Source organism: Saccostrea echinata, unplaced genomic scaffold (genome assembly GCF_033153115.1).
Source record: "Saccostrea echinata isolate AGI-Se365-2 ecotype Australia unplaced genomic scaffold, CSIRO_AGI_Sech_v1 ptg000009l, whole genome shotgun sequence".
Lineage (NCBI taxonomy): Eukaryota > Metazoa > Mollusca > Bivalvia > Ostreida > Ostreidae > Saccostrea > Saccostrea echinata.
Window position 1 is genome coordinate 41,725,369 of NW_026889758.1, and position 67,132 is coordinate 41,792,500.

The window sequence follows — 67,132 nt, forward strand, 5'->3', positions numbered from 1 at the left end:
GCCAATTTGATATTTCTTTGGAGACATTATGAGTGAGATGGCTGGCATTTTTACATTATTAACAATCTGGGGTTTCAAATTTTGCAATTTTCAAAATCTCTATGGATCTGGCACTATAGCAGAAGGAAAAATACCCTCCTTTGTAAAGTATCATATTATATCCCTGTGTTATTAACTATATAATTTTGAAGTATCTTTATAAACAAGGTGTTGGCCACTTTCCTTGGCCACCATGACCGATAAACTTGATGTATTCACAAAGAATAAATATATACACACTGTAGTTAATTTCTCGGAATGTTTTATAGAGTTCAGATGATATATTATTGTAAAAAATACAAAAAAGCAATGAGAAGGGTTTTTTCTCCATCCATCAGAGTGTCTCGATATTTCTGTGGTAGCCAGTGTGACGGACCGCACTTGGTGCTTAGCAGGCTTCGTATCAAAGCTACATACCGTAAAGAACTCGCGGTCAAAAAGATATAAGGTGTCATTTTTGCATGAAGAAAGGCTACACAGGGTTTTGACCAGCGCGCATTAACTTGTCGATTATTTTGGACTAACTTGACTTGAAATATTATATGCTTTCTAGGGTTTTGGTGTAAGCTCATAGTAAACTACTTTTTCAGAGAACACCTACTTGTCGAATGTCACTTATTAGACCAATGTAACTTACAGTCTTTCATTTATCGGTTTCAGTATTCCAATATTTTGTGAATGAACTTACGTTATATAAAATAATATTTCAAAGAACACTAGACGTTATGCTAATTACAAAATAAACAGGCTCGTAGGAAGCAATTTCAGTTGGGGGGGGGGGGGGCACAGCCATACATTTTCAGTTGAGGGGGGGCACTCTCATATACCCTCGTGCCCCCCCCCCCCGGTTCCTACGGCCACGATAAAAGAAAACGTTACTGTCGACTAATGTGACGTTTTCTTGAACAGAAGAAAACGAGATTAAAACTTCTTTAGCCTTGAAGTAGAATGCCTTTATATACTAGTAAGTTCTAGACGACCTCCCTAGAAGTAACGAGCAAGAACTAAAATTGTTATAAATAGTTTTACGTCACCTGAAGTACTCAGGTAGCGTCACTGATATTAAGTCACATGTCATTTTGTAAATTTTAAATTTTCCCGGTGGCAGTAATGAATACAAAATTAGTTGTATTGTAATTTTTTTTATTTACTGTCATCCGGTAAATTCGAAATTTTTAAGAAAATAAACAGAACACTGGCTTTTAAATTATCATTAGGTTTTTTTTAGATCAAGTATAATTTTTTCAAACTTGGTACATGTATATATTCCAGGATTGATGATGCATATTTCACAATGCTACCCTAGACAACTTACAATATACACAGATTGCTCAAACATTTGATACAACGACGAAGATGTCAGAATTATTCAATAAAATTTTTTTTAATTTTTTTTAAAATGTATCAGAAATGTTTTCGATATTTTACAGGATGAGAAGCTTGTTTCATTTGTGCAGCAGGGATTACAAGATCTTCATGAGTTCATCTCTTAATTCGTATATCAGTTGGAAAGAGCCCTTACACTGTGCACCACTGCCAAGCAAACATGTACACGAGATTTGATATTTGTTTTTAAAGAACAACTTGACATAATATAGTATCCTCCCAGGTTTAAAATAATTTAAATGAACAGATTCCTGTATCAAATTGGTTTGATTGATTTAAAAAATAGTCTATTGCTTCCATTTTTTAAATATTATTTATATGGGCTTCTATGCTTCTAGTTCAAAACTTACTTGCTTAATATAAATTTTATGTTTGATGTTCAAATTTTTGAACAACAATAATTTATACACCAGCAGGCATGCTATCGAAAGTTTCTTAAGTATAGTCGTTAGATATGACTTGAGAGATGTCTTTTGAAAGAACTTAGGATGATCCTAAGACAGCTCTTTTAAAAGACAGACATAGTTCTAAGCTCTTTTAAGGATGTCCTTAATTGGATAGATTTAGGAGATTCCTAAGATATTTCTTTAACATTCTAACACTACATGTATACTAGTACTTTGTATATAACAAAAAAAATTATAATAGGGACTTAAGTTTTTTTTATAACTTGTACACTTAAATTAGAGATGTGTAATTAAATAACAAATCTCTAACCGCGAAAATCATTTCTTATTGGATATTTAAAAAAAGACCACCCCCCCTCTCCCTCGACTTTTTATAGATATCACATGTCAATAATACTTGTATATTAATTTTATGTAACTAAAAATAAGTAATTATATTTGATTAAAACAAACACATAAACAGGTATTTCTTTAGACGTCGCGCACAGAATTGGGGCTAAAATGAGCCCCAATTCTGTGCGCGACGTCTAAAGAAATACCTGTTTATGTGTTTGTTTGTGACGTCAAAATAGTGTCATTCAAACACTAAAAGTTGACGTTCAAGCATTGCGAATAATTGATTTAAAAATCTACATGCATAACTTGACCCGGACTCACCCGGTTGAGAGTTTATTTATAAATCGACAATATCTAATATGAAAACGACACGGATGAATTGAACAACAATTCATCCGTGTCGTTTTCATCATCTTCAGCATTATATTTCAAAGTGTGTAGAATGTTTTCTAATAAACGTTTAAAGTACTGAAACATCACATTCAGGAATGTTTTCACGAGAACCATTTTTTGTCTTATCTTCTTTCACAATCTTTTTTTTTCTTTCATTTTTTTTTATCAATTTCTTTCTGCTTGTGACAGGTTTGTATTAAAAATTCCAAGTGTACTAGAAATTCATTTTTGAATTTTTTTCATACGTTGTCTATGCGTGAAAACGTTAAAAATTTAATGCATAACAAATTAGAAGAGACATTAATTTTTGCTCCGTTTTCTTAAAAAAGGTACTTCTTTTTTATTTTTTTTAAATATAAAATTTTATTTGTTTACACATTTCAAAAATAAGATTTTATTTTTGAACAGTTAAGCCTTCCATGTAAAACAGAATAGAGCTAACATCTGTGATCTATCTATACGTCCTGTAAAATATCATAATACGCTTCTTGTGACATTGTAACAAAACCGACTAGACATCAAAATCACTATACCGTACTTGCTTATAACTTTACAGAAACATTTGTCCTCTTCTTGATTTGAACATGTCATTTATTATTTTTATTTTACCAAAAGATCTTGTTATATAGTAAAATTCTTTACCAAACATTCCATCTTTCCTTGTTACTTGTCAAAGTCACGGCAATTAAATTACGGAATGCTTTCATTTTTACGAACAGTCGGAATCGATCACTATTGGAAATTTATTAATGAAATGTACGACACCATCACGTTGTAGAAGCTATGTGCAAATTAGTGGGAAAACCCATGCATCCAAACCGAAAAAAGAAATGACTAACAAGAGGCCCATGGGCCACATCGCTCGCCTGAGCACATTGGCTAGTAAAAAGCAGAAATCAGTTCAGTATTAAGTTTACCGGGAGGGGGGGGGGACTTAAATTTACACTACCTCAGGATGCTTCCGTATCAATATAACTAATCATGGCTTTTCTGTTTTTGAGCAGAAGAATTTTAAAGATTTTTTCCCTGTATATTCCTATGTAAAACTCTGATCGCTCATTGTTGCCCCACCCTAGTTTTGAACAAATATGAATACGCACTACCTGAGGATGCTTCTATAATAATATGCTCTTTATCTCCACCCCAAATCCCCAACCCCAACACCCCCCCCCCCTCCATCGCACCCCGAGCTAAGGGAATACAACATTTTCGATAATTGAATGTTTTTTGCTGATCAGAGGTCTTTCTACCCCCTGTTGATTTGAGAATGGATGGTAGATGTATCCGAGTTGTACGCGGAGAACAACATACAATCAACAAACCGTTCGGTTGGTTAAATGATTCCGCCAGAAGGGTGCAAGAATATGTCACTGGTCAAGGAAAGTAAACCAACTTTGTGACGTGTGTATTCACAGTTCTCTGCTAGAAAGGTCGAGAAAAATCCTTGCTCACTCGTCCTTACATGTAATCGGCAAGCTTCAAAAACTAGCCATCTACCAACTTAGGTGACCTATTGCTATCTGTTTTCGTCCTTCGTCGTGCGATGTGCGTTATAACATTTTAACATTTTCAGCTTCTTTTCTGGAACCACACAACCAATTTCAACCAATTTAAGCTTATAGCATCTATGGGTGAAGGGGAGTAAAAATTGTGAAATTCATGGCCTCTGCCCCCCTGGAGCCTGAGGGGTGGGGCTAAAACCATCAAATTGATGCATTCTTTAAAAATCTTCTTCTTTACTCATGTAAATCAAGCAATCAAACTGTTGTCATGGTTGTAATAAGCACTGAGCTCTCTACCAAAATTGTGAAATTCATGGTCCCGGTTCTGGTGTTAGGGCAGGGCTCTGTTGAATATATAGTGCATTATTTCTTTTTAAAAAAAAATCTCCTCTGCTCCTGGGTATTCAGGAAACAAACTAAATGCATAGTTATGATGAAGAAGGGCGTCTATTCCAAATTAGTGAATTTTATAGCCCCTGGGTTCAGGGTTCTGGTGTTAGGGCGGGGCTGTAATGATTATATAGTGAAAATGCATTAATTCTTTGAAAATCTTCTCCTCTGCTCCTGGGTAGTAAGCTAATGAATTAAGTACATAGTTATGATGAGGAAGGATGCCTCTTACAAAAATGTGAATTTGATGGCCCCTGGGTCAGAGGTTCTGATGATGGGGCGGGCTCTAATGGTTATATAGTGAAATTGCTTTAATTCTTTGAAAATCTTCTGTCAGGTAAATTCATGAGATCAGAGTTTGTTGGCAAGAGTTGGTAAAAAGTTGTATTATACTTTATCAAAGTGAACAAGCAATCAGAGAGACAGGATGACTAGGGGACATGTTGTAGTAAGTGAATAGTGGCAAATTGTATAACCAAGTCTCTCTTTGTGTACTTAATTGTAGCACCGGACAAGTAACAAACACATATCTGTATATATTGAGTATCTTACACACTAGGAAAGTGTCCATTGTATTTGTATATTTTGCATTCATTGTCATTCCTATAAGACTTTTGAAAACCAAGTACGATCCCAAGAAGATCAAGGTATTTTACCAGATTTTTTAAATTCTTGGGCAAAATAGCTTCACCTGTCAGTTAATTTTGTTTTAAACTTCTATAGATCACTATTAAAGTGTTGTATTATACTCAGGTGACCGTTAAGGCCCTCGGGCCTCTTGTTTCTCTGTCCACCCTAAAATTAAAATCTATCCGAGAGAAACACAAAACTAAAACACACAAACATTATTAGAATAATTACATTATACATTTTCTCAATATCGTTTGAGAATTTTCTTAACATCGTAAACAATTTAGAGAAAAAACTTACATGTGTATTAAAATCAAATTCTTTGGTACAAAACTTACAAAAAGAATTTAAAAATGAGATACCGATCTCAACTGAATAAGTTGTTTCGCAAATATTTGTACCAATTGTTGCATGTGTGGATATTTTGGTGCGTTTTTTATCCATCTGCGGACGCTAAACATAGGGGAAAAAAAAACTTGGAAAGGCCTAAAATTATAACAGTCATTATTTCTTTTAAAACGGGTCCAACTAAAGCTAATATGAAGCCATGTATTTAAATTTGAGCAAACAGTGTACATTCAAAAATAAAAAAAATAAATTATTATCCCTCTTCGATATACTGTAAATATTATGATTTTATCACAATAATTAATACCCAAACTGTTGGTTTGATGTTTTAGAGGCACTAATCTCTGAACCATATTCATGTATTCAGTTTTCACAATATGAATTAAGAATTAGTAAGATATTAATTTTATCAAACATTGGAATTTCTGATTTAAATTATCGCAACCAAAGCAATAATTTTAAGCGGAATTGGTGTGTATGCCTAATAAATGCACAAATATCAAACTTCGCCACTTCAAGGATAGTAATTGTTGTTAAGCATATATCTCCAATGTGAATAATAACATTTGTATCAATAGTGAATTGACGAATATTTGTAATATCTATAGACACAGGTACTTGTCTTTTCAACTATGAAATGCTACATGTAATTTGCTTAATGTACATAATTTTGAAGGAACAAATCATTAAAAGTATTTGCTTTGAAAGAAAAGTTTATCATAAAATACATTTGACATATCCATAACGTTGTCTGAGAGATATTGATAAACAGATTAGTATTTTAAGGAAGGGTGATTCTTGTATAAGAAAGATAACTCCAATAATTCATAGAAAAATTTCATCTTCAACAATGGTTGTCCCTTTGATTTACTTACTGTCCCTTTGATTTACTTAACTTTCCAGAAATTCGTTTAAAATTTTTAATCTCTATCTCTTTCTATAAGAAAATTGCCATACTTGTAGAAAATTCCATTTGGGCACTTTCCTTCTAAAATAGCGAATAAAAGTATATTCCGAAGCAAACTGATTTCAACTGGCGTTGAGATTCATGTTTATATTTAGTATTGTGATTCTTTAGTGCTAATATCATGCAAAAAAGTGATTGCATGCATTAAATTAAAGTTAACATGATCTTTGTAACTTTTCTGCAAAAAAAAAATAAATAAATAAATAAAAATAAAAATAAAATAAATAAAATAAAATCAGCCATTAATAGAAGTGTTTTGTTGTGAAAGCAGACAATCTTGTATAGGAGAGAGATATAGGAAAGAGGAAGAGGAGGGAGAGAGAGATAAAAATGATTTTAAAAATGTCAATTATTAAAAACCTTTTTATAAAAATATTAACTGATACTATAATAGCAATAGCTGCAACTTATTTGAAGATGTTCTCAGTTAATGTATGGAAATGTTCCTATACACTGAGTTCCATTCGTGTAAATAATATGAACCTTAAACGCAGTTTACATGCAAATGTAATTGTGAATTTGTAACTAGGGGGCATTGACAAGATATTTATATCCATAAGACTTGACATTGACACATATTTTATGTTGGCATGGTTTTTGGACTTTATGAGAGAAGCCAGTACACTTCTATTGCGTGTTTTTACAGTCGTAAAATAGATGAATGAATTGATCGATGATCGAAACAGTGCGAACGATCAGTTATAAGTTTGATTGGCTGTCCTTTACAGGGGTCCTGATTTCTGATTGGTGCTTTCACATCTCAGTATAAATATACTCATTTGCGGTGAATGAGTTATTAGTCTAATGTAATAGGTATTTTTACCTGTTATTTAATAGCTTCACATATGTACACAACCAAAAAAAAAAAAAATCCACGTTGAGAAACATTTTGTTCTACTTTTTTATTGAAAAGTAAATATCGTATAGCGTACATGCATATCATCATGCACCAATGTGTTAATATAATAAAAGTTAGGCTGCATAAAAATATTTTTGAAAATCAACCTTTATTTTCAAAAGTTCCTGCACAGGCACCTCCATCATATGGGTAAATAAAGGTAAAAAGAAAAGCTTTACGATGCATATATAGCATATAGTAACAGAATAATTTACCGACAAGACATATCAATGGTTTTCTTTTAAATTCTGATCCTAATTTGTTATCAAAGAAGATTTTTTTTCCCCTAAATTACGCACATGTACTACAAAACAATTTTATTACTTTGAAGATACCTGGTCTTCGAAAGTAGTAATGGTTATATTGTATGATTGCAGAAAGGTAGAATTTTGAACGTCATAGAAAGTTTATAATAAATTTCTAAATATATTTTATAAATTTAATTATATAACTAGAAATTAAATTACTACCAAAATAGGTTCAAAAATACATATGAATCAAGACATCCATGTTTTGTTTGTATCATCTGTCCGTAATATACCCTAGCAAACTTTTTGTTTGCTAACGTTTGCTGAAGTCTAAAGAAAAAAAAAATATGTACCATGCATTTTGGTGATCCACATATCTTTAAAATATTGCACAGTTATATATAATTATATTAAAATTTGCAAAATCTTCCTAATTACTGCTATAAAAGTCAGCAAAAACTACATTTCATTCTGATAATCCAGGTGTCATTATTCTCCGTCACTCCTTGATTACATAACCTCACCATACTAGTATAATCACGAGAACAGAATTGTATGTCAATTTCTAATTTTTAACCAATATTGAAATATCTGGCGCTTCCTAGATTTTGAATATTGATTCGCGTGTTTCAGTGACAACACAGATACACTCTCGATTCCTCAACAAATACTTTTTGCACTAATGTCAACTTTTTGTAAAGCTTAAATTTCCCCTAAGAGTTCAAAATATTATATAAATATTCTTCGTATATTCACAGATCATTGAACGGGACAAAATTTAATAAGACTTCCGCTTTCATGCTTCCATATGCAATAACTCCAAAACAATTTCTTCCTTTTTTCATTTTTAGTTGTAGAAATTAAAAATTAGACTTAAACAATCAAAAGTGACGACTGGAACTAGCTTTGCCTCTTTTCCTAGATGTACATACCAAACCTCACCGGAAATTTACATTCCCCTCAGAAAACCTGTTCATATCTAGTGTTGCACATCCTACCTATTATATAACACGATACGCTTCAATTCTGCGTGACGTGGGTAGCAGACACGACAGTTATACGTCATAATTTATAACTTACAAGACATCTGACAAATTACTTATTATGGTGAGCATAATAATTTTTAACAACTCCAGTCAATGAATGACGCACCAACTGCAAAAATATCCAAGGACTCACGACTTTATCTATGTCGCTCTGACTCAAGTATTCGGTTTTCACTGGTCAGTTTAGGATGAGTAAATTGCATTGATCGTAAAATTACATAACAAACAGCAATTTTTACACGAACAGTGCATCAAGGGGAATTCCCTGGCAAAAAAATATGTCCTATATAAAGACAGTGTCCTTGATTTTAAAACATCAGTTCTCATCCAAAGCTTACAATGAAGTCACTGAAAATTGTTGCTGTTCTTATTTTGTCCATTGTGGGACTCACACATGTATCTGCCCAAAACAGCAACTCTAATCTTCTAGGGTCCTTGTTGGTTGGAGGTCTAGCTGGTTGGGGCATAAACAAATTTGTCGAGAAAAACAGAAGACAGGATGCCATAAACGATGCTTTATTGGCTCGGTCCTTCGGATTACCGGATCCTAGATTTGGTGGATTTCCCGGTGGATTCGGCAGACCACCTGCGTTTGGACACCCAAGAGGACATGTGTACGGACGAACTGGAATGTGTAAGTATTTGTACAATGTATAACCTCTCTCCCTCTCTCTCTCTCTTACTGCTAAAGACTTCCTTACAGAACACATGATAGAAAATTACTGATTTAATTTCGAATTGTCATACATTTATATCAGGAATTACACAAGTGTCCATGGAAAAAACATTAAACATCTCCATCTATTTAGCAGCTCGGTTCAGTAAACAATTTTTTTTAATTAGCATTTAATTGTCTGTGTTTTAATTGAAATATTGCTCTACTTTCAGGGTAGAATGCCAAACAAGTAACGGAAAAGTTGCACCCAGTTTCCTTGTCCCACGACGCAGGAAAGCGGAAACGAATGCCGCACTGTGAAAATGTCCTACGTGCCAAATTTAAAAAAAAATACATTAAAGAATATGTGATCATATTCAGGGATGTATTTAGTAAGAATGAAAGGAATAGTTTCTTATTTGAATTAGTACTTAGTTTAGATCATTTCCTAAAACATGTACTTATAATAGTGTCATAGTCCCATTTCAATAATGTAGATGTAGATGAATAATTTATTATGTGTACCTCATGTAAAAAAAAGATATATATTTATACAGATTGTTAACTTGCACATTGTTCAATTCCTTTTTTTAATCACGCATAGTATATGTTATAATAAATAAATCTAATAGCAAAAAAGATCGAAGTGAATCGTTGTTTTTTTTTTTTTGTTACGATAAATAAATATTAAACAGCAAAAATTGATCGTCTTTTGTATTATGAATACAGCGTATTAGTATGAAAACTATGTTAAAGCGCTCTCTTGCTCTAAAAGCGAGGAAAAGTATACAGCATTCAAAGCGGAATGTCAGACTACTCTCTCATGGGTTTGTAACATTTTGGTATTTCTTCCGTTTGTCTGTCAGCGACTTAAACTTAATCTCTGAAAGAAAACTAAAATGAAGATCTTAAATTTTGTTAGATGATAAAGATGTCCAGAAGGTGTGTCCTGAACCAAGGTCTATTAAAGAATTCGAAAATCAAGCCCAATAAATTGGAAGTGCAAAATTATTTTAAGGTCCACAACTTCTTTTTACTGAAAAAGAACCAAATATTTTACAGAAGAGTTGAAAAATCTTACATAAACACAGATCGACATTTCATAAAAGGCTCTATTCATGAAAGTCTTCTTTACTCCCTGTTACATTTGTGAATAAAACAACAAATATGCTGCTTCAGATGAGAATATATTAGTGTTTATATTGAACATAATTTTACTAGTTGTATATTCACAACTTGAAATATTCTTCTGAGTACTATCTTTTAGCTGAGACAGGCTATTGACAAATAAGTTGATATTACAGGGATTTCAACTTTCATTTAAATTCAGCATTTTAAAAATTCTGTGGTCGCTATAATGACTTGTTTGCAAACACAACCTATCTTTTGGTCGCATTTTGACTGATATATTTCCCACTAGTTATTAGGCCATTGCTTTTATAACAATTTGACTGCGAATTACTACGTTTACCTGATCTTTACAGAGGGATCACGGCTTTTTATCCTGTTCACGATTTATATATCCTGGGCACGATATATTCTTTACTAGATTTATGAGTTAATTGTGTCTCCTTATATGCAGACTATTTGAAGCAGAATTTATTCAAAAACTCCTGCATTAAAAGAAGAAATCTCTTGCTATGGCCTTCAATTCGACTTTTAGATACTAGTATATCGACGATGTTTTATCATTCAGTTTCATTCCTACAATGATCTGATATATCTCACTAAACTCGAAATAAAAGACGCCGCAGAGTCCGAGACATCTGTTTCGTATTTTGATAGACATTGATGGCAAACAGACAACTTTTTATGATATATGTGATGACTTTAACTGTTCTCCCTTACTCATGTAGCAATATACTAAGGTTTATCTCATAAGGATAAACCAGGTTATTTCGTGCAGTAATTGCTTGCGGATAATTTTAGGGTAAAAGTACGGTAACTCTCCTGTTCCCCTCTGTCAAATTGGTGTCCAAGCTCCTTAGATCCAGATTGTATTTCTATATCTATCCCATCTAAGTTTATACTGCCATATAACTGTAATCGGCGCATCCATTTGCCATTTACATATTTAACTATACATATAATAATAGGTCATGACAAGTACGTCAAACATAATGAAATCGTTGTTTTTATTTTTGAAAATTGTGAAGGTCAGGTTAGTAGGGTAATGTAAATATCTCATAGGTTTTCCGTTCAAATGGTTAAATGGTCACTAAATAACAATATCATCTGCATGTGGCATCTCTTGATCCGATGCGCAAGAGCATGTTCGAACAATATCTCGAAGGAGGCAGGCTATTGACAAATAAGTTGATGATACAAGAATATCAACAGTCTCGTTTAAAGTCAAAATTCTGCAAATTCAATGACTTTGTTTGCAAATACAATCTGTCGTTAAGTCGAATGTTGACTGACGTATTTCATGCAGAATTGTCTATGGATTTTTCAGTTCTACCTGATCATGGCAAGGAGCACACGGCGGGTGTAACCTATCAATACAGAATGCTTACTCCTCCATGACACCTGATCCCACTTCTGTTTTCAGAGTGTTAGCTCTGCTCATAAATGGACCTTTGATATTGATCACTGTTCGTTATCTTCACACTTCATTTTTGATCCCTTTTCGTTATCAGCTTTTTTCATCAAAAATACTAGTATATTAAACATCAGTTTTGTGTTAAGGAAAATTGATATCCTGATACATGTTATTGTCTGTTTATATTATGTTCAAAAACAAGATCTTTGGATTACTTATATAAATCTAGGCACTGAACTGAATTTTCGGCAATGATATCTAATATTCTTACGGAAATGAAAGAAAGTAATTCGTCGATAACCGAACAATTTTCAAATTTTTCGGTGATGCAATGCAACCTTCTGAAAGACAATCAGGTGTAACTTTTCCCCACAAATGTCCATATTGGGAATGGGGGGGGGGAGCTAACGCTACATTGAAACAAAATGATCTGAGATTTTGAGTGTGTTCTGTTTACAACTGGATCTGATACACAAGATCTACCGCTTATACATGTATTTTAAAATCAATGCAACGGGTTTTCTTTTTACACTTCCTTAGAGGAAAAAAAGTAATGACTTATGAGTTGAAAACCCGTTGGTTACTAGCAATGGTAGTTAAGACACATATTCGAACTTACAAAACAAAACAGAGCGTTCCTCTATATTATAATATAATATATGAGCTATCATGTCTCTTTCAGACCCACTAGAGAAGAAATTCCAAGTTCATATCCTAATCATTATCATAAACTGCAGACAATAATGAGTAACACTGCAGTTATACAGCACAGTTAGTTTGAATGCAAGTTTACATGTAACTTCATGTAGTTAAATCTATAATTTCATAAGGATTCGACTGATACGCTTCCTGAAATATACTACCTGGGTGAAAAATATCATCACATGCTTTCATGATCTTTTTATTGAAATACATGTTTATTTATTTAATAAACGTATAAAATAAAAAAAAGTGTAATATACCATAAAGTTAGTAAAGATATGGTATATTTCATCCATCTTTTTGATGTTACCTGTATTTTTTGCAATGTTCTTTTGATTTGATCTATTTGGTCATAACTATATGATTGACTGTTTCCAAACATTCAAAAACATGATATCCATTGTGTTGTATTATTAAGATGGAAAGGGAAAATAAGGCGTAATATTAATGTATTTATGGATCATTGGCGATCAGTGTTATGTATCGGTGGTCACAATGATCGGTCAACAGTCATGAATTGACTAAAAGAACCAATATGTATCAAATAATGACCAAAATTCCCCAATGTTTCCGCCTTCGTCCTATAAATACAGGACAAACAGGGACAAATCATTTCCTCCCAAACTTTGGCAAAGATGAGAAAGATTCTGGCCTTAGTTCTTGTACTGTCTATTCTGGGTATTAACCATGTGATTTCACAGTCGAACAACAATTGGTTGGGTCCTGTGTTGCTGGGCGGGGCTGCCGGATGGGCACTGAATAGTTACATAAGGAGAAATAGAAGACAGGATGCAATTAATGATTACTTATTATTCAGATCCATAGGTGGCGGGTACCCTTACCCCCCGCTGTGGAGACCCTATTACAGGAGGCCATTCTGTAAGTTATAGATCTCTCTCTCTCTCTCTCTCTCTCTCTCTCTCTCTCTCTCGTTAAAATACTTTTCCAGTTAAACATTTTTTTTAAATTAGGTATCTTTTTAGTATGCACAAACATTTATGAACATTTTGCTGTTTATTGCCAAACCTTCTATATAATCACGATTCTTTATGGTCAACATAAAATTTCTGTATTAGGACTTCAGTTTCGACTCTATTATAAAGATTTGCTAATATTTTTTATCATTGTCATTTTTGGTAATGTTTTATCTATTCGTTGTATTACAGGGTAGACAAGAAATGAATCCTAGTAAAGCTGGCTACCGATATAGTGGATTTTACTACCGGTATATTCGGAATGAATACTAAGTATGTCACAAATAATGTGTAAAGTGTGAACAATCTCTGTACAGATGGATGATAGTAAATACCCTTGCTGAGAAATCATTTATTCACAAAAATGTGTCCATTTACATATCCATATATTTCTACTGCTGTACAAGATTATTTATTTATTATATACTGTGTCGAGTATCAGTGCTGATTACATTCATACTTACTTATTCCCCGAATGGATTTTATTGTTCGAGCCATGAAATATAATTATTGGTGCTTAAATAAAATGTTTTGAATTTCCTCGAAGATTTGATTTCTCATTTCTCTCTTGTACAAATTTTACATATACAAAGGCTTGTGAAATAAAATTCTCATATGTGTTTACTTTTCTTACATACTCTATAGCATTGTTCTTTGATTTTGGAATGACAGGGATGTGCATAAAATGGCCAAGTTAAGAAAGTTTAATCTATTGTAATTATACCATCACTTTTTCGAATGTTCTTTCCTGTGCACGATTGTCAATTAGACTTTCTTGTCAAAGATTTTCTCCTACGTTTTAATTGGCAGCAAAAACAATTCTGTTTCCATGTGGAGACGAGAAATAAGGTTTAAGATGCTGTATGTGACCTTTATTTTGTGTTTAGATGATCAAATAAAGCAGGTTTAGATCAGGTTTAATCTCAAAACAAATCCGAAAATAAACACAAGACATACGAGGGGTTATCAAAAAGTGCGTGGACTGATGCGATAAAATTAATACTATGTAGTCTGTGTTAACAAAATTTATAAGAAACATAAAACAGCAAAAGTTTAAGAGATGTTGAAAATTTTAGCTCGATACGTTGATAATTTTCCAAATTATTCTAAAATAAAAAAAAACATTATATGATCTCCCGGCGCTGTCGCCGTTTAGTTTCATGACGTCCGAAAACGTCATTGTTTCTCATTGTCCGCTCTCTCTACCTCATACACTTATCTTGATGAGATTACCTTGAGTTAAGTAAGGACTTAAGCCCGTCTTGCTCTTGTTTATATGACTTTATAATGTCATGAACAGCTGCTTTCAATGCATATAATATTGTAAATGGATCTATACAAAGGGAAAGATCGTCACTTGATTATGCCAGAATACTTAATTTGTTGATGTTCAAATTCTACCACACATGATCAACGTCACTTTTCGACGTGACTGACTTTTGACACCCTGACTACAAATCGAAATTAACTGTGCATTTTTCATCTCTCTGAATCTTTTTGGGCATTTAAAAACAAATACTCTGGCTGGAAAAAGAAACCCCTCCCCCTTTTTGACGTCATTTTCAAGCCTTAATTTTATGGACACTCCATATAAAATTTTTGATAAAATTTCATAGAACGTACAGAATGGGGTAAATATTGCAAATTTTACAGAACAATTGTGTGGTATTACATGTCTGAAATAACGGGATATTTTGATGACAAATGCTCATATCAAAAGAGTTTTTCTCAGTTACACTCAGGTAGAAAAAAACGTCATATTTGAGGTTGCGCCGCCTGGACATACCATTGCTTACAAAAACATTAAAAAAAAATTATTTAAAAAATAAAACTTATGATTTATGGTTTATTCTATAATTAGAAAAGATGATGCTAACTATATGTTTAAAAATTCATTGATGTACCTAAAGCGGTTTTAATCTTATGGCGCTAGTCCACGAACTTTTTGATAACCCCTCGTATATCTATCTACAGAGATGTGTCTTCTGGGTATTCATATCTATAAACTAAATTGATGATGCAAGTGTTCTTTGCAAATCAGTTGATCATGTATTAAGTTTTTAAGAGCCAGTTGTGTTAAACGTCAAATCCACAAAAATAAGTTATAGTTTTACAGTTGATAAACTAGTTTATCGAAGTGTAAACATAGCTAATAATCTGCAATACTATGGTTGTAAACTATAGTTTACGAATGATAATCCAAGTGTATCTGCCTGTGAATAAGTGGCATTAACAGTTTTCGTTGATAAACATAAATTTTCATTTGTAGACTATACTTAGCATTCGTTAACCATAGTTAAGAACTGATAATCATAGATTCACTAATTGTGAAACTAAATTAATCAAATAAAGTATGTTTTTGGCTCTAAGTCCTATGTTGACCAAAAATAGATAGATACTTGACAAGAAAGTCGTGATTCGGTTACTGCATGCATGTGTACCAATAAAGCGGTACAATTCCATATAGCAAGCAAAAGTCCTACATTGACAAATTTCAAATATGTTGAGTTAATGGATGTAAACTACCGTGTTGTCATACCTTGAATGCTCTTTGTGATCTACAAAATGCTGAAGATGCAAACTATAAATGAATAAATTTTGGAAGTGACCTTTACTATCCGATAAAGGAAATAAGCAAAAGATTTTGACCACCATAGATATCGTATAGAATCTTTTTCAAAAATATCTTGACTATTGGTTCTCAGAAAGGCAGTTGATTTTCCTTTAAGGATCTCTTTTTAGAATCACGAAAGAGGTCATGTTATTCCTGAGTGTAGCCTCTGATTTCAAGTATGATTATGGTCTAGTCTGATATACACAATTGGACAAGTAAAAATGTCTAAGTGTATCATATCTTTACAATTGGAAGTACAAAATTTACAGCATAACTAATTTCTGTTTACTATCACCATGTAAATTATTATTATTTTTTTTTTTGAAATAATGTGCCATTAATTCATTCGATAGTATTATCTGTTACAAATACTAAAAAGATAAAAGAATTCATTCAATTCAATTAAATTCTTTATTCTCTCAAACCAGATCACTGGTATAAGAGGTACATATATACACAATATATACACAACTTGAAAATGTTAGGATTTCTACAATATCTATTTTGGAGAAATATTTTTCCGTCTTTTGAAAAGTACTTGCATTTTATAAGATGATAAGATAATGGAATTCATCACCAATACTTTTATAGTCACAAATGGTACATATTCTTGAATTTCTATCAATATTATCCCATCTACCTGTTTCCATTGGCAAATAATGCTTACATGTCCGTATTTTTTTTAAGTATAATTCTTAAATCTTTTGGTAAATTCAGCAAATAATTTTCAAGATGAAGTTTGTTTTAAAAATTCTATTCACGTAACTACATTTCTTCAAATGAATTTCGATTCCAATTATCTTTAGTAATTATCCAGTCTGAGTGGAGACATGAATCTAAATTAAACTTCATAAATACATCATGAAGTAGGCCTATGTACAAAGGTAATAGTTACATGTATTTCCATGTTAGGGAACAATTTCAAATGCATGTACTGTAGTTTAAATACGGTGGCCATAAGGATGGGCTACCTTGATCATTTAACTATTACATCAAATTACTAGCTGCTGGTCTGTAGCTCACTAGTCCGGAAAATTGGGATTGACGTCCAAGGAGATACGGATCCATGCATTTAAAACGTGAATACATGTATCCATTGCACACGTGCACGATACTCGAGTTTTATTATATACCCAACTGTTTGTCACTCAGTTTTACTGTTGAATTTACGCAATCACGAGACGATGTGATCCGACGTTCCGGATCACCACACTGTGGTTTCCTGAATCCATATCACCCCTCTCTGAAACTGATGACGTAGTACACAGATAAATGACGTTTTTATTCTCGCGCATCAAAAAGTTCCTTGACAAAATGGTTTGTTTAATGGATAAAAGTTATGTAATTGATCCAAAAAGTTTTTTCTTTTATCATATTTTGCTAGTTGTTAAGGGGTATATAATAAATTTATCATTATAACAGTAACTTGATCCGAAGAGCCGTATCACGTCTCGTTGACAGGCGCGGATCATCAGATCAAACTCGACGCTTCGCGTCTCGTTTGATCTGATGATCCGCACCTGTCAACTTGACGTGATACGGCTCTTCGGATCAAGTTACTGTTATAATAATATATATATATCCCCGTATTTTTCAGCTGCTTTCTCAAAATGTTACTAACTGTTTGTTCCTAACAGTCCTTTACTACGTCTTCAACAAAACACTCCCCACAATTGTTGTTTTAAAAGGTTTTTCAACTTTCTGATAAGAGTGATTACTCTTTGATAACATTCTTTGAATATTGAAAAAGGCAGACACAATAATGTTTTAAGGAAATGGGGTTTTTGTAAATTTTGTGAGCAAACTGATTTAGAAGATGGTCTTCATTTTATTCTGAAATATCCATTTTATGTTGAATTGAGAATAAAGTATATTAAGCGGTTTTATTATATAAACCCCAGTGTCTTCACCTTAGTGTGGAAAATACAGAACTCAATAACCTAGGAAATTTTAGTACAAGCTGTAAAATTAAGAAGTTTCATTGTGATGTAATGGAGCCTATATATTAATATATATTTCTTATAATGTGGACATTTCATTTACTATTAATAACTCTCATTGGGATTAATGACCATTATTCCTTTATAATATTGTCAAGTTAAAAAGCTATTTTATATATATATATATATATATATATATATCTATATCTATATCTATATATATATATAAAGCTGTTATATGTATGCTAGAATTGTGTGCATTTTAATCACATATTTGATTCCTTTAGAAAATCAGTAACATGAATTATTGCCAAAACAGCGACTATGATGATTCTCACAAAAATAGATGAATCCACAGTATAACAAATGTATATTTTTCATTCAATGAATTCATAGTTAAATAGACTTAACAGAAAAGCATATCGATCTCGCACTTTGTGCTCGGTTGATATGCTTTTCTGTAAAGTCAACATACCTATTTATCGGCCTCATAAAAGGACTATATTTGCATAATATATGCATAGACTCGAACTTAACATACATAGTTCGTTCACCCGTTATGCGATTGTTGTATCTAAAAAAAAAGTTCCAGAATACTTTGTTTCATTTTCTAAATGTTCTTGTAATTAACTGGAGACAAGACTTTCTTTCACCACTTATTTTTCATTTAAAATGCTCACAACTTCAGAGTAATGTGTATCAAACAGGTTTTTTCCCGTCTCAGGAAGTAAACAGTATAAGATTGAGGGGTGAATAAACATTCTGAATAACTTGTAGGCATAATAATAATACAAAACATATACAATTGCATAATGTCGATTGATTACTTGATCTCGACACCTAGAGGGAGTGACGTCACATGACTGTCAATGCACAACCAGCATTGGTCATAACCTAGGTCACAAAACTGTCCAGTCCTAGCCAATACAACACAGAGGTTTATCATAAAATATTTCCGCTTTGGTCATCCATTTTCTCTATATATGCCTTCACCACAGCTAAACAATCTTCAAAAGCATAATACACTCTGAAATATCAACATCGTCAACAAAATGAAGAAAGCTTTGGTTCTGATTTTTGTTCTCTCTATCCTTGGAGTAAACCATGTGTCTTCTCAGTCTAACAATAATAATTTGAATACACTGCTAACTCTAGCAGCCGGGGGTGTCGCCGGATGGTTAGCAAACAAGCATGTGCAAAGAAACAGACGACAGGACGCCATTAACGAAGTTCTTCTAAGGAGATCTTTTGGTGGTTACTTTGACCGTCCGTACTACAACAGATTTGGTGGCGGCTTTGGTAGTGGATTCGGTGGAGGTTTTGGTGGAGCACCCTGGTACGGATCCGGAGGTGGCATTTGTAAGTTTTTTTTTTTCATGACATCTATGTAATATTTGCACTAATATTAGTTTATCATTGAAATGCTTATCTGGAATTTGCACTTTAAATGTTGCAGGCTTGAACCTAGAGCATAGTCAAATTTAAAAGAAATCGTCCATTTCTTCAAATTGGGAGCTTTCTTGAAACTTTAATCGATTTTGAACTTCGTAGACTGCTTTTTACACGAATCTCACATTTAAAAACAATCCATCCTTTAATATTCAACATTTTATTTTACTTCAAAATGCATCCACCAGAGGATTATCTAGCGATTAATCGGAAATCTTTCCAATCATTCAACAAACAAATAATATCTAATAACTATATATATACTAGTATCTCTTTCATTTTTGTTGTTTCTATTTAAAAAAAAAGATTTCTTAACATTTTATACAATTCTACTTTCAGTTTAATAACATAGGAACTAGAAAACAACGATGCACACCAAATTTTATCGGAAGGCATGTGGTGGCCATTGTGTCTATTCAACGTGATTATATTTCCTGGAAAACTTTGCTTTTTACTGTTCAGCAAGGTTGTGAATGACTCAAACCACCGTCAAGAATAGTGACTAAGAATGTGACATTTTAACCGTGAACTGTGATCATCCATTCCAAAATCAAATATTTTTTTTAAATTTTTTATCCATATTCATGAATACAAATCAATTGTTTTCATGAATATATTAGCCGTTATATATAGATACATGTACATGTAAATGTATTCATGAATATATTTATATTTTATTTATGATTATTGTTATACTTTTGATACATATCTGTTATTAAATAAAATAATATTGTCATGAAACAAGATTCTAAATTTCTTTTGTATGAGGATTATAAACCGGTTATTACCATACACAAAATGATGTTGGGGCCTTTGATATGTATTTTTCTGTAGATCAACATGCAGAAAAAGACGAATTCTCTCGACTGAATGTGTGTACCGACAAGAATCATTGCATATATTTTTGGCTTGATTGACAGAGAAAGAATGCCCATGGTGATATTGGACAAGTGCCCAAGATGCACATGTCACACATGACAATAAAACGATAAAATATCGATAAAATGCTACATTTTTATATAAACCTAAAATTAGTGAAGCCTGCGAGAAGCACGTGCAACCATGATGTATATACGGATATTTATTGATCACTCTTGTCCTCTGATTGTGATTTAATAAGCCTCTCTGGGGGAAAAAGCTTTGAACAGTGATTCAGTATTCTATGATAAAGTCTTCAAAAATTGTACACATCTGTATTTTTGAAATGCTTCTTAAGATAAAAAAAAAAAAGGATTGAGCAATGAATGGTTTGTATGGGACATTGTTTTACTGAATCAATATTTATTATGATGATTTATTCATCTGATTCCCGATAATTTCGGGAGTGGTGACCATACTAAAACTGTTTGAGTGACTGTGTTGCTATTATTCGTCAATATTTACATCCATGCACTGAATGGTTGTTGTTAATCAACATTTTCCTCTCTAGTTAGGTCCTGTTTCTTAAAGTCATCTTAGTTCACTCAATCTATCATCAAACAACAAATTGCAACAGAATTTCCTTTGTTATAAATAAACCCTAGAATGCACAAAAGAAATGTAATAAAAATCTAACAAAATCGGGCATTGTTTTGGGGTACGCAATTTTTCTGTGAGAATTATTATAGGAAAGGGGTATAACTCTTGTCATTTTAGTAAAATTTGGTTTAAATGTTTGTGCATTTTTCTACTTTGAAGAAAAAGTGAAACAAACTGTATATAATGGCATTTATAGATGCAGTTAAAACTTCTTTACTCAGCAAAAATTATAACAGATGTTTAGGCTCATTTCAGAGTGTTTTACATTTCTTTGTCTCATAATGATAAAATTTTAGGGTAGAAGTTATCAAAACATAGATCAAATTTTGTCTCTTAATCTTTATGGACTTTTTTCTCATTATATTTAGTATTTATGTAATGATCAATGCATAACTAAATATCAATCTAAAAGGAATTTATGTATTTTTAGTCTTTTCTAAACTCTGTATTCATTATTCAATAGAAAATGCTACCATAAGATTTCAAAATTAACAAAAAAAAAGTATGAATTAAATTTAATTCAAAACATCCATTTCAAGTTCAAATTATCTCTGTGGAATAATGATCTGTTCAACTGCATCAAAAAAATGTTTAAATCAAATTACGATTCCATGAAAAAGGAATTTTCTTTTGAATACCTCAGCAAAGCAGTGGGTGGATTTACAGAGTTATGCTCCTTTTCTAAGGTAATTCCCATAGGTAATAAGATCATGCCCATGCAAACCATGCTTTCTTCTCAGTAGATCTTCTTAGATTTTTTACTGCATATATTTTGTACTTGCTAGATTTCATAAAAAAAATATCTTTTGCAATTAGTTCGACGTCGGATCAAATTGACTGGAGTATCTCTTTGAAATAAGTGTCAAACTGTATCGAATTCATGGCTCTTTCCATCAATGTGACAGATAAATCGATAATACAAGATTTTGCTTTTTTTATCCACTATGAATAAATGATTTTATAAACAATAAAATGTCTTTCTTTCTTTGTCTTTGGGTAATGTATTTTTGTCTGCAACTGTTTATCCGCGTATTGGCAAACAAAAAATACATTATATTGTTAAGTAATGATTGTTAATAGATTGATCGTTAAGTAGTGTACTAAATATAGTGAGTTTGTTTTCTGACCGCCTTTTACCTGTCGTTATATCGAAGAAAGTCTCATCATTTGGAAAAATGGTATGCAATTTATTCATGAGATTGCTCCCACGTGATTTACTTCTCATTAATATTCATAACATCCTGCATAAACTCCAAATTCCATTTCTTTAATTTTTTATATTAAAACCTGCAAGTCCGTTTCGTTTTCTTTTTTTTTCAAGTCTCCGTCATAGTTATATGAGTAGAATTTTGTGTGATTAACAGTTGACAACACATGATACGTTTTTTTTTAAATATAGGTCACACTCATGCAACAAATTGCTGTTTACAAATTAAAAAGGCGGTCGTAACTCTTCACGAAAAGATAAATCATCTGTATTTTTGTATTTTATAGAAATAGGTTTTCCCCTAGCCTGTACCTATTAATCGGCGGTAGAATTCTGTCAACTTTCAATAAACACTTACATTTCATCATCAAAAATGATAAAAACAAAAAATCTGCGCTCTTTCCTTCAATAAAATAAGACACTCTCGTTTCGAATTTTCAAATCAAAAAAGCACTCTCTACCGTCGGCTCATACATTCACGTGTCTGAGAGAGTAACGAACGACAACTCTGCGATGGAGAGTGATAAATAAAAGCTATGCAACTATCACTTGGTTGGTATCAACAATCTTTTCATTTCCGGTAGAAGATATTAAAAAAAAAATCAAACCATCGGCGGAACAACTTTAGCCGAAAAGGTAAGTATATAAAAATTTGCTATTTTTTGTATTTTCTCTGTATGAACCTTTATGGAATCTGCAGCCATTATAGCTCTAATAAGGCCGATATGCAAATGAGCAGAATGAACACCATTTCTCCATATGCTTCGTCACGTAGATTTGTTTTATCATAGAACTGGCTTTCCGTTAATACCAAGAAACCAATTATAAACTTGTTAATTACATTATTTGCAATCAAGTTATAAAAATGTGATTCGGAAAAGACTGTATATTGAATTATGCAAATTTATGCTATAATCTGAATTTGTCAGAAAACTACGTAGCGCTTACCAGTATTTTCAGTACTTTGATGTTTACTGTAAAGAGCACAAAACCACACATTTATCGAGAGAAAGAATTCCAATGGGTCATTTCTCAAAAACGATTGTTATTAGTTACCAAGTTATAAAAAAAATAATTTGTAAGTCATTTGAATTCTTCATGTAAAATTAGAGAAACATTAATAGAACGACTTATCTAGTAATTACACAAGTTGTCAACAACGCCACCCGAATGTCCTTCTTTTCATGCGCTATGTGACTAACGTATTTACAGGTATAACCATTTCGTAAAGACTTTAAATTTTACTTTAATGATAATACTCTCTTATTATTCCTCTTCCTTAAATTTGATATATCTATTATATATCTACAATTCGATAGTTCTGAGTCTGTTAACAATTATTTTCCCATATACTCTCAAATTTCAGTAGGATGTCAAAGGACAATGTTTCCGTCAGAAAGTTTGTCTACTGGCCAAACTTTAACCTCAGTGAAGATGGAAGTAACATTGAAGTTGGAACTGGGGCAGGTCTAGATGTTAAGGTTACCATCAGTAATAGCCTGGTACAGTATGTGGGACAACCCCTCACAGAAAAATGTCGCTGGTTTAAAATGAACCTCAAATACCTGGCTCCAGGTAAGTTATTTGATTTAACGTTCTATGAGTATAATATTAGCTCTTTTTGAGTACACAGTGAAAAATCAATATGGCTTTTTTGGTATTTTTATTTATAGTACAGTGTATGTTAATTATTCAAATTTTTTGATCTACTTAATTGTATCTTCAAACTTGAAATTCTTCACCATCTTAACTTTTTTTCTTTTTTAGCATTCATTTGCTTTGTGTAAATGATTATGACTCATAAGGTATATCTTTTAATTACATACCAGGATTCAGCACTGGTTTATGACTGCTATTAAATAATTACATGTAGTGTAGTATTGTAGTATAAAATTGTTCTGACTTGTCTCCAAAGACATCAATCAAAACTTTTTTTTCAGTATTTTTTCTCATACAGTAGTCAGGTAAAGGTAATTAAAAAAAATCAAACTTAAATTTGGCCTATAGACTTCAATTTGTTATTGCTGATTGAACTGTGAAAATCAGTGAAAATTTTTATTTCAATTAGTTGCCAGAAAAAGAAAAGTGAATTAGTGAAACATTCTATTTTTTTTTCTTTTGTTTATGGTGACAATTTGGGTATGTGAATTTGATTAACATAAAATCATACAAAAAATAATTGTAGGATCCTTTGTAATGTTTGGATTGAATCCAGGCTGTTTGACGGGGATTCCAGAGTGGGATAGATACAAGTCAGTGAGATACGTCAGTGACACAGGGGGCGTGGTCAGTCAGGGGGTGGGGGAGAACACCCATGTCAAATTTGGTGTGGGTAAGTGGACTGTGAATGGAAAACATTCAAGTATTAATATCAATCAATCAGTTATTCAATATCAGAAAGAAAATCTGAAATACCTAAATTCATTTTACTTTTATAATAAGAGTGCTTACTTGCTTGTACAGTACTGTAGATGAAATGTGAGGACAAGATTTGAAGGGGGCTTAGTTTAAAATTAAGCAGAGAAAAATGATTCTTTACAATGTTATCGATTTCATTTAGTTCCTAACAGAAGAAATTCATATAATAACACAACTACATGACTGTATTACAGAAGTTTTGGGGTATATAAAAATGATCTTGTCTGTCCATGCAATCATGTTAAACCAATGATTTACTTTGAAGTGGAGAACATTGGACACTCTACCTTCATAATGATAGATTTCTTTTATATGAGAATGTAATACATATGTATAATCTTGATCCAAGGTCGTTTAAGCAAGTATATAAAGTCACTGGCAAGAAAATGTAACAGTTGTGTTTGGCCATTTTGTAACAGAGAAACTGCTGTCAGAAATATAAATAAGTGTTATGTCTCTGCTGTTGGACCTTATACTTTATAAGAAATGCTAATGACATGAGGGGGGAGTAACCTTGGCAAACTCAAGGTCGCTTGCATAAAAATAGTAAAATTTGTGTTTGACTACATTTTTTATAGAAGAGAAATAATTTGGAAGCTGACATACTTGAGAGATTGGGCTGATGATCTTGTCATTCACACAATTAGGTCAAGATTACTGGGAGAAAAAAAGAATATAGTGTAAAACAGTGTAGTGATAATAAAAGAATAGGTACTTTATCTTAATTCTTATGAGCTGGCCCGGGTTACAGTATTTCTGGTTATGTTAGGCCATTGCAAAATTCTTCTAAAAAATTATTAGGTGATGAGGTTGTATGCTATGTGGAGAAGTTTTTCAAGGACAAGTGCCTGGTCAATTTTTTCACCAATGGGAAGCTTGTTTATCGCCATTGGGGTTACATGGAAAAGGACAATGTGTATGCTACCATTGGAGTCAAGTTTGGTCCAGCACATCTAAATGTCCAATGGCCAAAACCAGGAGAATTCAAAATAGACATTGTAAGTAAATTTTTTTAATAATCCAAATAAATTAAATTCTTAAATCAGCCTCTTCAGGTTCTTTGCATTGAATATTCAGATCGTACTTATATTTCTTTTGTTAACATTATATCATATGTTTCTTTGATTCTGCAGGAATCTTTAGAAAACTGGATTTGTCCAAGAGCTGCTATTACCACCAGGAATGACACAAAAGTCATGGAGCAGACAGACAACATAGGCAAAAAGTCTTGTTATACTGCTCAAGGACCAAGACCTCTGACTAAAAGTAAGTCTAGAAAAAGTCTGTTTAAGGGTCAAAGCTAGGGACAAAAAAAAAAAATAGAAAAAGTTTGTCTGAGCACCAAGACTAATGACAGAAAGTAATTCTGGAAAAAGTCTGTCCAAGGATCAAAGCCACTGATCATTACAACAACAAAAAAATTCCAAAAAAATTGTCAATGGACCAGTGTTGCTTACAAAAATAAGTACATTGTATTATACAAGACTATATATGTGAGTATGTAGGTAATTGATGTACAAGTAAAGGTAAACATAAAAGAAGCCTATTCAAATCCAAATCTCTTGCGTAAATGCACATATTCAGGTTAAAGAGTACAAGAAGATACTACAAGAAATCTGGGATACTAGAAATCAGCTCATCAGAACAACAAACAATGCATCTTTACCATAGATTTACCAACAATAAAGAGAGAAATACATGCACATTCTGAAAATGATACAAGATTCAAGTATATGTAGTTCAAATAAGAATGAGTACATGTATTATGATTACATTTTATTTAGATTCCAGTTATTTTGAAATCAAGATACAGAATAAAAAATCAGCCTGCCCTGCCATTGGGTTAACAAGTGCCTTCCTGTCCACTGGAATGTTCTATGCATGTGGATGGGGGGATGAGGATGGAAAACCTACATATGGCTACCATGGGGAGGAGGGCTGTATTAAGAAAAATATGTTTGATGGTAAATTATTTATTTTTTTATCTTGATGATCTTCCAACATAGTTTTTTTTTTCATTGCTCTGGTCTGAGCTGACTTAGACTTTGTAAAATCTATATACACTTTAAGTTTTTCATTTTAAACTACACTAAAGACTTTTATCTTTATCTCATAAAAAAATCGAGCTGCTTTTGCATGAGACATTATAAGTGGCATCAAAACTGCCAAGTCCTGTACAGAAAAGGATGTTTCATGTAATTATTCAAATTTAATAGTGAGGCATTTTTACAAGTTTGATCTTTTGGGTACCTTATAGTGATCAGTTATTCCATTTGTCCATCCATCAGTCCACTTGTCCCTCTGATTTTACTTGTTTGGGGTATACCGGTATTTACTCACCCCTTGACCAAATCTGGCTCACACTTCACCCAAAGTGTACCTATGGGCATGGATTGAAGATGTACAGTGACCTTGATCTATATTTGTAATAATATGGTCAAGGCCTAATCAGGTCTCTGTTTTAAATCTTTGTCCATCTGGAGCAAATACCCATGTAACTTTAACTTTGAAAAAATTGCTTTCAGGGTATATTGCACATGATGATGGTTGGAAATGTGGAAATGGAGACAGAATGGGGTGTGGCCTGGTCATTGATGACAAGAAGTTGTCCACCAGACTTCCTGATGAGACTCCTGTGTATATCTATGCCACAAAGAATGGAAAGGTTATTCATGTACAAGGAGATATACTACCAGAGGCTGGGTACTATCCCACAATATCATTCCTAGATAAAGGTATGCACTGTACACACTGTTTATCAAATACAATTGCAGAAACCACGTAATATTTATGTACATAAAGGTAAACTGGATATGTATACTGGTATATATAATACATATAACCTTTATTTTGCCTCTTGTGTACTTGAATGGATTAATACAAAACAAGGCTTTAAGCAAGGCAGTCATCTCTTTTTAACACAACTGTGTCTGGGCAATTTAACTGGATGAAATTGTTTGCAAGAGTGATAGGGCAAAAATAACTCTATATAGAGTAAAAGTTTTATATTTAAGAAAAAAAATCTTTGTACCACTGAAACAATTTTATCATTGAACAGGAAGTTCCTTGAGTGTTAAATTCCCAGCAGACCCTCCTTTACTGGACATTGATATGGAGAATCAAATCAACTTACAGAGGGATATACTCACTGACTTCAAAATGTCAAACCGAATCAAGTTTAACTCCTTTGAAAATGACAGAGGAGCTCACTTTTCTTTAGTAAAACATGAGGAAGATGACGACATTCTCCGAGGCATTATGTGCCTGAGGAGAGCCTTCATACAAGGCGATTACTTCCAATTAACTACTAGTCAGCTGCGTATGTTGGTTTTATCTTTTATTTATATTTCTATATAAAGATAGCTGCAAACATTATTTTGTCAAGAGGCATCAATCAACTTCCTGTTTATCTGTGCATCTGTCCGTACCAAATTTCCGTCACAGTTTTCTCAACAACTACTCAGAGCAGATGCTTGAAATTTTTGTACAATATTTGTTTAGGCATGCCACATGGTGGGATTAATTTTTGTATGAGTTCGATGTCAACATGAGAGTATATATTCACATCAGAGCGGGGGGGTATTACTAGTGAGCATTCACTCACAGACTTCTTGTTAAATTTTATTTTTAAAATGAATGAGTTCATAACCTTTTAAGACTTCAGTCCTCAAATAAACATTTGAATGATGGAAATAGAACATTTTATTTGATGGGATTTGAGGTGCATGGTCACTATGGAGAGTTAAGGGGATGAAATCCCACAAATGCATTTTTTTTGTTTTCCTAAAATTAAAGAGATTAAGTTATGTTGAATTTTTTTTATGGGTTAAAAGTTGATTTAATTTAATACAAAGTGAAAATATTTGTTTTGTAGGAAGTGTTCAAATGGGTTTCATAGAATACAGTTCTTCCTGGGATGACAAAGAAAATTGCTTGTTAAGTTTTGACAATAACAGCATTACTCATAGAGAATACCTCATCAAAACCAAAAACATCAGTACAGGTACATTTAAACTACCATTATCCAAATGTCACTTTAACCAATATGATTATGTAAAGTTTTAAAAAGCAGTTGAAAATGTTTGTCCTTTTTGTACATATGTACATTTGTTGGTCACTTTACATAATGACATATAAAATGTTTTAGAATCACATGGTTCTTATTTTCAGGTACCTCCATGATTTCTGCACTGGTTTGGAGAGCCTATGACAAGAGTGCAGTGGTGCTATTCTTTGAGGGTGAGGTTTTCAATAAGAAGCTGTTTGGTCGCTGTATTATAGAGAGCTCAGCACATCTAGAGATCTTCCCTGCCATTACAATGACAGAAAATGCCAGTTTTGAAGTGGAATGGAATGAAAGAGAGATGGTGGACTTCAATATAGTAAGACATACTTTGTTGTGGGGCAATCAATACATACTAAAATGCCATTTATTGAGCTCTGAATGGATGATTTTTTTTTTTCATTTTGTTAAATTTAATGATTTTTATTGATAAATCTCTCTACACATTCACTGAAGGAACTAAAAATCATATATGAATGTTTGAATTAACTGCATGGATTCTAATATCTAAAATTATTTAAACCTATTGTAACAAAAAAAAATATACTCAAAGAGTGCATGCATTTGTGGCTTTGTGTTTTAAATCACATCCTATCAATATGATCCTTTTGTTCTTGAAATGTATAAAAGAATGATCTACTGGGGTGGGAGGTGGGGGCATTGCTAATATTTTTCAAGTTTAATTATCATATTTTTACTTTTTTATAAGTCATGATGCTTGGTATCTTTATATACTGTACATGGTTATAGAACATTTACCTGTAAATAGGAATCTCTTCATTATGTTCTTGATAAATTGTACATTTAACACTGTACACAGGAGGAACTACACACCTGGATTTTACCTGATGAGGGTCTGCTAGTGGAGGGTAACACTATTACTGTGACTGCTGATGTGCAGTCCCTCCCAGTTTGTGCTCTATCATCAGAAAACCTGAGGAAGGGAGGTTTGTTAGCTGTTAATTAAGTTAATTACTTCATGATAAATTTTCCTGAAGTCTTTTGTAGAGCATATGAACATGGTCTTCGTAGTAAGTTGTAATTTGAAGGTTTTTAGGTGTAAATTAAAGCTTATTACTTTATTATATTGATTGTCCCAAAGTTTTTTGTACAGTATATGAACTTGGTATTGCTACTTAGATGTATAATGATAGTGAAGGGTAGATAAAATTTATGTAAAAGGCAAAAAATGGGTTAGCCATAACAGGCCACCACTAATGTCATTCAAGGATCAATTTGCATATATGATATTTTGCAATCTTATTTCTTTTAGGAAAATCCTACTTTGAAGTCACTTTACAGGAGAGTTCCAGTAAAACTTTTCCTGGGGTGGGGGTGTGCTCTGCCTCATGCCCGACTGATGCCCTGGTGGGGTACAGGGTCAATTGGATACAGAATATTGCTCTATATCTACACAAAGGCCATGTGCTCTGTGGGCAGGGTAGGTACTGGTACATGTAGACATATACCACATAACATATTCACAACATAAATCCAGTGTCTATTAATTTAAAAAAAGGAAAAGCCTACACATTACGTAAATGTATTACATAAATGTAGGTAAAAGAAATGAAATCTACTAATGTACATCATCCAATATACGAGGTACATGTATTTTATGACATTTTTACAAAATCATACAAAATGTCCACTGTGACTTTCTTTGGCAAATATTATTCAAGTTACTTGTATGAAAACAAATCTAATAGATAAATTGCTGATTTCTGAAAAAAAGTTATTTATTTTAAAAGTTACTATCAGACATACTAAAATGATTATTGATTAAGTTTATATGAATTTTATTATTTTGATAAAATTTAATATACACATTTTGTAAACAATTGGTAAATATCTGAACAAAATCTTAAAACCCAAAAAGAATTTTTTTTGAGTAACATGCCATTATTAAGTACAATTTTTTCCCATTTTGTTTAAAAATGATCATGAACAATGTTTTGCTGCATAAAAATGATCAAACAATGATGCTTCATGCATATACAACAGAGAAAAGTTTTGAGTGGTCTGAGGATGTGAAAGCTGGTGACATTGTCGGATGTCAAGTTATCTTTCCTGATAAGGGAGACAGACTACAGATGGCATTAGTCAAATTCTTCGTCAATGGTACATTTGTCTATAAGGAAGTGATTGGCATCAACCCATCGGGACTGTTTGTAGCATTGTGCTTTGAATCTGAAGGCAAGTCTTTCAATTTAAAACATAATTGCTTAAGTTATTTGCATTTTGACTATTTACATTCATAGATAATTGATGAAATCAAGGATATATCTTCAATTTTTTTTTTTAAGAAGAGAAATGCTTAGAAAAGTATCTCACTTTTTACAACTCTAGGAGACAAAGTGTCAATCGACTTTAACAAAGAGTCCCCTGCTGACATTGAAAACAAGAGGGAGCTCTCCTTTGTGTTCAACAATTACCAGGACGAACCAAGAAAAGTGCAAGAGTACCAGACTTTGTCTCGCAAAAAGACCATGTATGTCACCCAACAGTCATTTGGCCATTCCTACGGTATGTTAAAACATTTTTGAATAGCTTTTCAGCTTAAAAAATCCTTAGGGCCATATTCTGCAGGTGCCTGAAAGTGATCAGTCTGTTTGTCCATCTGTCCATCCAAATTCATTTGTCCAGAGCATATTTTCTCTCCCATTGGCCCAGTTGGACTCAAATTTCACCCATAGAGTGCCCATGGGTAGAGGATGTGCAATAACTTTAAATCAATTTTCCAGACCAAAAGTCTTGGTCAAAAAACCTCTGTGTAAAATCCTTGTCCAGAGCATATTTTCTCTCCCCATGGCTCAAATGCACTCATACTTAAATCATAGAGCGCTCATGGGTAGAGGGTGTGCAGTGATCTTGAATCAGTTTTTTAGATCGAAAGTCAAGGTCAAATAACGTCTGCATAAAATCCTTGTGCAGAGCATATTTTCTCTCCCCTTGACCCTACCTGGCTCAAACTTCACATATAGAGAGTCTGTGTGTAGAGTGTGTGCAGTGACCTTGAACCAATTTTTTGGATGATAGGTCAAGGTCATAAACAATTTTTATCTTAAATGCTTGTCCAAGCATATTTTTTCTCCCTTGGCCCAATCTTGCTTATCCTTCACACACAGTGTGCTTTTGGAAAGAGGATGTGCAGTGACATTAAACCAATTCTATAGATCAAAGGTAAAGGTAAATATATATTATTATCACAGTAACTTGATCGGAAGAGGCGTATCACATCAAGTTAACAGGCGCGGATCATCAGATCAAATGAGACGCGAAGCGTCGAGTTTGATCTGATGATCCGCGCCTGTCAACGAGACGTGATACGGCTCTTCGGATCAAGTTACTGTTGTAATGATAAATATATTATATACCCCTTTACAACTAGCAAAATATAATAAAAGGAAACTTTGGATCAATTACATAACTTTTTTACATTAAACAAACCATTTGTCAAGGAACTTTTTCATGCGCTAGAAGAAAAATGTCATTTATCTGTGTACTATGTCGTCAGTTTCAGAGAGGGGTGATATGGATTCAGAAAATCACAGTGTGGTGATCCAGAACATCAGATCACACCATCACATGATTGCATAAATTCAATAGTAAAACTGAGGGACAAACTGTTGGGTATATAATAAAAAAAATATCACTGTGTAAAATACTTGTCCGGAGCCTATTTTCTCTCACCATGGCTCAATCTTCCTCAAACTTCATGTATAAAATGTCCATAGGTTGTGGACATGCATGACCTTGACCAATATTTTTAATCCAAGGTCAATGTAGTAAAAACATCAAATCCTTGTTTTAAGCTAATTTTCTCTCCCCTTGGCCCAATTTTTGCTAAAACTTCACTCACAGATATTGCCCTTGGGTAGAGAGGGTGTATATTGACCTTAAACTAATTCATTTAAGAGCCAAGGTCAAGGTTAAAAAAATCTCTGAGTAAATCCTTGTCTGAGGGTTATTTTCTCTCCTCTTGGCCCAATCTGACTCGTATTTTATCCATACAGTGCTTGATGGTTATGATTGTGCAGTGACCTTGAATCAGTTTGATACATTCAAGGTCAAGGTTACAGCAGATCTGTTTAAAATTCTTCTCCTGAGCATATTTTCTCCCTGTGGCTCCATCTGGCTCATACCTCACCCAAAGAGTGCCCATGGGTAAAGATATTATTAATCAAGAGACGAGATTAAGCTCCAGATACATTCCTCTGCAAGTCCATTTCATCCCAATATACCTTACAAAAGAAGTAGGGCCCTTTGCGATAGTCACCATCTCAACAATATCTAGTTTAATCTGAATAAAAACAGAATGTATATGTATCTTTCGTAAATCAGAACTTAATTTGATTTTTTTTTATGTGGTTACATTATTTGGATACTTCTTGTGGTATTAAGACATTTGCCTTTTTATCTGCTTGTATACTTTGACAGGTACAAAAACAGGTACCCCGCGTATAAGAGACCGTCCTATGTATGTGTACGTATCTCACACAAATAAAGATGGAGCCAAAGCTAACACTGTTTTCACTGAGTAAGTGCACATCTTCTAGTGTTGTTAATTTCTTCTTCATTTTCATAATGATTGTTAGATTTTAAACAATTGGAATTTTTTCATGAAAAAAGTCTATGTCATTGATTGGGGAAAAAAAAATATGGCCTATAACTTATATGTAGTATATAAGTATGTGACAGCGAGGTTTTATTATGATTCTACTATGGTAATAAATAACTCTGATTTGTATAGACTGACATCTAGCGGCCTGTTAGTGGAGACCTCAGCATGGAATGCCACCCCAGCTGCAAAGCGACAGAAAATTAAGGAATGTGACATTGTACTGATGTGTGTCTCCAAAAATTCACTCAAAGACTTGGAGCAGAACTTAGAGTGCCAGAGTTTAGTATCAGAAAGTGAGTATCGTGATCACCCTACATTGTTTCCAAAACAATATCAATTAAGCATGAAGTATAATACAATACCAAAACTGGCACTGTTATTTCATACATTACTGGTATCATCTTTCTTTTTTCAATCACTTTTTATTCATGAAAACTTTGTTTTTGCATAATTAAAAGAGACCATCTGCTCATGAAAATTTCATTCTTGCATTTATTGTTTTATTATCAAAAATTATATACAACAATTACCAGAATTTGTCAAAATTCACTTATACTGGTAATAATACATGTACATGCACCGGGTAACTTTCTCATGAAAATAAGGTGTTGTGACAATTTTGTTATCTACAGTAACTGACTAATCTACAGTAACTGACTAATCTACAGTAATCTACAGTAACTGACTAATCTACAGTAACTGACAACACTATTAGTATGACCTCTTCGTGAGATTTTGAAATTTTCTTTAGAGAAAAAGGTATTAAAAAGCTGTATGTATCACAAGAAAGCATCTACACTACTACTATCATTTTCTTAAAAGTAAAATTAGAAGAGCTGATTTAAGCTTTCTCATACAGTGTATTATAATGAAACTGAGATAATTATATGACAACTGTAACTTAAATTAAAAATATGATATTGCACACTTTGTCTAGGTAGGACAAGATTTAATAAATATTACTATATGGTTCCTACACAGGTGAGGGCAATTATTAGATGTCCATTTTATATTTGTTGTATCAGTATAAAAGTATAGTGTGTTTTCAATGTACCTCAGATAAGAAGTTGGTACCTGTACTACTGGAGGAAATGAAATGGCCACCAGCCGGAAACTTCAAGTCTCACAGTAAATTCTTGGTCAAGTTTAATGATGCTGTGTTTCACTTTGATCAAGACACTATGGACTTTAAAAAACTAGTGAAGTACATTTGTGATTATGTCTTGCAGGTTTGTAAATTTTGTTTCCAAGTATGCTGCTCAGCATGATTTAAGATTTTTGGTCATGTGTGAATTAAACATTTCATTGTGTCTGATTGAAAAAAGGGCCTTTCTATTCTTTTATTATATACTCAAATTTTTGTCACTCAGTTTTACTGATGACTTTATGCTATCACGTGACAGTGTGATCCTACGTTCCAGATCACCACACTGTGATTTTCTGAATCCATATCACCCCTTTCTGAAACTGATGACATAGTACACAGATAAATGAAGTTTTTATTCTCGCGCAACAAAAAGTTCCTTGACTAAATGGTTTGTTTAATAGATAAAAGTTATGTGTTTGATCCAAAAAGTTTCCTTTTATTATATTTTGCTAGTTATAAAGGGGTATATGATAAATTTATCATTGTAACAGTAACTTGATCCAAAGAGCCGTATCACGTCAAGTTGACAGGCGCGGATCATCAGATCAAACGAGATGCAAAGCGTCTCGTTTGATCTGATGATCCACGCCTGTCAACTTGATGTGATATGGCTCTTCGGATCAAGTTACTGTAATAAGTGTTATAATAATATACATTTATTACTAAAATTGATTATTATCTAAGGTTCATCCTCCGTTCACCCATTTAAAATTTTGTTTTTATAATAATGGTTTTTCAAAAGAAATCTGAATTATGTCTTATTTGTGTACAAATACCTGGTACTTTGAGCCTCTGAGGTGCCAAATTTGACAGAGATATTGCCTTTTAACTTAAAATTTTTAGCTCACTTCAATGAAGTTGGGGGAGCTTTTGTAATATAATACCCTCGGCTTTGGTGTCCCATGTTAAAGTTTTTGGAGCAGATTTCTTTTCAAGTACTTCTGTGCCCTATATTAATCAGAGGTGCATGGGGAATGCTTCTAGTGTGTTTCATTGTACCAGTCAAGATTTCAGATGCTGCAATTTCAGCTAAAGAATGACCAGGTTAATGTTTTTGGAACAGGTTAGAGTTTTTTGAGAGGTTAAAGTTTTTGGAGCAGATCTCATTTCCAAGTAACTATAAGCCCTATATTGACCAAACTTGCATGAATGATACATCTAAGGATTCACACTACTGGACTTGCTTCGGATGCTAGATCTGATCTATATTTTCCAGATGAGTGACCAGGTTAAAGTTTTTGAAGCAGATCTCATTTCCAAGTAACTATAAGGCTAGCCCTATATTGACCAAACTTGCATGGATGATGCATCTAAGGATGCACACTACCAGACTTGCTTTGGATGCTGGATCTGACCTACATTTTCTGGATGAGTGACTAGTTTAAAATTTTTAGATAAGTCCAATCCCAAGTAACTGCAAGCCCTATCAGACCAAAATTGCATAAGTGTTGCATCTAGGGATGCACACAACTAGATTATTAGTTTAGTGTGGGACTTTGCCTTATTTAAAGACAACATTCGTTGAGGTGAGCTCTGTAATCTCTGATTACCTATGTTTTTAAGAGAATAATAGTCATTAATTTCAGTGGAGTTATCTCTCTTATCAGAGGGTCAGTGAACCTTGATTGATTTTTTTGTGCACATGTGTAAATGATGAGATCTATCTTTTCAAAGGAGGATAATGCAGCACCTAAGATAGAGATGGTGGTGCCAATACCTGTCATTAACTTCAGCAGTGGCCCCATGTCTACAGCTGGACCAACCCAGAAAGCATCAGGAAAACTGTCCAATCAAAAGGAATCCAGCAAACCAACTTCTTCCAAACCAACCAATCAGAAGGAGCAATCCACACCTACAAAATCGAGAACACAGCCTACATCTAAAGGTTCAGAGCCAAAGTCGAGCACCAAAGTCTGCCAGATTTTATGATTAGAGAAATGTTTGACAATGTACAATGTATTCCATTGATTATTTTGCTAAATGTATGAGTAGTTTTGTTTAGGGTACATATTATTTACTTAAAAAACATACTGTACAATGTTAGGCTAAATTTATCAAAAATCATGGATAAAAGGGTATCAATTAATCAGGGTATGGTTTACATGTACCTTTATTAAAAGATATGTAGTATCGTTTTTGAAAGTTGGGGGCCAGCTGAAAAAAAATCAAAAATCCCACTGGGTGTGAGGGAAGGAATGGTAAGTTCCAACCAAATTTTATTAATACATTACCAAATTACCAGGATGTTTTAACTACACTACAATAAAACAAAAAGTGTGTGTGTTGGGGGGGGGGGGGGGCAACCAGCCTTTCAATGAATGTTTTCAATAGTAAAAAGTAATGTTTAGAAAAAAAAGAGGGAGATGGGGCACCCCCCCCCCAATACTACATGCCTGATTAATTAAGGTATGTTTTTTTAAATTTAATATAATTTAATGTTTTATACCAGTATATACTGTGGCATCCTCACAAGCCAGGGGTCCTGAGTCAACATGTTGCCGTTGGACCCCTGGCATATTTCATTCAATATTCGTGGGCTTGCTTCTCTCATTGAGAAGCACCAATCAAATTAAAGCTTTAATAAATAGTTAGATAAGGATTCGGTTGACACCTCAAATGCACATGTTACAAGTTGTTTATCATAGAATGGCTTGATGTGATTGGTTGAGAGATTAGAAAAACAATCAAGATTTGTAATTTTTCCGAAGACGTCGCCTGTCAGTGACAGTCAACCCACAAATATTGAATGAAATATGCCAGGGGTCCAACGCAATGTGTTGACGCAGGTCCCCTGGCTTGCGAGGATGATACTGTGGAATCATCCTTACTTGTGGTTAGGACCAATGTTCATGCATTTTAATGGGTCTCTCTTACCCACAAATTTGCATTCCCATGACCATAACTTTGTCAACATATTGGTTCATTAAATTTTCTGTATATAATTTTAAGTGTTATCCCATTAAATTACATCCCCATCAACCAGTAAAATTTTGATTGCCAATGAACCCCTAAAATTAAAATGATTTCACGGTAACATATTTATACATATGGTGTATCAGTTCATTTTGTCTTGTAACGTGTAATTCATCTGTGATATCACAATCTAACAATCAATTATACTCTTGTCAAATTCTCTGTGATAATGATATACATGTAGTATGGATTTTTCTTGGATTTTTTGCAAGATTATTATTATTATTATTATTATTTGTATATTGCATTGGATTATGTGTATTTGTTTTATTGATATTGATATGCTTACTTGTCTACATGTAATTATTTTAAGGGGATTTATTACTTTACAAAATTTTTTTTAACTTGTGTTGTTAATAGTTGTATGTTATTTGTACATAAATGTATTTTCTTTAATTATGCAAGTCCCTTTTAGAAAATAACACACTTTTTTTTAAAGTTTAGACATTAATAACTACACATTTAAAATTGGTGCATTTTTTTCATATCAAATACACATGTATGTGTGTTTTTTGGCCCTTTAAGGTTATTACTTTGTTAACTTGTGATCATTGCAACATTTATTTAAACAATAAAATGCTTTCTTTGGTTGTTAGTACGGGAATTAATGTCGCAGCTGTTGCAGAAAAAATACATAACCCGCGTAAGCGGGTTATGTAATTTTTTTCTGCAATAGCTGCGACGTTAATTCCCGTACTAACAACCAAAGAAAGACATTTTATTGTTTATATTTATATCTGTTTAAATAACCATTTAAAGTAGGATTAAAAAGATTAATTATTGTATTATTGATATGTACGTCATAGTATGTTTCATTGATGGAACAGCCACTGATCAAGAAATCTGTACAGGTGATATGCCTAGTGTTGTTCATGAACTGATAAACGGCAATGGTTTTCCTTAGAAATTAAAAAAAATATTCAATGGATGTAAATATTACCTTATTTTTGCACTTCATCAATGATTGGAGAGCACTAGTTCTTGATGAACAATAGCACTACATTTTTATGCCCCCGGATCGAAAGATCCCGGGGGTATGTTGTTTTTGTCCTGTCTGTCTGTTTATCTGTTTGTCTGTCTGTCTGTTGTCAACTTTAACCTTGTCATAACTTTTGATTGGTTGGAGCTATGACTTTCATATTTCACATGTGTATTCCTTGTGACAAGACCTTTCTTTGGGTACCATCATATTTGACCTTTTGACCTTGACCTTGGAGTTTGACCCACTTTTGCAAAATTTTATGAGACTTTAACCTTTGCCATAACTTCTGAACAGTTGGTGCTTGTGGTTTCAAACTTCACATGTGTATTCTTTGTGACAAGGCCTTCCTTTGGATACCAACATCTTTGACCTTGACCTAGGAGTTTGACCTGCTTTTGAAAAACTTTAACCTTGGCCATAACTTTTGAACAGTTGGAGCTTGGGATTTAAACTTCACATGTATATTCCTTGTGACAAGACCTTCCTCTGGATATCAACCTCTTTGACCCTTTGACCCCTAGGTCTTTGACCTACTTTTGAAAAACTTGAACCTTGGCCATAACTTTTGAATGGTTTAAGCTAGGGCTTTCATGTTTCACATATGTAATCCTTGTGACAAGACCTTTTTTTGGATACCAACCACTTTGACCCTTTGACCTTGACATAGAAGTTTGACCTACTTTTGAAAAACTTTAACCTTGGCCATAACTTTTGAATGGTTGGTGCTAGGGCTTTCATACTTCACATATGTAATCCTTGTGACAAGACCTTCCTTTGGATACCAACAACTTTGACCTTGACCTTGACGTTTTACTTACTTTTAAAAAACTTTAACCTTCGCCATAACTTTTGAACAGTTGCAGCTAGGGCTTTCAAATTTTAGGTATATTCTTCAAGACAAGACCTTTCTTTGGGTACCAACATTTTGACTTGCATTTGAGAAATTTTAACCTTCGCCATAAGCTGCCATACGGGGGCATCAGTGTTTCACAAACACATCTTGTTGAACATGTACATGTCCTGCATAAATATTAAAATGAGTTTACAATGAATTTGTGAAGTAGTTTTTGTATATTTTATACATTGATAGGTATACTATTTTGTAAAATAAACCTCTAACAAATTTAATACTGCTTCAGCATTTCACACAGTAATTACATGTATTTACATTGATGAGTATCTTAACATCAGTCATGTATATTGATTATTTATTGTGTAATGCAAATTAAATGATGTGGTAAGTTACATTTTTTTTGTAGAAATCATTAACAAGTAATTGACCTGTTTAGGGTATTTTTGTGCCAAAAATATATGTTTTCTTTATTTTGTATTGTATAAAATTGTTAACATTTGCTATTTCTTGTTATTTATGAAAGGTTATGTTTTTGGCCTAGAAAAATAATGAAAAAAAAGAAATAATTTGATTTTAAATTGCTTTATTATTAAAACAATACGTGTATAAGACTATATTTTTTTCACACACTTTTGGGTTTGGAAAATAGAAATAATCTTCCAATCTTGATATGGCTGTATTAGTAAATAAAACAGATATGACTAGATTTACCCCGGTACATGTATTTCCAAAGGGTAATAAATTTCATCTTGGCAACCATCCAAAAGTTTTTCAAATTTCTCTACAATTTTTTTTTTATCTCTTGTGTCTTGCATGAATCAAAAGATATGGCTTAATAAATATCCAAACTTCATGTAATTTTTAGCTCACCTGAGCTGAAAGCTCAAGTGAGCTTTTCTGATCACCCTTTGTCCGTCTGTCTGTAAACTTTTAACATTTTCAATTTCTTCTCAAGAACCACTGGGCCAAATTTAACTTGGTACAAAGCATCCGTGGGTAAAGGAGAGTTTAAATTGTTAAAATGGAGGGGCAAGCCCCATTACAAGGGGAGATAATCAAGAAAAGACAAAAAGAAGATGGGGTCATTAAAAAATCTTCTCAAGAACCACTGGACCTAAAAAGCTGAAACTTATGTGGAAGCATCCTTGGGTAGTGTAGATTCTAAATTGTTAAAATCATGACCCCCGGAGTAGAGCGGGGTCTTCAAAAATGTTGTTATCTGCAAAGTTAGAAATTGATTCAATAAAATAACAATAAACAATTATATTTTACAGGTAATTGAAAATTAAGTCCAAGTCTGTTTCATGATCCTGGGGCCAGGAGTAAAGAAGACTTTTCAAAATTGCATTTAAAAATAAATTTTGATGGTTTCGGGGAGGGGGGATGCCATGAATTATTATAAAATTTTTGTTCTAATTCACTCATAGATGCTATATGGCAAAATTGGTTCACTCACTCAGTTCCAGAGAGGAAGCTGAAAATGTTTAAATGTTTTTTTTATAACCAATAGATGAAAAATAGCAAAGGTCACATTAGTGACTAGGATGACCTAATATACGGTGTAGTACCTAAACAGTTGCTATCAGAAAAAAAGCATTAAATGTTTCTATTAGAAATTTGTACAGCTGCTAGCTGAAATAAAAATGTTGGAGACACTTGGAACAAGTTGCAAAATTGTCAAAAAGTGACCCAAATCGATTAAGTTTCAGATAAATCCTTGTGCACGGAACATTCAGTAAGGAATTTCTTTAAATGATGCCAGATTATTTTGTGGAACAACCCTCTAAAAATTTAGATATATTAAATTTCCAAAGCCTGTACCCATTCTCAAGTCCATACATTCCAAGTTTTCATGCTTCTTTTCATCATTTAGTATATAGGTTAGATTGTATTCATTTTGGTATGTAAAAATGTGTCAATCTATAATAATACGTAGATATAACAAATACTATTTAAAAAGTGTATTTTGAAAGAGATTTTTGGACAAAACACGATCTTCTTAAGTTACGGTTGCTATCAAAATCTTGGTACATGTATTACACACCGGCTAGTATAAACTGGAAATAATGCACCAGCTGCTATTTGAAAAATAAAGTCATTTACATCAAGAAAGAGAAAATTAACATACATATGGCTGCATCGACCTAAAAAATATATTAAAACATCGATATCCCAAACACCATGTGAAACACTGATCTTCAAAAGGTATCACTATACAAAATCAAAAAGAAAGTTATACGAAGGAAAGGAAATTAATTTTTAAATCAAATGAAAGAACTTTTACTATCAGTACTTCAAAAACCTTTCCAAAGCTAGAGTCTTTTTGGATTTTTGCGGCCTACATGTATACTTAGACCTATATAATATCTAGAAAATTTAAGTATAACCTTATAGGAGTGTTTGACCATACTGTACATCAAAAACTGAATTTAAAAAAAACAATCATTAACAGCAAGAGACTTTTCTTGGAAAAAAGTACGAAAAAGTGGGAGGGGAAAAGTCCTCAGATACGCCAAGCAGTGTAGTAGTTGTATACACCGTGTAATAACACAAAAAACTTCTCCTCTGCTTTTAAGGGCTTGGAACCTTCTGCTTGAAAAAATGCAAAAATGGAAGCAATGTTTTTTTCAAGCAGGCAGCATTAAAAGTTTTGTGCTTTTTTTCTATTGTTTTGCTCCTTTTTTTGGCTTCTTTCTTTTCTTTTCTTTTGCTTTTTTTTTGCTTTCTTTTTCATTTTTTTTTTTTACATTTTTTTCTTTTGAGTTGTTTTTTTTCTTTTTTTTTTTGGTTTGCCCCTTTTTTGGTTAAGATTTTTTTTATCTCTGCACAAAACTTTGGCTAATGAGATCAGAAAATCTTACAATGCACAATTCAAAATTAATCATTCTCTGTCACAATTTAACATTTACTAATACAAGTAACATTAACATGTAATTTCACTGCATATCTACTCTCAATCATCATTCACTGTCAAAATTTAACGTTAACTACTAATTTAACATTGACATGTAATTTCACTGCAGAACTAGTCACAATTCACCATTCACTGTCACAAATTAACAGTAACTACTAATTTAACATTGACATGTAATTTCACTGCAGAACTAGTCACAATTCACCATTCACTGTCACAAATTAACATTAACTACTAATTTAACATTGACGTGTACTTTCACTACAGAACTATTCACAATTCACCATTCACTGGCACAAATTAACATTAATTACTAATTTAACATAGACAATGTACTTTCACAGCATAATAACTTGTCATAATTCACCATTCTCTGTCATTTAACATTTACTAAAACATGTTCAATTAACAAACATTTACATGTATTTTCACCACAGAATTAGTCACATGAATCACAAATGCTTATTTACATTCAATAACACAATAAATTCTTAGTACCATCAACCATCTTATTACAATAGCTTGAGTGAATTTGTACACACTAATCACAATTATAGCAAAACAATAGATAATTAAAGATATTTCCTTTAGAATATTTTAAAAGATAACATAATTATTTCATTGGCTTAGAGAAAAAGAATGGGGTCAGTGTGGGAGGAAACCGGAGCACCCGGAGAAAACCCACGTGTCTGAGTGGGCGACCCCATACCCTCTTACAACTCAGACACCCATTTCCAAAACAAATGTTTCAAAAAAAATTGTTTTGGATTATAACATAGTAAACTGGATGTGCTTGTGTGTGCAAATCTGGCTTTCTACATGGTCGTCTATCTTTGTCTTTCTCCACATGCGATCACAAGGATATGCCTCTTCAATACTTTTATTTTCTGTCAATGAATGATAAAAAAAGGTAATTAACCAATAGGATCAATGAAGTAAAATGAAGAACAGAGTCTTACAGAATGGCATACTTGGGTGACTTATTTCCATACCTGATGGATCCTTGTCATTCATAATGTCAAGCACATCCACATGTCTTTATCTGAGTCTCCTACTGGGTACTGTCATCAAAGCACACTATAACACAGAAGTTAATACTTCAGCATCTATGTAGGTATAAACAGAAATAAATAAAAGAACAGACAAATTTAAGCGAAATATTATATAACCTTAAGAAAATATTCTTTTGCTTTACTTTGTCAAAAAAAAAATATCTTGGATTATTAATTATGTCACATACCTGATCAGTGACAGTTATCCACTGTGGTAAGTCTTGCTGTTGGGAAGGTCATCATCCATCAGTCTTGCCTTTTCCATTTGTTTCCACTAATTCCTGTCTGGCTGCTCCTTCCACATCTTGGATGGTCAACATCCATCAGTCTTGACTTTTCCATTTGTTTCAATCAATTTCTGTTTGGCTGTAGCTGCTCATTTACACATCTTGGAGGGGCAACATCCATTAGTCTTATCTTTTCCACTTGTTTCCATCAATTCCTGTTTGGCTGTTAGAAAAAGGGTAACCATTAGGACCGATGAATTAAAACAGAAGAACAGAGTCTTACAGAATGGCATACTTGGGTGACTTATTTGCATACCTGAGGGATCCTTGTCATTCATAATGTCAAGCACATCCACATGGCTTTATCTAAGTCTCCTACTGGGTACTGTCACCACATCTTCAAAGCACACTATAAAATAGAAGTTCAAATACTTCAGCATCTGAGTAAGTATAAAACAGAAATTAAGAAAAGAACACTGTCAGACAAATCTAAGCAAAATATTATATAACCCTAAGTAAATTTTCCTTTGCTGTACTTTGTCAAAAAAAATATCTTGGATTATTAATTATGTCACATACCTGATCAGTGACAGTTATCCACTGTGGTAAGTCTTGCTTTTGGGAAGGTCAACATCCATCAGTCTTGGTATTTCCATTTGTTTTGATCAATTCCTGTTTGGCTGTAGCTGTTCATTTACACATCCTGGAGGGTCAACGTCCATCAGTCTTGTCTTTTCCACTGGTTTCCACCAACTCCTGTTTGGCTGTAGCTGTTCAATTCCACTTCTTGGAGGGTCAACGTCCATCAGTCTTGCCTTTTCCATTTGTTTCCACCAATTCCTGTTTGGCTGTAGCTGCTCAATACCACACCTTGGAGGGTCGACATCCATCAGTATCTTCTTTTCCTCCTGTTTCCACCCATTCCTGTCTGGCTGTATCTGCTCATTTCCACATCTTGGAGGGGCAACATCCATTAGTCTTGTCTTTTCCACTTGTTTCCACCAATTCATGTTTGGCTGTAAGAAAAAAAGGGTAACCATTAGGACTGACGAAGTAAAACTGAAGAACAGAGTCTTACAGAATGGCATATTTGGGTAACTAACTCCCATACCTGAGGGATCCTTGTCATTCATAATGTCAAGCACTGTCCACATGGCTTTATCTGAGTCTCCTACTGGGTACTGTCACCAAATCTTCAAAGCACACTATAAAATAAAAGTTCAAATACTTCAGCATCTAAGTAATTATAAACAGAAATTAAGAAAAGAACAGACAAATTTAAGCAAAATATCATATAACCTTAAGAAAAATTTTTTTGCTTTACTTTGCCCAAAAAATATCTTGGATTATTAATTATGTCACATACCTGATCAGTGACAGTTATCCACTGTGGTAAGTCTTACTTTTGGGAAGGTCAACGTCCATCAGTCTTTTTTTTCCACTTGTGCCCACCAATTCCTGTCTTGCTGTAGCTGCTCAATTGCACTTCTTGCAGGGTCAACGTCCATCAGTCTTGTCTTTTCCACTTGTTTCCACCAATTCCTGTTTGGCTATAGCTGCTTATTTCCACATCTTGGATGGTCGACATCCTTCAGTCTCCTTTTCCACTTGTTTCCACCAATTCCTGTTTGGCTGTAGCTGTTCAATTTCACACCTTGGAGGGGCATTTTATCCATTTAGTATTGTCTTTTCCCTTGTTTCTACCAATTCCAATCTGATAGTATCTGCTCATTTCCACATTTCTTGAAGGGGCAGCTAGATTAAGGACTCCCTTATTCCACATCCACCTGTTCAGAGTTGAAACAAAACTAAGTGATAAATATAATTGTTCTTTTCCCTAACTCTCATTTTTGTTTTCCATAGATAATGTAAAATAATATAAATTGGTGTGCAACTTATCCTGCCTAAATAACATTAACTGAATATAGAATGAAAGCTAATGATCTCCTGTACTGAGATAACATCACTGACTAGTTTGACATAGTTTCTCTGTGGTGTAGGCATGGATCAGGCAATTACTGTAGCTTATAAGTATCGGAATTAATATGAAACAAGCATATGATCAAGATAGAGACATTTTCCTGAATAAATTAATTTTTATTTTCCAACTGTATTCAGAAGGCATGTATAGACCTTTTATGAACACGTAAGCATACCTCTACATTAACATATGATTGAACTTCAGTATATAGAACACTGATATCTCGAATACCATGGAAATGTCGAAGTGATTTGAAAATCCTAGCCACTAATTCTTAAGTATTTTTACCCCTGATAGCTTGAATACGTGAATATGTCAAAGTTTTTCTCGGTCCTATCCTCGGTTCTATCGAGTTCGAGATAACAATGTTTGACTGTATTAAGAAAAATGACAGAGTCCAGCTCTCATTAATCCTAAAGTTCAATGTTATTTGCTTCATTATAAATTTTGAGCTTTTAATCACATATAGCTTTTATTCCTACTATTTTAAAAAGAGTTGGGAGCTGGTTGTGTGTTGTCACTTCATTCTGCAATTTATTATATATCTTCAATGCATACTATGCCTTTTTTTGGCATTTTATAGAAAGATGGCTAAATTAACATAGTTCCCAAGCATGAGAAATTTTCTCCCAGCACTTTTCACATTAAGAAATTTGTTTCAAAGAAAATGGTCAATTTCAAAATAAAAATGTATCCATATCTTGTTGAAACTTTCACAATTTTTGTAGCTGTACATATATTTTCTAATTTCAACCTTAGTAGCTGTCATGTGACAAACACGTCATATTGTAAGTGATGTCACTTTGGCCAAACTCAGCAGTGACCCCTATATACAAGAAAACTTTGGTATCTCAAACACGGATATGTCGAATACCTCGGATATGTCGAAGTTAGTCCTTGGTCCCGGCTGTATTTCTATAATAAATGATTATAAAAAACCTCGGATAGCTCAAACACAGAAATTTCAAATACCCAAATTACTTGAAGAAAATTTTTGGCACAAAGCACTATTTTTACCTGGCTTATGTTGAAGTCTGGTCAATTTTCTGTTCGTTAACATAACTGTTTGCCAGGTGCATGGCTGTCCCTAATAGCACTAACTAGATATCATTAAGATGTTGGCCACCTCAAAGGGCCCCGCTTTCAGCAACGAACATGAAAATGTAAGGTAGCTGAAAAGGATTTATTTTGAAGAGGAACATTTGTGTACTATTAAGGGATGTGTTGTTTGAGTCTAAAGGGGACAAAAAGTGGTCCCTTGAAATAGAAACTTCATTCAAGGTCACTGCACATCCATTGACCAGTGGCATTGACCAGTGGCACTCTGTGAGTTAAGTATGAGCCACATTGGACCAAGGGGAGAGAAGATATGCTCTGGACAAGGATTTCTCATATAATTCTGCTATGACTTAAACCTAGAAACATGGTTTAAGGTCACTGCACACCCTTTACCCAAAGGAACTCCTTGGGTGAAGTATGAGCCAGATTGGGCCAAGGAGAGAGAAAATATGCTCCAGACAAGAATTTAAATGGAGAGGCTATTTTTGACCTTGACCTAGAAACTTTATTCAAGGTCACTGCACATCCATTGACCAGTGGCACTCTGTGAGTGAAGTATGAGCCACATTGGACCAAGGGGAGAGAAGATATGCTCCGGACAAGGATTTTTCATATAATTCTGCTATGACCTTAACCTTAGACCTAGAAACATGGTTCAAGGTCACTGCACACCCTTTACCCAAAGACACTCTGTGGGTGAAGTATGATCCAGATTGGGCCAAGGAGAGAGAAGATATGCTCCGGACAAGAGATCTCGGATAGACAGACGGATGGACAGACTGATCACTATAGGACGCCCGCAGAGCGGGGCCCTAATTAATCACTCCGAGGTCGGTTGAATTTCACACCTCTCTAAACCAGGTATTCACTCATCTATCGATAATTTCAGATTAATAAAACAAGTTTATTTATCAATTTATTTTTCAATTGACCCAAGCCATTTTGCTTATAAATGACACAATAATTTATTGACAGCTTTGTATATTCATCTTTATAATTAATTGGTGTGTGCAATCTGTTGATTTTTATTAACAAAATCACAGTATCACTTTCAATTGACTGGTTTAAACGAAATCACAGACATCACTTTTCAACTTGATTCATTTTTTACTTTAAAGATAAAAACACCACAATAATAGGTTGAAGGCAATGGATTATATGAGGTTCATTGTAAAAACAGAAAAAGACAAATTTTATCGTCCAATTACGAAAAATCACAAGACAACTAGCTGATATTAGTAATTGATTCCCATTCAACAAAAATTAAACAGATTAAATTTTTTTTCAACACCGAATCTTTTATATATGGAATATGTGAATGCTTACTTCATATCAGCCGTCCTTAACCTAGCTGTGGCCAGCACTGTCAACATCCATCAGCATGGCATTTTCCAGTTGTTTCCACCAATTCCTGTTTGGCTGTAACTGCTGAGACATTTCCACATCCTGGAGGGTCAATGTCCATCAGTCTTTTCCAGCTGTTTCCATCAATTCCTGTAAGGCTGCAAATGCTCTTTTCCACATCTTTGTAGAAACACTGTCATCAACACCATCCATGGAAGTCTCCTCTTCAATCTGTCAGATACAAGTGTCTTTTTTAACCACTTTTCAGGGGAAGGGTGAGAGGGGTAATAGATACGAACACTCAATAACAAGAGGCACAAGGGCCTTCACAGTTCACCTGAATATTATGAATGAAACACTGTAAAGAATCCATAGTATAAAATAAAACATGAAGCAATGTAGCTCACAAGCAATAGAAAAAGGATGGTCAGGGATCATCAAAAGAAGCAGTCTGGTACTCGGTAAAAATTTTTAAATTAGATCTATTTATTTGCCTGCACTTTGTACTCCTGTACTTGCCCCCAAGTCACTATCACCATTTTGACTAAACAAAACAGTAGTGCCTGAGCACTATTTGAAAACCAATCTCATCCTCTACCTGACCATTAAAAATGATGAAAGTACTTTTTGGATCATATATTATAAAAATTCTTTTATAATTCTCTTATTCAATTGACCTTTCAATACTCAAGTTTCGAGATTATCTCCCTTGGTGCACTCTTTCGTTATGGGGGGGGGGGGGGGGGGGGGGGGGGGGTAAGCAGGCAGGTGGGACAATTATTTATATATGTGATACATCATCGATATACCATTATAACTGATTGTCGGGATGCACTCTTCAACTCGAAAATTACCAAACTTAAGTAAAGGCGTCTTTTTTTTCTACGAACAAAAAATCGGAAAGAAAATAAAAATTGGAACAAAAGAAATATCAGTGGATAAGAACTTATCAAACGAGGGAAGAGATATTGATCTCTAATAAATACACAAGCATGTGATCACTGTATGTCGGCATTATGAATGACTCTTTCCCTTATACAGTGCGGACTCGTTATTACGGTGACGGTTTTATAAGATAGAACGCTTATTACGTTGTAAATTCAAAGCACAAAACCATTTCTTAACAAATTTATACAAAATAGAACTGTTTATTAAGATGTCCTTAAATGCCGGGACTCGGTATTACGATGTAAAAATTCTGTCCAAAATTTTTTTTCACTCCGTGTTTATTCAGTGTTGATCGACGGTAGACACTTAAGGAGACGCTAAATAAACATTGAAACACCTGTGCTCTGACAGAGTGTTAACTTGCAGGGCCGTTAGGTGATTAGTGACGCTTGACTGCACACACCTTGACTGTTCTAGCGAGGTCAGCAGAAAGGGAGACGTGTCAAAGCCATTGTTAAACAATTAAACTGTTTATTTATAAATGTAGTCTCTAGTTTATCTATCTCCGTTAGGTTTTTTTTTTCACTATGGTTAATAAGTAAAATTAATTTATTAAATAAAAGGTTACATTTAATCGTATGCATGTAAGTTAAATACGTAATGTGTAATTTCGTTTGCAGTTAAAGTGCGGAATGGACAGCTTGGGTATCAAACATAATTTTGGCAAAATTTGAACTCCAATAACATTTTAACAGCTTGGATAGTGGCTTGGACTACCTCACAGGTGTCAGCAGAAATACAAATCGATAATTGCTGAACTGCTAATTGAACTCTGTTCAGTAATTTAAAAATTCAAATTTATTTTGACATTTAGCTTGTGTGTTTTCAAATCCTGTCCATGAATATGCCTATCACACTGCCCACTTTCATCAGTTGTTCACTGTAGCTCTAAGCTCATTGAACACCCAAAACCGCCCAGTGATGTATTGTTGTTGTTTATGTAGTAACGATACAAAGACATTGAAAATTTTACGAACGCATTATCTAGACAGAAACGAAAGTAAATGGAAATGGCAGCAGATAAATGAAGATTGCCGAAGTTTTTATAAAAAATGTGCACCTTTCTTTTAAAATGAAGGAAATAGAAGAAAATTATCATCATGAAGATATCTATTCAAGATAAGTTATTAATAAATTATATGTATATAGCGTTTTAATGAAGAATTTGAACAGAAGAAGGAAACAAAAGGAGAAAAATACACCTCTTAATACAACAACAAGCTTTCAAAACGATGTTTTACTGGATTTTATTGGGAACTTTTATTATGCTGCCCTCAGTATTACGATATTTTACCGTGACAAAATGAACATCGTAATAACGATTCCGCACTGTAATAACTTCAAAGAGCCCAATAACTTTTTAGAAAAAGGTTTGTACAATCAAAGAATTATTTTTCTTACGAAGACTATATGATGGTTCTTTCGTTTTCTAGTATCCTAAATGAAAGTAAATTTTGTAAATATGTATAGTAGAGCTAATTATAAAACCATCAAAATGATCATTGCTTAGCATTATCATCTTTCTATAACATTAAATGAATTTTAAAAGCCACAGCCATCTTTCATTTATTTATGCACATTTGTATACATTAACAACCTGTCCCACTTCCATGCCGATATGGATACTTTTTGTGCCTCTATCGTAGGAGAGTTACAATCTCGAAACTTGCGTATTAGATTAACTACAGTGATAACTTATCATCGGTGAATTACAAAGGGGAATACATGTACTTTCTCTCAGTAGAATACAGATTAATCTACCTATCCAGCACATGAACATTTGACCAAGTGGTCAACAATTTCAAAAATCTGGTTAAAATACCCTGCTTATTACAACTTTGTACTCCTAGATGCCCATGCACAAAGACGATTTTCAACAAATAATGCATTTTCACTATAGATTTACCATAGCCCCACCCAACACCAGAACCCCTTGCAATTTACAATTACAATTCTGCAAGTCAGGCACACTTTCTTATCATTGCTATGCACTTAGTGGTTGTTTGCTTAATAAACAGGAGCTGAGAAGAAGATTTTTAAAGAAATAATGTATTTCCACTATACATGTACATGTATAATTAATAGAGCCCTGCCTTAGCACCAGAGGCCCTAGACCCAGGGGGCCAAGAAATTCACAATTTTGGAAGAGGCACCTTTACTCGTCATTATATACACACTATCATACACTATGCTTGCTAAATACCCTGACCCAGGACTATGTGAGCTTTATAAATTTGGAAGAGTCATCCTTGCTTATCAAAAATATTTACCTTAAGTTTATCTGCTAAATGTACAGTGAAAGAGAAAAAGATTTTAGAAGAATTTATGCATTTTTACTATACAATCATTAGAGCCCCCCAAAACACCTGACCCTGGGGCCATGAATTTCACAATTTTGGTAGAGGACTTGGTGCTTATTATAATCATTGCCAACAGTTGGACTGCTTGATGTCCAGGGGTAAAGAAGATCTTTAGAAATAGCACTAATTTTCAAGGTTTTAGCCCTACCTTTTTTAACACTGAAGCAAGGCAGTAAATTACGACTATAATTCTGTTACTATGAGACTCACTGACCTTGTTATTTACCGTACTACACACTAGTTTATCAAGGTCTGGTCAGGTAGTCCCTCTGGTCAAAAGTAACCTATTGACAAAAGGACACTTGTATAAATACTATATTACATTGCAATGAGGAATTGCTGTAAACCATTTTTTATTCGCATGCGAGAAATATCCAGGAATTTGGCTAACTTCTTAATTTTACTTGCAAATATTTCTTGCAACAAAATATTTGTTTTATTGTGTATCTATGTAGAAAAATTCCTCAAGCACAAAATTTAGTCATCAAAGAGATATTTTAAACTTATTTATAGAGAATTAAATGATGTTGTTGATTTACAGTTACTTCTAGTATAATAATAATTATTATAGAAATCCTAAGGATCAATTTACACAGGGCTATATCTGACTGCATAGAGGGCCCAAAGACTTACTTCTGTTCTGTTTTCCAAAGGTGTAGATCCTTTGAGATAAGGTCTTTTCTTGCTGTGTTCTTCCTCTTATCCAGGAGTTTGTAGTCTAGTGGCAGCTCTGTGTGAGGACACAAAACTGCATGAAAAAGATCTGTGTACTGTCAAGCAGAGCATTCCCTCACGACATAAAAAAATTGCTAAAATTAGAGTTAGGACCATTACAGATCATTACTGCTCATGCATAGCTATAAACTATGAACATATAAACATATGGTGCCTACAGTTTTCTTCATTCTGGATAATTTATATACTTAACATTCACCGCATTACTGTAAATCAATAGATTTTTAATTTCATTTGTGAGAATTAACTTTATCTTAATTAATGTAATTATGCAAGCTCATGCCCTTCAATCTAATCATAAAAATTTTGTTCTCACAAGTATTTGTCTTTTTTGAAGATTTTACATAGCAATAACTGAAATTCATGAAAATTCTTTTGCTTCACTAAGTATAAATAGTATCTTCGGAAAATAAGGTGTTGCAAAAATTAACTTATCTAATGAGTGGACAATTAGACATATCCTCAGATCAAATAATTAACAAAAATCTTTGAAGAATAATAAAAATTGACCTTCTAAGACAGAATCATGCAAAGTCCTAGGATTCTTCTTGTTCCATACTATTCCTCCTTACAGAGCCAAAGCCAGCCCTGGACTCCTAGCATTCCAGCACTGAATCTATGAACGACTAAGACTTTGAAAACAAAGTGGTTAATAATACATGAAAAGGAGAGGGAGTATAATGGATTAGTACTTAGTGGGTGGTGCAAACACAAAAGACTCAGGTGTGAATGATGGGAATATTCTTACCTAACATTTCTTAAAGGGGCCTGGACACACTTGCATTCTTAACACTTTAAATTTCTCTGTTCATTCAAAGAATTAAAGCAAAACCAACTCACCAGTATTGTCAGTCCATGCTCAGTGACAGTCACTGAGCATGTACTGACAATACTGGTGAGTTGGTTTTGCTTTCTCACATTTCTGTTCGAAATTTCTGGATTTTAGTTTTAATATTTTTCATTAATACAAAAAATCTACTTTTCTTAAGCATTAAGGATAAAGCTTACTACCTTACAGTGCAAGGATATGTATCAATTAAACATGTCCCAAAAATTCTAATTTCAATAATTTCCAGATAAAAGAAGATTTTAATCATGCTTTTATTATATTCAGATGTGAAATGTTCTAACAAGGTAAAAAGTCATGTTAGTTAAGTGAAAATATTAGAAAATATTAACTTATCTCAATCCAAGCCCCTTAAAAAACTCAATAAAAAAAACTTAGAACTTAGTGGGTGGTGCAAACACAAAACAATGAATGAAGGGAAAAACTCTTACCTTACATTTCTTAAGAACTAAGAAATACCTCTTTTCCATCGATGTTGGCATGCTGTTCCTCCTTATAGACCGCCGCCAGCCCTAGCACTCCAGCGCTGAATCCATCGACGACTGTGGCTCTGAAACGAAAGTGGCAGAACAAGTGCAAAGAAGGGGGGGGGGGAGGGGAAGGGGGGAGGATGGGTTAGTACTTAGTGGGAGGTGCAAACACAAAACAATGAATGAAGGGAAAACTCTCACCTTACATTTCTTAAGAACTAAGAAATACCTCTTTTCCATCGATGTTGGCATGCTGTTCCTCCTTATAGACCGCCGCCAGCCCTAGCACTCCAGCGCTGAATCCATCGACGACTGTGGCTCTGAAACGAAAGTGGCAGAACAAGTGCAAAGGGGGGGGAGGGGGGGGGGAGGATGGGTTAGTACTTAGTGGGTGGTGCAAACACAAAACAATGAATGAAGGGAAAACTCTCACCTTACATTTCTTAAGAACTAAGAAATACCTCTTTTCCATCGATGTTGGCATGCTGTTCCTCCTTATAGACCGCCACCAGCCCTAGCACTCCAGCGCTGAATCCATTGACGACTGTGGCTCTGAAACGAAAGTGGCAGAACAAGTGCAAAGGGGGGGGGGGGGGGGGGGAAGGGGGGAGGATGGGTTAGTACTTAGTAGGAGGTGCAAACACAAAACAATGAATGAAGGGAAAACTCTCACCTTACATTTCTTAAGAACTAAGAAATACCTCTTTTCCATCGATGTTGGCATGCTGTTCCTCCTTATAGACCGCTGCCAGCCCTAGCACTCCAGCGCTGAATCCATCGACGACTGTGGCTCTGAAACGAAAGTGGCAGAACAAGTGCAAAGGGGAGGGGGCAGGATGGGTTAGTACTTAGTGGGTGGTGCAAACACAAAACAATGAATGAAGAGAAAACTCTTACCTTACATTTCTTAAGAACTAAGAAATACCTCTTTTCCATCGATGTTGGCATGCTGTTCCTCCTTATAGACCGCCGCCAGCCCTAGCACTCCAGTGCTGAATCCATCGACGACTGTGGCTCTGAAACGAAAGTGGCAGAACAAGTGCAAAGGGGAGGGGGCAGGATGGGTTAGTACTTAGTGGGTGGTGCAAACACAAAACAATGAATGAAGAGAAAACTCTTACCTTACATTTCTTAAGAACTAAGAAATACCTCTTTTCCATCGATGTTGGCATGCTGTTCCTCCTTATAGACCGCCGCCAGCCCTAGCACTCCAGTGCTGAATCCATCGACGACTGTGGCTCTGAAACGAAAGTGGCAGAACAAGTGCAAAGGGGAGGGGGCAGGATGGGTTAGTACTTAGTGGGTGGTGCAAACACAAAACAATGAATGAAGAGAAAACTCTTACCTTACATTTCTTAAGAACTAAGAAATACCTCTTTTCCATCGATGTTGGCATGCTGTTCCTCCTTATAGACCGCCGCCAGCCCTAGCACTCCAGTGCTGAATCCATCGACGACTGTGGCTCTGAAACGAAAGTGGCAGAACAAGTGCAAAGGGGGGGGGGGGGGGAGGGGGGGGAGGATGGGTTAGTACTTAGTGGGTGGTGCAAACACAAAACAATGAATGAAGGGAAAACTCTCACCTTACATTTCTTAAGAACTAAGAAATACCTCTTTTCCATCGATGTTGGCATGCTGTTCCTCCTTATAGACCGCCGCCAGCCCTAGCACTCCAGCGCTGAATCCATCGACGACTGTGGCTCTGAAACGAAAGTGGCAGAACAAGTGCAAAGGGGAGGGGGCAGGATGGGTTAGTACTTAGTGGGTGGTGCAAACACAAAACAATGAATGAAGGGAAAACTCTCACCTTACATTTCTTAAGAACTAAGAAATACCTCTTTTCCATCGATGTTGGCATGCTGTTCCTCCTTATAGACCGCCGCCAGCCCTAGCACTCCAGCGCTGAATCCATCGACGACTGTGGCTCTGAAACGAAAGTGGCAGAACAAGTGCAATTTGGGGGGGGGGAGGGGAAGGGGGGAGGATGGGTTAGTACTTAGTGGGAGGTGCAAACACAAAACAATGAATGAAGGGAAAACTCTCACCTTACATTTCTTAAGAACTAAGAAATACCTCTTTTCCATCGATGTTGGCATGCTGTTCCTCCTTATAGACCGCCGCCAGCCCTAGCACTCCAGCGCTGAATCCATCCACAACTGTGGCTCTGAAACGAAAGTGGCAGAACAAGTGCAAATGGGGGGGGGGGGGGGGGGGGGGGGGAGGGGAAGGGGGGAGGATGGGTTAGTACTTAGTGGGAGGTGCAAACACAAAACAATGAATGAAGGGAAAACTCTTACCTTACATTTCTTAAGAACTAAGAAATACCTCTTTTCCATCGATGTTGGCATGCTGTTCCTCCTTATAGACCGCCGCCAGCCCTAGCACTCCAGCCCTGAATCCATCGATGACTGTGACTCTGAAACGAAAGTGGCAGAACAAGTGCAAAGGGGAGGGGGAAGGATGGGTTAGTACTTAGTGGGTGGTGCAAACACAAAACAAGGAATGAAGGGAAAACTCTTACCTTACATTTCTTAAGAACTAAGAAATACCTCTTTTCCATCGATGTTGGCATGCTGTTCCTCCTTATAGACCGCCGCCAGCCCTAGCACTCCAGCGCTGAATCCATCGACGACTGTGGCTCTGAAACGAAAGTGGCAGAACAAGTGCAAAGGGGAGGGGGCAGGATGGGTTAGTACTTAGTGGGTGGTGCAAACACAAAACAAGGAATGAAGAGAAAACTCTTACCTTACATTTCTTAAGAACTAAGAAATACCTCTTTTCCATCGATGTTGGCATGCTGTTCCTCCTTATAGACCGCCGCCAGCCCTAGCACTCCAGCGCTGAATCCATCGACGACTGTGGCTCTGAAACGAAAGTGGCAGAACAAGTGCAAATGGGGGGGGGGGGGGGGGGAGGGGAAGGGGGGAGGATGGGTTAGTACTTAGTGGGAGGTGCAAACACAAAACAATGAATGAAGGGAAAACTCTCACCTTACATTTCTTAAGAACTAAGAAATACCTCTTTTCCATCGATGTTGGCATGCTGTTCCTCCTTATAGACCGCCGCCAGCCCTAGCACTCCAGCGCTGAATCCATCGACGACTGTGGCTCTGAAACGAAAGTGGCAGAACAAGTGCAAAGGGGAGGGGGCAGGATGGGTTAGTACTTAGTGGGTGGTGCAAACACAAAACAATGAATGAAGAGAAAACTCTTACCTTACATTTCTTAAGAACTAAGAAATACCTCTTTTCCATCGATGTTGGCATGCTGTTCCTCCTTATAGACCGCCGCCAGCCCTAGCACTCCAGTGCTGAATCCATCGACGACTGTGGCTCTGAAACGAAAGTGGCAGAACAAGTGCAAAGGGGGGGGGGGGGGGGGGGGGAGGGGGGGGAGGATGGGTTAGTACTTAGTGGGTGGTGCAAACACAAAACAATGAATGAAGGGAAAACTCTTACCTTACATTTCTTAAGAACTAAGAAATACCTCTTTTCCATCGATGTTGGCATGCTGTTCCTCCTTATAGACCGCCGCCAGCCCTAGCACTCCAGCGCTGAATCCATCGACGACTGTGGCTCTGAAACGAAAGTGGCAGAACAAGTGCAAAGGGGAGGGGGAAGGATGGGTTAGTACTTAGTGGGTGGTGCAAACACAAAACAATGAATGAAAGGAAAACTCTTACCTTACATTTCTTAAGAAATAAGAAATACCTCTTTTCCATCGATGTTGGCATGCTGTTCCTCCTTATAGACCGCCGCCAGCCCTAGCACTCCAGCGCTGAATCCATCGACGACTGTGGCTCTGAAACGAAAGTGGCAGAACAAGTGCAAAGGGGAGGGGGCAGGATGGGTTAGTACTTAGTGGGTGGTGCAAACACAAAACAAGGAATGAAGGGAAAACTCTTACCTTACATTTCTTAAGAACTAAGAAATACCTCTTTTCCATCGATGTTGGCATGCTGTTCCTCCTTATAGACCGCCGCCAGCCCTAGCACTCCAGCGCTGAATCCATCGACGACTGTGGCTCTGAAACGAAAGTGGCAGAACAAGTGCAAATGGGGGGGGGGGGGGGGGGGAGGGGAAGGGGGGGAGGATGGGTTAGTACTTAGTGGGAGGTGCAAACACAAAACAATGAATGAAGGGAAAACTCTCACCTTACATTTCTTAAGAACTAAGAAATACCTCTTTTCCATCGATGTTGGCATGCTGTTCCTCCTTATAGCCCCCGCCAGCCCTAGCACTCCAGTGCTGAATCCATCGACGACTGTGGCTCTGAAACGAAAGTGGCAGAACAAGTGCAAAGGGGAGGGGGCAGGATGGGTTAGTACTTAGTGGGTGGTGCAAACACAAAACAAGGAATGAAGGGAAAACTCTTACCTTACATTTCTTAAGAACTAAGAAATACCTCTTTTCCATCGATGTTGGCATGCTGTTCCTCCTTATAGACCGCCGCCAGCCCTAGCACTCCAGCGCTGAATCCATCGACGACTGTGGCTCTGAAACGAAAGTGGCAGAACAAGTGCAAAGGGGAGGGGGCAGGATGGGTTAGTACTTAGTGGGTGGTGCAAACACAAAACAAGGAATGAAGAGAAAACTCTTACCTTACATTTCTTAAGAACTAAGAAATACCTCTTTTCCATCGATGTTGGCATGCTGTTCCTCCTTATAGACCGCCGCCAGCCCTAGCACTCCAGCGCTGAATCCATCGACGACTGTGGCTCTGAAACGAAAGTGGCAGAACAAGTGCAAAGGGGAGGGGGCAGGATGGGTTAGTACTTAGTGGGTGGTGCAAACACAAAACAAGGAATGAAGGGAAAACTCTCACCTTACATTTCTTAAGAACTAAGAAATACCTCTTTTCCATCGATGTTGGCATGCTGTTCCTCCTTATAGACCGCCGCCAGCCCTAGCACTCCAGCGCTGAATCCATCGACGACTGTGGCTCTGAAACGAAAGTGGCAGAACAAGTGCAAAGGGGGGGGGGGGGGGGGGGGCAGGATGGGTTAGTACTTAGTGGATGGTGCAAACACAAAACAAGGAATGAAGGGAAAACTCTTACCTTACATTTCTTAAGAACTAAGAAATACCTCTTTTCCATCGATGTTGGCATGCTGTTCCTCCTTATAGACCGCCGCCAGCCCCAGCACTCCAGCGCTGAATCCATCGACGACTGTGGCTCTGAAACGAAAGTGGCAGAACAAGTGCAAAGGGGAGGGGGCAGGATGGGTTAGTACTTAGTGGGTGGTGCAAACACAAAACAAGGAATGAAGGGAAAACTCTCACCTTACATTTCTTAAGAACTAAGAAATACCTCTTTTCCATCGATGTTGGCATGCTGTTCCTCCTTATAGACCGCCGCCAGCCCTAGCACTCCAGCCCTGAATCCATCGATGACTGTGACTCTGAAACGAAAGTGGCAGAACAAGTGCAAAGGGGAGCGGGAAGGATGGGTTAGTACTTAGTGGATGGTGCAAACACAAAACAAGGAATGAAGGGAAAACTCTTACCTTACATTTCTTAAGAACTAAGAAATACCTCTTTTCCATCGATGTTGGCATGCTGTTCCTCCTTATAGACCGCCACCAGCCCTAGCACTCCAGCGCTGAATCCATCGACGACTGTGGCTCTGAAACGAAAGTGGCAGAACAAGTGCAAAGGGGAGGGGGCAGGATGGGTTAGTACTTAGTGGGTGGTGCAAACACAAAACAATGAATGAAGGGAAAACTCTCACCTTACATTTCTTAAGAACTAAGAAATACCTCTTTTCCATCGATGTTGGCATGCTGTTCCTCCTTATAGACCGCCGCCAGCCCTAGCACTCCAGCGCTGAATCCATCGACGACTGTGGCTCTGAAACGAAAGTGGCAGAACAAGTGCAAAGGGGGGGGGGGGGGGGGGGGGAGGGGAGGGGGAAGGATGGGTTAGTACTTAGTGGGTGGTGCAAACACAAAACAATGAATGAAGGGAAAACTCTTACCTTACATTTCTTAAGAACTAAGAAATACCTCTTTTCCATCGATGTTGGCATGCTGTTCCTCCTTATAGACCGCCGCCAGCCCTAGCACTCCAGCGCTGAATCCATCGACGACTGTGGCTCTGAAACGAAAGTGGCAGAACAAGTGCAAAGGGGAGGGGGCAGGATGGGTTAGTACTTAGTGGGTGGTGCAAACACAAAACAATGAATGAAGGGAAAACTCTCACCTTACATTTCTTAAGAACTAAGAAATACCTCTTTTCCATCGATGTTGGCATGCTGTTCCTCCTTATAGACCGCCGCCAGCCCCAGCACTCCAGCGCTGAATCCATCGACGACTGTGGCTCTGAAACGAAAGTGGCAGAACAAGTGCAAAGGGGAGGGGGAAGGATGGGTTAGTACTTAGTGGGTGGTGCAAACACAAAACAATGAATGAAGGGAAAACTCTCACCTTACATTTCTTAAGAACTAAGAAATACCTCTTTTCCATTGATGTTGGCATGCTGTTCCTCCTTATAGACCGCCGCCAGCCCTAGCACTCCAGCGCTGAATCCATCGACGACTGTGGCTCTGAAACGAAAGTGGCAGAACAAGTGCAAAGGGGAGGGGGCAGGATGGGTTAGTACTTAGTGGGTGGTGCAAACACAAAACAATGAATGAAGGGAAAACTCTCACCTTACATTTCTTAAGAACTAAGAAATACCTCTTTTCCATCGATGTTGGCATGCTGTTCCTCCTTATAGACCGCCGCCAGCCCTAGCACTCCAGCGCTGAATCCATCGACGACTGTGGCTCTGAAACGAAAGTGGCAGAACAAGTGCAAAGGGGAGAGGGCAGGATGGGTTAGTACTTAGTGGGTGGTGCAAACACAAAACAAGGAATGAAGGGAAAACTCTCACCTTACATTTCTTAAGAACTAAGAAATACCTCTTTTCCATCGATGTTGGCATGCTGTTCCTCCTTATAGACCGCTGCCAGCCCTAGCACTCCAGCCCTGAATCCATCGATGACTGTGACTCTGAAATGAAAGTGGCAGAACAAGTGCAAAGGGGAGGGGGAAGGATGGGTTAGTACTTAGTGGGTGGTGCAAACACAAAACAAGGAATGAAGGGAAAACTCTTACCTTACATTTCTTAAGAACTAAGAAATACCTCTTTTCCATCGATGTTGGCATGCTGTTCCTCCTTATAGACCACTGATTAATTGGTCGGAACGTCTTGGGGTTAACCGATTAACAATTCTGTATTCGATTGCCATCCCTAGTTAGTACTTAGTGGGTGGTGCAAACACAAAACGATGAATGAAGGGAAAACTCTTACCTTACATTTCTTAAGAAATACCTTTTCTCTATCTGATGTTAGTATGGGTTTTTTTTCAGTCCTCAGTGAAACATACAGTCAGATTTTAGGGCAGAGGAGGGATAGCTTCCATTTTCTTTATGCATCCCGTCTGGATTGGTATGTACAGATTTTTGTTTCATTCTTAGTGTGGTACCAACAAAGTTTCATGAAGTTTCATCTGTTTCTACTCAATGTGTCCCGACCCTGTCCCTGGGGTCATGACTGGAACAAAATTTACATCTACACTATGTAATGAAGCTTTCACATAAGTTCCATTTTTTTCCTAGCCCAGTGGTTCTTGAGAAAATGTTTGAAAGATGCCATTGAATTTTCACTAATTCTTTATTATCTTCTCTTGAAAGAAGGAATGGCTCTTCATTTGAACAAACTTGAATTCCCTTCATCCAACTATGCTCTGTGTCAAGTCTGGTTAAAACTGGCCCTGCGGTTTACAACAAGGACAGCGACAGACAACAGGCAAAATTTAATCAGAAAACCTCACTTGTGCCTTTGGGTCAGCTGAGCTAGCAAGTACTCATTTCAGGTCTCTAATGGGAGCTCTTCTTTAGGTTGCCTAAGTGTGCAGCAATCTTCTTGAAGCTTCAACCTTGGACCAGTGGGTATGGACTCTTGTGTCTTGTTTTGATTGGAGAACCATCAATCAACTTCATAACAAACTGCTTTCCCTGCAAGACACATTCAAAATGAAGGTAGAAATATGTCCACGTATATATATATATATATATATATATATATATATATATATATATATATATATATATATATATATATATATATATATATATATATATTAGGCCAAGGGATGGCAATTTGTAATCGGTTACTCGGTTACTCGGTCGGAACGGTGGTAATCGGTTAGAAAATCTGTAATCGGTTAGTCGGAAAAAATTAATAAATGTGTAAATTTGACTACAATTTTCTGAAAATTCAATTTAAAAAATACAAATAAAATTTTCTGAAATGTTAGCATGTTCACCTATCTATTTAAGCTGATTCAGAGATAATTAAGGCTCTCCAGATTGACATCGCGGGGAGTAATTGGTCACTTTTCGAGTCGTTAATTGCTGTTTAAACACACTTCGTTACCCACCCTGTCCCGTGTTTCTTTAATGATTTTAATTAAATGATCGTTGCCTTCTGTTACCCTTCCAGATTAATGTAAACTGTACACTTTTGCATCATGTATTTTGTTTGACACTGATGTTGTATTTTCTCTATGTTGTTTTACACAACGTGAGAATAAATTGAATTGAATTGATTATAATGTGTACACAACCTCTTCTATCCTTTGCAATTACCTATCAAATTATATCCTTAAAAAAAAAAAAACATCGGAAGATAAGCAATAATTAAGACTAAATTTTGATTATGGTAAAAAATGCAGAATGACATCTTTTCTGAAATTTTCTAATGCATCTGCGACCCAAGGATGTTTCATGGGTTTCTTAATTTTTTCTCTTTTCTTTTTTCCTTTTTTTTTTTGGTCCATTAAAATTGAAATACAATATTATATGTAGTATTCTGATCATATATACATTATATAAATATAAGCATAATATTACTACATGAATATCTTTAGTCTTACTTGTTCGAGTGTAGCTATGTCGAGAATTTTTGATACGATTAACCGACTAATCGGTCGGAACGTCTTGCGGTTAACCGATTGGCAATTCTATATTCGATTGCCATCCCTAATATATATATATATATATATATATATATATATATATGTATATATATATATATATATATATATATATATATATATATATATATATATATATATATATATATATATATATATATATATATATATATATATTAGGGATGGCAATCGAATACAGAATTGCTAATTGGTTAACCGCAAGACGTTCCGACCGATTAACCGGTTAATCGTATCAAAACAGACATTTTCTTGACATTTTTTTCTCAAGTAGCTCTATTCATATACACAAGAAGACTGAAAAAGAAGTTAGAAGTTAAAAACATTCTATTTATTTTTATCAGGAATCTACATGTAAATATATTTTATTTCAATTTCAATAAACAAGAAAGAAAAAAAAAAAAGAAAAGCATGAAACGTGTCTGAGAAATCGGACATTGATAATTTTCAGAGCATATGTCACACAGGTTCCTTTTGCATTGTCACAATAATCAAAACTATGACTGAACTTTCACAAAATTTACAATGTTTGTCTTATAATATAATTTAATAGATAACGGCAAAAGACACAGATACCAATTCATAGAGCTCATCCATGATTTGATATCATTAAAGAATTACAGGATGATCGGGGTAACAACGTGGTGTTTTTAAAAACAGTAATTAACTTCACAAACTGACCAATTACCCCGCAATCTCAAACCAAGAAACCATAATTACCTCCAAATCAGCTTAAACAGATATATAAGAATGTTAAATTATCAACTTTTATGCAAGGGTTTCTATTTTAGAAATGAATTTTAGGAAAACTGCAGTCAAATTCATATATATATATATATATATTTTTTTCAACTAACCGATTACAAATTTTCTAACCTATTACCATCGTTCCGACCGAGTAATCGGTTAACCAGTTACAAATTGCCATCCCTAATATATATATATATATATTTTATATATATATATATATATATATATATATATATATATATATATATATATATATATATATCTTTTCCTCTCTCTCTCTCTCTCTCTCTATATATATATATATTACAATTTTAGATTTCCTTGTCTGAGATAAAACTACAAATAATAAAAATACTTGATTTCTACATGAAGTTACTGGTTCATTGAAGGCATGGTAAAATTAAATCATGTGCGGGGTGGGACAGAGGCAGAAGTAGGTGGAGTGTGTAGCACGTTAATTTACGGAATCAAGAGCATGTAAATACCAGGTATAAGGAATAAATGTCAGATTTTTTTGGTTTCATGATGATGATGATCAAGCAATTGGCTTGCATGATAATTTTATGCATAAATGCCTTCGGCGTTTATGCAAATTATCAAGGAAGCCAATTGCTTGATCACATCATGAGAACAAAAAATTATTAGTTATTCCTTGTATAAAGAAATATGAAATATAGAAATATGTCCACATGAAATGAATGTCCTGTCTAAAGCACATTTGTATTACAACAGCAAACAGAAATGTACTTTCTTTGATCCAAGATTGATTCATCTCAATTCTTTTATCTTATACCTAAATAAAGCATTGTTGTTTCTTGTTCATTATCTCATGTTTAGTAAATAGATATATGACCTCTTCAATATGTATAGTAAAAATGCCCTTACATAAGATTTATTGATGAATGGAGATTTCTTAATAATCCTTATAGAATTAAACAGGGTAAATGAAGACCAATATGAGAAAAAAATGTGAAATTCAAGTTCATAGGGAAGACCAAGGTAAACAAGATGTGTTTGTGAAACATTGATGCCCCCGTATAGCAGCTTATGACGGAGGTTAAAGTTTCTCAAAGGCAAGTCAAACTCCAGGTCAAGGGTTAAAAAATGTTGGTACCCAAAGAAAGGTCTTGTTTCGAGGAATATACCTGTGAAATTTGAAAGCCCTAGCTCCAACTTCAAAAGTTTTTTAAAAGTAAGTAAAACATCAAGGTCAGGGTCAAATGGGGCCCCAAGGGAAGGTCTTGTCACAAGTGATACACATGTTCATGAAATGTGAAAGCCCTAAAACCAAATGTTCACATGTTATGGCCAAGCTTAAAGTTTTTTAAAAGTAGGTCAAACTCCAAGGTCAAGTTCAATGCCAAAATTGTTGGTATCCAAAGGAAAGTCTTGTCCCAATGTGAAATATGAAAGCCGTAGCACCAAATGTTTAAAAGGTATGGCCAAGATTAAAGTTTTTCAAAAGTAGGTCAAACTCCAAGGTCAAAGGATCAAAGTTGTTGGTATCCAGAGGAAGGTCTTGTCATAAGAATTAAGTATGTGAAGTATGAAAGCCCTAGCACCAACCATTCAAAAGTTATGGCCAAGGTTAAAGTTTTTCGAAAGTAAGTCAAACTCCTAGGTCAAGGTCAAAGGGTCAAAGTGGTTGGTATCCAAAGGAAGGTCTTGTCACAAGGATTACATATGTGAATTATGAAAGCCCTAGCACCAACCATTCAAAAGTTATGGCCAAGGTTAAAGTTTTTCAAAAGTAGGTCAACTCCTAGGTCAAGGTCAAGGGCCAAAGTGGCTGGTATCCAAAGAAAGGGCTTGTCACAAGGAATAGACATGTCAAATATGAAAGCCCTAGCACCAACCATTCAAAAGTTATGGCCAAGATTAAAGTTTTTCAAAAGTAGGTTAAACTCCAATGTCAAGGTCAAAAGGTCAAAGTTGTTGGTATCCTAAGGAAGGTCTTTTTACAAATGTGTGAAGTTTGAAACCCAAAGCACCAACTGTTCAAAAGTAATGGCCAAGGTTAAAGTATCATAAAATTTTGCAAAAGTGGGTCAAGGTCAAGGTCAAAAGGTCAAATATGATGGTAACAAAAAAAGGTTTTGTCACAAGGAATACACATGTGAAATATGAAAGTCATAGCTCCAACCAATCAAAAGTTATGGGCAAGGTTAAAGACAAACAGACGGAAAAACTATATACCCCCGAATCTTCGATACGGGGGCATAAAAAACCCATAGGTAATCAGAGATTTTCAAGCTCACATGAATGGATGTTGACTTTAAGTAAGGTTAAGTCCCACAATAAACTAATAATCTAGTAATGTGTGCAACCCTAGAGATCGATGCATCATCCATGCAAGTTTGGTTCAGGTAGGTCTTAAAGTTAGTTGAATAGGACCTGCTCCAAAAATTTTATTCTAGTCATTCACCCGGAAAATGTAGGTCAGATCCAGCATCTGAAGCAAGTTTGGTAGTGTTCATCCTTAAATGCAGCATTCTTGCAAGATTGGTCCAGGAAGGTCTTATAGTTGCTTAATGTGCAGTAAATTAATTCAAATTAAACTAATTTGCTTTAAATTTCCTATGTGAACTTGAAAATTAAACAAAACTTTCTTCAAAAATTGATGAGTGACATACTTTCACCAGGTTCAGCACAATATCTTGATTAAAGAGACACCGTGATGGACAAACAGGAAAATTGACAAAAGAAGAATTTTTGCAAGACGCATGCAAATTTTATTCAATTCTTGAAAGTGTTAGGTTTCAGAAAATTACAGGTTTCAGGACCTAAAAAATCTACTTTTATGAAAAAAAATATAAGTAAAAATAATTTTAGTTTGCCCCAACATGAAAATATTGCTTCACTTCTTCCTCTTTAAGGTACACATGTGCAGAAAAGTTGAGGTAGCTACCATGGTGTCAATTCCATAGATATAAATGTCAGATGACCAAGGATTTTGATATTATCTTCAAAAAAGATTATCCGAACTTATTCCTCACTTTTGATTGCTCCAATTCAATGTTGTTTACAAGTTTCATGCTAAAAATAGAAGACATATGACCTTGACATTGTTGACATTGACGATAACAACCAAGCCATAGATACAACTTTTCTTTTTCCGGCACTTACATTTTGCAGTCTTTTCTTGCTTTTACCGTGCAGTTCAGATCTCAAAACTTTGCCTTATTCATATTTCTAATAAATCTTTAGCTTTGTGATACAAATATCTTAAAAGAAACACATGCTATTGACTCACCATGTAGTTTTAAGCTATATAGCTTGAAATAGCTATATAGCTATTCAAAGTAGTACAATTTTTCACAGAAATTTTTTTAATAAGAATTACACAAAAAATTGGAATTATGTAACTATTCAAATTTCAAACAGGACCATAGGAAGCAATTTCACTTTGAGGGGGCACAACCATACATTTTCAGTTGGGGGGGGGGGGGCACTATCAACTACCAAAATTCCTTGACAAGCAAAAAAAAAGTTCATCAGATGTTATTATTGAGAGGGCCACACAAACATATAGTAGCCATATTTTCTATAGTATTCTATATATCGGCAAAATTATTGGAGGGTGGGGGGCACGCCTCCCTCCACCCTGGTTCCTACGGGCATGTCAAATATTGACTATTAAAAAAAACCAATCCAATTCAAACATCTTTTAAACATTGCTGCTTTTGAACACTTTTAAATGAAGATGTATTTCCACTGTTTGGGTAACTGTTTACCACTTTTTGTGCAGTGAGGCATAGCTAAGTATGTTCATCTCACATTGTGCTGAATTATCTTGTTGGCCATAATTGACCTTCGCTATAAATTCATTCAAGAAGTAACTGTGCAGTCACAAATCAATTACTTTTATATAGCCCCAAAACTTTTAGAACTTCGAGCCCAAAGTCTCTCAAGGAGATGTTATTTGTCAATATTTGATGTGATTTTTTTTTTCATGCATTGTTAGAAGAGTTCAGAGTTGAAAACTTTCACTGCATCTAAGTGCGACATTTTTTAAATGCTGAGAAAATTGCACATTTAAGAAAAAAGTGTGATAAAATATTTTGAATAGCTAAATAAAGCTAATTCAAACTATATAGCTAAATAAAGCGATTGTGCCGGACCTGTTTACCTTGGCCCTAAGTCTCGTCTGACTGTTCGCTGAATGTTACCGTTAAGCCCATTTCAACGTTGGTTAGTAA

The 67,132-nt window shown here is 35.0% G+C and overlaps 2 protein-coding genes and 3 long non-coding RNA genes across 6 annotated transcripts; 3 read left to right on the forward strand and 2 right to left on the reverse strand.

Annotated features, from left to right (window-relative positions):
* The first annotated feature begins 8,901 nt into the window (after window positions 1-8,901).
* On the forward strand, window positions 8,902-9,568 carry LOC133183740 (uncharacterized). Its single transcript, XM_061318653.1, has 2 exons — window positions 8,902-9,224; window positions 9,479-9,568. Exons 1-2 carry the CDS (start codon window positions 8,930-8,932, stop codon window positions 9,481-9,483), a joined length of 300 nt encoding a protein of 99 aa, XP_061174637.1. The 5' UTR covers window positions 8,902-8,929; the 3' UTR covers window positions 9,484-9,568.
* Window positions 9,569-13,303: 3,735 nt separating this feature from the next.
* LOC133183741 (uncharacterized) lies at window positions 13,304-14,004 on the forward strand. Its single transcript, XR_009720716.1, has 2 exons — window positions 13,304-13,368; window positions 13,656-14,004. It is a non-coding gene; the product is annotated as an uncharacterized LOC133183741 (long non-coding RNA).
* A 9,336-nt stretch (window positions 14,005-23,340) lies between these two features.
* Window positions 23,341-36,372, forward strand: LOC133183742 (uncharacterized). Its single transcript, XM_061318655.1, has 18 exons — window positions 23,341-23,403; window positions 23,561-23,766; window positions 24,377-24,523; window positions 25,411-25,607; window positions 25,743-25,875; window positions 26,394-26,573; window positions 27,135-27,344; window positions 27,668-27,928; window positions 28,484-28,612; window positions 28,780-28,991; window positions 29,493-29,619; window positions 29,946-30,113; window positions 30,677-30,868; window positions 31,022-31,198; window positions 33,113-33,212; window positions 33,426-33,589; window positions 34,356-34,525; window positions 36,118-36,372. Exons 2-18 carry the CDS (start codon window positions 23,562-23,564, stop codon window positions 36,370-36,372), a joined length of 3,027 nt encoding a protein of 1,008 aa, XP_061174639.1. The 5' UTR covers window positions 23,341-23,403; window position 23,561.
* Window positions 36,373-42,007: 5,635 nt separating this feature from the next.
* LOC133183743 (uncharacterized) lies at window positions 42,008-45,225 on the reverse strand. 2 transcript variants are annotated; one of them, XR_009720718.1, is made up of 7 exons: window positions 44,811-45,225; window positions 44,556-44,637; window positions 44,024-44,460; window positions 43,761-43,853; window positions 43,406-43,667; window positions 43,158-43,242; window positions 42,008-43,052 (listed from the first exon to the last, which is right to left on the reverse strand). It is a non-coding gene; the product is annotated as an uncharacterized LOC133183743 (long non-coding RNA). The 2 variants fall into 2 exon arrangements; XR_009720717.1 differs by having other exon boundaries at window positions 44,556-44,649.
* Window positions 45,226-47,917: 2,692 nt separating this feature from the next.
* Window positions 47,918-51,852, reverse strand: LOC133183744 (uncharacterized). The gene is made up of 3 exons (XR_009720719.1): window positions 51,770-51,852; window positions 51,351-51,420; window positions 47,918-48,059 (listed from the first exon to the last, which is right to left on the reverse strand). It is a non-coding gene; the product is annotated as an uncharacterized LOC133183744 (long non-coding RNA).
* Window positions 51,853-67,132: the final 15,280 nt, after the last annotated feature.

What these genes read in the sequence shown, in the direction of transcription:
- LOC133183742 (XM_061318655.1), top strand. Translation starts at nt 23,562, where the DNA reads ATGTCAAAGGACAATGTTTCCGTCAGAAAGTTTGTCTACTGGCCAAAC. An exon ending in GAGAATTCAAAATAGACATT is followed by an intron (nt 25,608 to 25,742) that starts GTAAGTAAATTT and finishes TTGATTCTGCAG; the next exon opens with GAATCTTTAGAAAACTGGAT. An exon ending in ATTGTGCTTTGAATCTGAAG is followed by an intron (nt 30,869 to 31,021) that starts GCAAGTCTTTCA and finishes TTACAACTCTAG; the next exon opens with GAGACAAAGTGTCAATCGAC.
- LOC133183740 (XM_061318653.1), top strand. Translation starts at nt 8,930, where the DNA reads ATGAAGTCACTGAAAATTGTTGCTGTTCTTATTTTGTCCATTGTGGGA.